Here is a 72,089-nt window from a genome sequence, read left to right as displayed (position 1 = left end):
GTGGGAAAAGATACTTGATACAATTTCAATTTTCTTAAATTTACCAAGGCTTGATTTGTGACCCAAGATATGATCTATCCTGGAGAATGTTCCATGAGCACTTGAGAAAAATGTGTATTCTGTTGTTTTTGGATGGAATGTCCTATAAATATCAATTAAGTCCATCTTGTTAAATGTATCATTTAAAGCTTGTGTTTCCTTATTTATTTTCATTTTGGATGATCTGTCCATTGGTGAAAGTGGAGTGTTAAAGTCCCCTACTATGAATGTGTTACTGTCGATTTCCCGTTATGGCTGTTAGTGTTTGCCTTATATATTGAGGTGCTCCTATGTTGGGTGCATACATATTTACAATTGTTATATCTTCTTCTTAGATCGATCCCTTGATCATCATGTAGTGTCCTTCTTTGTCTCTTGTAATAGTCTTTGTTTTAAAGTCTATTTCGTCTAATACGAGAATTGCTACTCCAGCTTTCGATTTCCATTTGCATGGAATATCTTTTTCCATCCCCTTACTTTCAGTCCGTATATATCTCTAGGTCTGAAGTGGATCTCTTGTAGACAGCATATATATGGGTCTTGTTTTTGTATCCATTCAGCCAATCTGTGTCTTTCGTTGGGAGCATTTACATTTAAGGTAATTATAGATATGTATGTTCCTATTCCCATTTTCTTAATTGTTCTGTGTTCGTTATTGTAGGTTTTTTCCTTCTGTTGTGTTTCTTGCCTAGAGAAGTTCCTTTAGCATTTGTTGTCAAGCTGGTTTGGTGGTGCTGAACTCTCTCAGCTTTTGCTTGTCTGTAAAGGTTTTAATTTCTCCATTAAATCTGAATGAGATCCTTGCTGGGTAGAGTAATCTTGGTTGCAGGTTCTTCTCCTTCATCACATTAAATATATCCTGCCCGTCCCTTCTGGCTTGTAGAGTTTCTGCTGAAAGATCAGCTGTTAACCTTATGGGGATTCCCTTGTGTGTTATTTGTTGTTTTTCCCTTTCTGCTTTTAATATGTTTTCTTTGTGTTTAATATTTCACAGTTTGATTAATATGTGTCTTGGCGTATTTCTCCTTGGATTTATTCTGTATGGGACTCTCTGTGCCTCCTGGACTTGATTAACTATTTCCTTTCCCATATTAGGGAAGTTTTCAACTATAATCTCTTCAAGAATTTTCTCAGTCCCTTTCTTTTTCTCTTCTTCTTCTGGAACCCCTATAATTCAAATGTTGGTGCGTTTAATGTTGTCCCAGAGGTCTCTGAGACTGTCCTCAGTTCTTTTCATTCTTTTTTCTTTATTCTGTTCTGCAGCAGTTATTTCCACTATTTTATCTTCCCTGTCACTTATCTGTTCTTCTGCCTCAGTTATTCTGCTATTGATCCCATCTAGAGTATTTTTAATTTCATTTATTGTGTTGCTCATCGTTGCTTGATTCATCTTTAGTTCTTCTAGGTCCTTGTTAACTTTTTCTTGCATTTTGTCTATTCTATTTCCAAGATTTTGGATCACCTTTACTATCATTATTCTGAATTCTTTTTCAGGTAGACTGCCTATTTCCTCTTCATTTGTTAGGTCTGGGGGGTTTTCATCTTGCTCCTTCACCTGCTGTGTGTTTTTCTGTCTTCTCATTTTGCTTATCTTACAGTGTTTGGGGTCTTCTTTCTCAGGCTGCAGGTTCGTAGTTCCCATTATTTTTGGTGTCTGTCCCCAGTGGCTAAGGTTGGTTCAGTGGGTTGTATACGCTTCCTGGTGGAGGAGACTGGTGCCTGTGTTCTGGTGGATGAGGCTGGATCTTGTCTTTCTGGTGGCAGGTCCACGTCTGGTGGTGTGTTTTGGGGTGTCTGTGGCCTTATTATGATTTTAGGCAGCGTCTCTGCTAATGGGTGGGGTTGTGTTCCTGTCTTGCTAGTTGTTTGGCATAGGGTGTCCAGCACTGTAGCTTGCTGGTCGTTGAGTGAAGCTCGGTGCTGGTGTTGAGATGGAGATCTCTGGGAGATTTTTGCCGTTTGATATTATGTGCAGCTGGGAGGTCTCTTGTGGACCAGTGTCCTGAAGTTGGCTCTCCCACCTCAGAGGCACAGCACTGACTCCTGGCTGCAGCACCAAGAACCTTTCATCCACACGGCTCCTCAATTTGGGATGGTTCGTTGTCTATTCAGGTATTCCACAGACGCAGGGTACATCAAGTTGATTGTGGAGCTTTAATCCGCTGCTCCTGAGGCTGCTGGGAGAGATTTCCCTTTCTCTTCTTTATTCTCATAGCTCCCGGGTCTCAGCTGTGGGTTTGGCCCCGCCTCTGCGTGTAGATCGCCGGAGGGCGTCTGTTCTTCGTTCAGACAGGACGGGGTTAAAGGAGCCACTGATTCGGGGACTCTGGCTCACTCAGGCCGGAGGGGAGGGAGGGGTACGTAGTGCGGGGCGAGCCTGCGGCGGCAGAGGCCAGCGTGACACTGCACTAGCCCGAGGCGCGCCATGCGCTCTCCTGGGGTAGCCGTCCCTGGATCCCGGGACCCCAGCAGTGGCGGGCTGCACAGCCTCCCCGGAAAGGGGGCGTGGACAGTGACCTGTGCTCGCACACAGGTCTCTTGGCGGCAGCAGCAGCAGCCCCAGCGTCCCACGCCCGTCTCTGTGGTCCGCGCTGTTAGCCGCGGCTCGCGGCCGTCTCTGTAGCTCCTTTAAGCGGCGCTCTTAATCCCCTCTCCTCGCGCACCAGGAAACAAAGAGAGAAGAAAAAGTCTCTTGCCTCTTCGGCAGCTCCAGACTTTTTCCCGGACTCCCTCCCGGCCAGCTGTGGCGCACTAACCCCTTCAGGCCGTGTTCACGCCGCCACCCCCAGTCCTCTCCCTGCTCTCCAACCGAAACCCGAAACCCGAGCCTCAGCTCCCAGCCCCAGCCGCTCCGGCGGCCGAGCAGACAAGCCTCTCGGGCTGGTGAGTGCCGGTCGGCACCGATACTCTGTGCGGGAATCTCTCCGCTTTGCCCTCCGCATCCCTGTTGCTGTGCTCTCCTCCGCTACTCCGAAGCTTTCCCCCTCTGCCACCCGCAGTCTCCGCCCGCGAAGGGCCTTCCTAGTGTGTGGAAACCTTTCCTCCTTCACGGCTCCCTCCCACTGGTGCAGGTCCCGGCCCTATTCTTTTGTCTCTGTTTATTCTTGTTTCTTTTGCCCTACCCAAGTACGTGGGGGAGTTTCTTGCCTTTTGGGAGGTCTGAGGTCTTCTGCCAGCGTTCAGTAGGTGTCCTGTAGGAGTTGTTCCACGCGTAGATGAATTTCTGGTGTATCCGGCTCTCGCTCTCGCTCTCGCTCTCGCTCTCGCTCTCGCTCTCGCTCTCGCTCTCGCTCTCGCTCTCGCTCTCGCTCTCGCTCTCGCTCTCGCTCTCGCTCTCGCTCTCGCTCTCGCTCTCGCTCTCGCTCTCGCTCTCGCTCTCGCTCTCGCTCTCGCTCTCGCTCTCGCTCTCGCTCTCGCTCTCGCTCTCGCTCTCGCACTGGTCTTTTAAGGGGGAAAAAAAAGGCCCTCTTACAGAAACTGCTAGTTCAGAAACCCTTTAATTAAGAATCTCAGTTCACATAAGCGAGGTGAATTGTCAAATAAATCAAACTGGTTTAATAATTTTGGTTTAAAAACCAGCTGCATGACTTTTCCTCGATTTTGTAAGCGTGGACTATAATACAAGGATACATTTTACTTGAAGATTTGGATTTGTTTTCTCATGAAGAGACTACTTATAATGTAAACTTCCTGAGGTTTCTTTTTTTTTTTTTTTTACTGGTTTCCTGGTCAGGTAAACTAACATTACTTCTATGTAATGTTTAAATTAAGAAAAGTATAAAATTACATGTTCAACTAATTTGAATTCTAGTTCTGACAATTTTTATATGAACTTTTACTATATTCTGTAGTGTATCAGCTTAAATATAATTCTCAAAATCCTTAGTTAACCTAAAACCTTGAATTAATATTAAATCAAGGTAATTAATGGACAGTTTTTGGATGCCTGAACAATTTTTTAAATAAGATACACTGTTGAAACACTGGTCCAACTATAATTTAGAATATACGGCCTCCTTTTAACCAGGATAAATTAGGCAAAGTAATTGTGCAACCAAGGTCATGCCTGGAATGTCACCATTAAAAATTTTTATTTTATAAGATATGTATGTATATATATCTACATAATTTCTATATAGATATATATAGAAATTTTTTTAACGAGGAGCCTGTATTTTCATTTTGGACTGAGTTCTGCAAATTATATAATCAGTTCTGTATGTATTTGTGTGCATGTGCATGTGTGTATGTGTGTACATACACATATATGTATTCATATCTTTGCTTGTTATTGTTATATATAACAATATATATAAACTGTTCCTTTGGGTTTTATTTATCAAACATGTTCATTTTCTGCCATTTTATAAAAATGTGTAAGGATGTAGGTAGCTGTAGGGGATCCTAGTACATGTGTTTGTGAGATTTGCGAATCTGCTGAAATACTTGTGTAGGACAGAGAATTTTCAATTACTTACCTCTAAGCTTTCTCTCTGGTTCAAGTTATAGTTTATATGAATATATAATCAATATAATATGTTTATCTGAGACTGTATGAGGAATAATAATGGCAAATAAACACAACTGTATGTGCAAAGTAATAAAATGTGTTTTTGCTTTTCAAGAGAGAAAGAGGCTAGCTTTGTATTAAAGTGGCAGGTGGCTCCAGAATGTGGAGGATTTTAGTAAAGGGTAGAATGCTAGTGGCTGCAGCACCTGTGGAAGGTGTGGGTGGAGGTGATTGATTTGCCTTGGATTATAATACCTGGAAATAACAAATCTAAAAAAGTGTAGGAGTGTGTCTGAATTTGCCAAACTGTACTCAGTTCTCATGGGTTTATCCATAAGGTAATTTTATTAAAAGTTCTGTGACTCCCTTCCTGCTAATAGACCCATGTAAAACTAGAATTTGGTTTCCTTGCTGTTAAAATGACTATAGGTCTTAGAATTTTTTTTTTTTTTTTTTTTTTTTTTTTTTGCAGTACCCGGGCCTCTCACTGTTGTGGCCTCTTCCGTTGTGGAGCACAGGGTCTGGACGCGCAGGCTCAGCGGCCATGGCTCACAGGCCCAGCCGCTCCACAGCATGTGGGATCTTCGCGGACCGGGGCACGAACCCGCGTCCCCTGCATCGGCAGGCGGACTCTCAACCACTGCGCCACCAGGGAAGCCCGGTCTTAGAATATTTTATCTGCTCATCATAATAAGCAGAAGCAAAAGATCTTTCTTTACCTTTATCATAATTTTCCTAGTCAAGCGAGAAGTCATATGTTAGGAATAACTTTTTGTGCTTTGTGCTGACTTTGATCTTGATTATTTTTAAAATTTCAAAGTTCCTCACATCTGAAAGAACTAAGACCCCTAACAGCTGTGTTATCTTCTCAGTGTATTTCAAAATATCATATTGTCATTTTGATTAATAAGTAGTCAAGCTAAAATCACATTTTTCCTAGGTAACTATGATCCTTTCAAAAGCCCCTCTAATAACTTTAAAACTTAAATGAAAAATTAAATTTTGCCCCCCCCACACACTATTTAATATTTTTTAATTTCAAAATAGATTTTACACCTAAACTATATATGTTATTTCCCAGAAGGTCCCTGGGCAATTACAAAGATTCATTCTTTCATATTATATACAGAGGGATGATAGAAATAATTGGGTTTGTTTGTATGTTGTCTATTTGGTAAATAGGTCAACACTATAACAAGAGCTACACAGGAAGACTGTCAAATGGAAAGAGAACTCAGGTTGCCCAAGTTAATTTTTCACAGGTAGTATGTTATTAATATAAATATATTTCCGAGATTTTACATTTGACAGGAACTCCCGCAGGTCTGCCAGTGCTCTCAGTCCTATAATACAACCCTCCCCTGAAGGTAGCCACGAACCAGAGCCTTGTGGACCAGTGAGGTTATTACACTTAGTAACTGTAATAAATTAACCGTCACTATTCAGAGTTTTTCTCAACAGGTGGTATTTGCTTTCCCCTCGTAGTTGCCGGAATTTTCTATAATATCCAGGTTAGCAATTGGATCTTTAACAAAAGATAGTCTCAAAGCATTAGTGGAAAGGCTTATAGCAGGTGCGCTCAACTATTGATTCTTGGCAAAATACACTCATGCGTACAGATTTGGGAGTTTAATTAAGGTGGGATCACTTACACAACTCTGACAGCTTGTATCAGACAAGAGTCACGTTTCTCAGCTCTCTCCAGTCCAAAAGCAAATAACTTTGCAAAAGCAGCTTGCTGACCCATGAGCCAGTGGTACAAGAATTAGTTAAGAGAACTGAATGAACAGATGAAGGAAATTTAATTGTGTGGGGTTTTTTAAGGATTATTGAAATTGTTTTTAATATTTTATCATTTGATGTCTGTATGGGGGAACTCTTCTTTTTCGTGGTAAAATATACATAACAAAATAACCATGCTAACCATTTTAAGTGTACAACTCCATGGCATCAAGTACATTCACAGTGTTGTGCAACCATCACTACCATCCATCTGCAGAGCTTTTTCATCATCCCAAACAGACGTTCTGGACCCGTTAAACTATAACTCTTACCACCCCCCATCCCAGCCACTGGCACTCACCATCCTACTTTCTGTGTTTGTGAATTTGACTACCCTAGGTGCCTCATATAAGTGGTATCATACAATATTTGGACTTTTGTGACTGGCTTATTTCACTTAGCATAATGTCCTCAAGGTTTATTCATGCCGAAGCATGTGTCAGAATTTACTTCCTCTTTAGGACTGAATAATATTCCATTGTATGGATAGGCCATGCTTTGTTTATCCATCCAACTGTCCATGGACTTTTGGGTTGCTTCCTCCTTCAGGTTCAGAAGCCGTCTCTTTCCCCATCGTTCTGACAGCTTAGGCAGGCTTGTCTTTTCCATAATCTATGAAGGTTGTAGATTTCCTTTATCTGCCAGGGCCGGCTATACTGGGGTTTACATAGCTTGCACCAATTTCCAAGCTCACTCATCCTCAACTCATAGAATGTTAGAGCAGCGGAAGGCCTGCCTTCCCTCAGTTATAAAGAGAAGCTGAAGCTGAAAGAGAAAACGTTTAGGTAGATATGATAGAAATACTGTAATTTATGTCTGGCTGTGTATTGACATACGATCTCTTCCTGTCCATGTATCTTTTTTCCATATGTTTGCATCTTAGACTGTAAGTTCCAAGGCTATAGGGACCATATGTATGATTTCTCTCCCTGCATCTTTACTGCATCCCCAGAGGTGAACGGGTGTTGTGTAAGTACTTTTCGATGGGGATGAAACAAAGGAAGAAATGTTTCTGGAAGCAGACATTCTGGAAATTTCCAGAGAACTCTGTTCAGAGGTCAGAAGGTGACTATTCCTCTGTCTGAAACTGCTTTAAAGAACCCTCCCTCCCTGGGGAGATGATTCAACTCATCCCTGCCTTTAAGCTCGGCCCAGATGCCTCCCTGAGGCTCTGCTTGGGGAAGTATTATCAGTGTCACTACCTAGGAAGATTTTTGCTTGGAGCAAAAATTTTTGTTACTTTTGGCAGATATAGTTAGAGAATGGCCCAGAAAGGATGTGACATGAAAATTCAGCAACTGAATTCTGAAAACCCCGTGGTTTCAAGGCTGTTCATTTCTTGTTAGAGCTTTGTTTTTCCTCTTTACTCTTAACAAGTGGACTTCCAGGGGAATATTTCTTCTTACAAATTAAGGAAATTTTCAGAGCCAAATTTCAGGTCTTTCCTGATCTAAAATAAAAAACAATGAAAGGATAGTGGGCTTGGCTTTGAATAGTAGCCAGGGACATTACCCAAAAAGATGACTATTATCACACTTCCTAACAAAGCAATGCTATTTTTGAAAAATAAATTCTTTTGTTATTGAGGAAAATCTAACACTGTTATGGAACCTCTACTTGGAGGTTCTCGTAAACATAATTTTAACTTTTAGAGGAGATGGGAATGGCACAGTGCAGGGAACAGATTTCTTTCTAAAGCAAATTTGGAACCAAAGCTAGAGATGCAGGTATTACGGTATTTGACCCCATCCTCCTTGAGGTCTCCTGGTGTAATGAACTTAACCCAGTTGTCCTTGACTCCTGGCTCCTTGTCACCAAGGGGAAAGTCACCGCTTGAGCCTCAGCTCCCTCTTTGGTGAGATGGGGTCATCACACCAAACTCACTGCAATGCTGGGAGGATCAATTAAATAGGAGGACAAGAATAGCTGATATTTTTTGAGAGCTTACTATGTGCCAGGCACCTATGTAAGGACTTAACACATAAATAAGTTAAGGCCTTACATATTCTATCACTGAATCCTCACGACAACCTCCGATGCAGAAACTATTTTTCTTCACCATCTTACAGACCTCTATCTGTAAGACTGAAGCACAGAGAGGGCAAGTTACTCACTCAAGGTCTCACAGCTACTAAGTGATGGAACCCATGGTCAGATCCCGGCCATCTAGCTTCAGGACTGTGTACCCAGTCACTGGGCCATGTTCCATGCCCAGACTGCACGCGTGGATGTATCTAATACAATGTCAAATATAGTGAGTATTCAAGTAATTTTAATTGGATCTGAACAATTCAAGCACAAACCTATCATTTCTATACAGCGCAGAGACCTCAGCAGCTAAATACCAGTACTATCTGTGCTATGAACATAGTCGAAGAAAAATATCTTAATAAAAATATACATTATTAACAGAATGCCATGCTGTCACACCTGGGCTAAAATAAATTCACCAAAAACCTTTAAATGATAAAACTACCTCTTGGGCATCAGGTGGTGCTTCTTTCTGTTCACTGGATCCCAACTTCTGTATCCCTTCCTCTACCACACATTCTAATGAACAGCATTTTCTCAGTAAAAAGCTGTCTTTGATTATATATGCATTTCTGAGTACCCCTTTGGCTATTTATAAATAGAGTTGCCCTTTATTTATGTTCCACTTATCTTTGTCCCCTATGTACAGCACACCATGCCAGGTCGATCTTAAAAAGATAAGGAAGATAAGGCAGGTCCAACGGGAAGCTTAAATCTTAGATTTTTTTTCACTTGCAAGAGAGCTCTGACAAGCTTCCTTTGTGCCAGTGGACAAAGTCTTTGGCCCTCCCATGTATCATTACATCATTCCTTTTTATAGCCAAGTAATATTCCCCATTTTGGTTATCTATTTATCAGTTGATAGACATTTGGGGTGTCTCCACTTTGAGGCTATTATTAAAAATGCTGCTATGAATATTTGTGCAGATGTTTTTGTGTGGACATATGTTTCAGTTCTCTTGGGTATCCGTCGGGGAGTCAAATTGCTGAGTCATGTGGTAACTCTATGCTTAAGCTTTTGAAGAACTGCCAAGCTGTTTTCCAAAGTGGCTGCACCATTTTACATCCCACCAGCAGTGTGTGAGGGTTCAAATTTCTCCACATCCTCACCAACGCTTATTATTATCTGTCTTTTTGACTTTGTCATCCTATTGGGTATGAAGTGGTATCTCACTGTGGTTTTGATTTACATTTCCATGAGGGAATATTTTCATGTGCTTATTGGCCACTTGTAAACCTTTTCTTGAAAAATGTTTAATTCTTTGCCCATTTTAAAATTGAGTTATTTGCCTTTTTATTGTTGGGTTGTAATTGTTCCTCACATATTCTGGATACAATTCTCCTATTACCTATAGGATTTGCAAATAAATAAGTTCTCCTATTCTGTAGGTTACTGTTTTACTTTCCTTATTGTGTTCTACGAAGGACAAAATTAAAAAATTTTGATGACGTCCAATTTATTTTTCTTTTGTTACTTGTGCTTATGGTGTTATATCTAAAAAAACCCATGGCCTAAACCAAGATCACAAAGAGTTACATTTATGATGCTTTCTTCTAAGAGGTTTACAGTTTTAGGTCTATGATCCATTTTGAGTCAGTTTTGTATCCTACTGCATCTTGCCTCTCTCTCTTTTTGTGCTTGTCCAATTGCACGGTGATTTCTGGTACACAAGCATCCTAAGTATATTTTTTAGAGAATGTTAAAAAAAAAATATGGATCCCCAAAAGGACTCTGAGCTTAAATAAACTTGGAAAAGTTTGCACAGTAAATTCCCCGCTTCGAGGTGCACAGTATGTACTTTCCCTTTGAAGGCTTGAAGCAGACAGCAGTAGAAGAAACAGTTGTGTTTCAGTTCATCTCATGCTTACAGATACCACAGTCTGTTGGATGCTGTGTTGTGCCCCCCAGATATCCCCTTGGAGGAGGACGCACTGCCCAGCTGCTGGCAGTGCCCCTGGGGGCACCCCTCAGCTGTTGGCCATCTTTGGTGATTGGCTCTACTGAACTGAGCTACCTTGTCCAAGGTCATGCTTCCTTCCGGGGATGGGCCACAGCCAAACAATGATTGGCCTGGGGATGTAAAGGCCTGGCTGTTTCCCCACACTCAGGAGAGCTTTGCAGGCTCATCTCATCTTCAGAATCCCTGCAGCCCCATCTGAGGCCACCCCTAAGGCTGCACTGCTGCTCGCCCTCCCCTGTCTGATCTTGCTTCCAGCCCGTCCCTTCTCTTCCCCAGGTGTCGATACTAAGAGCATGCCCTCCGAATCTTCTTCTGTGCAAGAGTGCACCTCAGCAGCTGCTTCTAGAACCCGACCTGTGACCAAAAAGAATTTCCCAAACATATTGGAATATGGAATGTTAATTTTTATGAAACACCTACCCCCTGGGGGACATTCAAGAACACAATTTTGGGAAATGTAAATCCAGCAGAGGCAAGACTGGCAACCAAAAGAACTGATGTGTATTCCGACTTGTCTGTTGACTGGCTATTTTGATCTTGATCAAGCTTCCTATTCTGCTGGAGCTTCAGTCTATCATCAATAAAATGAGCACAATAAAATCCACATTCCAGGAATGCGAACAGACCTACCAGTGCTTAGGTGATCTGTCCAAAAGGCCCCATGAAGCAGGCATTTTTGCCTGGTTTATATACTACTATGTCCCAAGTGCCTAGAACTGTGTCTGGTATGTCATAAGCATTCGATAAATATTTGAATTCATTAAGCAAATAACACACATCAAACCTTGAAAGTTTTTATCGAGGTATATTTCCAGTCCATATTGTTGAATCGGTCATTTATGAAAAGAAAAATTAAGATTATTTTCAAAAGATCTGCTTGCTGACCTTTCCCATACTGATTGGGGAGCCATAAAAATATTGGCGCCATTACTGCTGAGGTTTCGTGGGCAGCGTCCCACACACCTTTAAGTGCAGCTATCCATTTAATTTGCTGACCCTTCCTGTAATTTGTGGTGTAAGTCATATTCTCAAGCAAATAAGCTAAAGAGTCACTTGCATTGACAATTGTATTAGAGTAAAGCAAGCTTCATAAAGTCCCAGTGAAATGAATTTTGAAGGCTTATTAATTTGAATTGTAAAACATCTTGAAGCTTACTGAGAAGAATCAAAATGCCATGCCATGCTGGCCTGCTGTAGCATGAATAGGACAAAGAAATTCCAGCTTCATTTAGCACATCCCAAGGCTTATGTAGTGAGGAGTAATTTCCTACTGGCAGTGGCATCAGAGAGCAACAGTGAACAGAATTCTTCAAGGCGGCATTGTCTGAGTTGGACTTTATGCAAGATTTTGCTAAAAAACATAGTCTCTTCCCATAGGAAGACTTCAGCTAACAGCCACAGGAGTTCTAACAACCTTCTAGAACCAGGAAAAGTTTGGGGTCTTGCTCTTGACTCTCAGGCATAATTTCGTGGGAGAAAAACACACCACCACAAACTTCTAGAAGAAGAACAAATAAAAGATCCATGTGGAGAGATCCCATCAAGTAGAAAAGGGACCCAGAAGGAGGCTACTAATTGTAGCTTGAGCTTGGAAAGACATCTTGAAGAAGCTGTCACCTGGATTGTGTCTTGAAGACTAAATATAATTTCTGATGGAAGGGTCATGAGGGAGGGGCATTCCAGGAACAGTACAAAGGGTCCAATCTGGAAACCGATCGAGACAGGATACTGGCACCAAAGGCTAATATGATGGGCAATGAGAATGCACCGACGGTGCTGGGAATTAAAGACTTACGAACATTTCATTACGTGTGATTGGTCACTGAGTTAGGAATTATCTGTTCTAGTTCTCACAGTGTATCTCATGCCCCAAGTCTTCAGCCAAATTTTAGACCACCTGAGGGCAAATATAAAACCACATAGAAATAACTTATCTGAAGTTCAGGTTTCTGGCAGATTTGCATCTCCAGAATAAAACCTTGAGTGTCAAAATAACTGAAAATGAAAGAGAAGGAGAGAGAGAGGAAAGAAAAAGAGGAGGAGGAGGAGGAAGGGAGAAAAATGAGAGAGCGGAAAGGCCTCCAGGAAATCAGTAAGACCGCATCGCAAAGTGTGGGCTTTGGAGTGCAGCAATCTAGGCCGGCCTCCTGATTCTGTCACCTATTAGCTGTGGGGACTCACTAAGCCCCATCTCCTCCTCTGCAAAATGGGCATCACAGCCTCGCCAGTCCATGCGCGGCCCGGGGGGGCCAGACAGAAATGCTCTCAAAGCCCCTGGTGTGTGACCTTAGTGGGGAGCGCTCAGCCTGTGTCACCTGCTCCGAGAAGATGCCCGCTGCTCACGTTACCTCCTGGTACGGAAGCTCGTGGCTTTTCTCACAAGACGAGTTCTTCTGTTCTCACTCCGTGCACTGGCTGGACTCAAATGAGAGTTTTGCTCACCTTGCCTGCTGGGCGTTGGGTCCTCAGGCAAGGATGTCAACACAGGGAGAGACTCCAGGAACCGTACACGATTGCCAAGAGGCCGGCAGGGGAGGGCGGGGCCAGCAACGCAGACATGTGTCTACAGGGCGCACTGCGCACGCTGGGCCACATCTTAAACCATCAAGAGGACGCAGTCAATGTCCTAAGAGTGTCCCCGAGTTGATAGGAAAGCCTGAATTCCTTCATTCAGTCCAAGTACCTTCCATAACCAAAACATCGGGAATGACGGATGTGGGGATGATAGAGATGAATGTGACACTTGTTTTAAACGGAGCTGGCAACAAGTCGGGCACTCTACACTCAGCTAGGACATTTTCCATTCAAAACAGTCAAAATGAGCAAAAGTTTGAGTCATCTGAAAAGAAAGAAAAGAAACTTGCTCGCGGAGGAGGCTTATTTCCCAGCCTTGTGGAGAAGCCTTGTGGACGGCTTATTTCCCAGCAGCATTTCCCAATGAATCATCGGATCTGCTGTGCAAGGCTAGGACCAGGTGCTCAAGGGTTGATTGCCAGTTGAATGGGTTCTGCTTTGCTTTTGTTTTGCGCAATAAAACAGGTAAGCACCAATTTTTCCTCCATTGGTAACTCAACTTCGTCACAGAGAATGGGTCCTCCCTCCCCATTCCCTGTTCCAACTCCTGGCACTGCCGTCCTGAGCCTTCCAGGCTGGAAATGGGGGGCGTTTTCAAGCCTTCCCTGCCTCTCACCCCTCACCCAGATGGTCGGCCCAGTCTAAAGACCCTTTTCTGTAACATATTGTCCATTCGTCCCCTTCTCCTCATTCCTACCTAAGCAGGTAATTCTTTTCTACCCGGATGGTTGCAACAGCCTTTCAGAAGGCAGCTGTGCCCCATTATCCTTTAAATCCATTCAGTCCTCCACCCTACCAGAAGATGTTCATCTGAGAATCCGGCTGGGACCCGCCCGCACCCTGATCATCAGCACCTCTCATAAAGCACTTCCAGCCACTGCTTCTCAGCAACAGGGTCAAGGCATGCTTCTCAGAAGTATTGTTGGAAGGGGCAGTGTCACTTCTGGGCAGAACACTCAAGCACTGGGGTGAGACCCTCCGGAGCTTTTCTTTTCCTTCTCCCACAGTGACCGGTGTGCCCCAGACGGCAGCACCCCCACCGGCCTGAGTCCTGGGGTAAGGACGGTGTAAGGACAGTGGGCGGTGCAGCCTGCAGCTGAATGTAACATACATGGCAAGTCCAGCTTGCGGTCTTAAGCCATCGGGGTTTAGTGGTCGTTTATTACAGCAGCAGCACTGAGTCCATCCTGACTGACGCAACCCTCCCAAAGGCTTCAAAGGATCCCCAGTACTTTGAGACTCTCTTTGAAACCCCTTGACACAGCATTGAAGGACCCTTGATGCAGATCTGCCCTTCCAGCTTGCCCCCCCGAGATGTCCCTTTACACACTCTGTATCTCAGTTAAACTGGACCAGTTTCTGCCCCCCAAGACTCTCTCCACCTCCATCCCTCTCCTCCCAGGATACCCTCTTAATATGATTTTTCCCCATGCTTCCCATCACCAGTCAAAATCTGCCCATCCCTTAGGACCTCCCTCAAACATACTTTTTTAAATGTAGCCTTTCCTGATTTCTCCTGACGCCACCTTTGTCCCCTGCGAGTGTCTCTGTTCTCTGTTGCCCTAATCACTTTTTAAGGTCCTCGAGTGAGAAACCTGTCACCCTGGGCATTACGTTATCATTACCTAGAAGCCAAGCTCAGAAGCAACACCATTCACTACTCCTGGAGGGGATTCCTGCTGCTCTGGGCTTTACCAGTGCGACGCCCCTAGCCCATGAGGGGCAGGTTTCCATGGGAAAACCTCATTGTGGCTGATTCCTGGAGAGTAGGGGATAAGTTTTTTCTCTGAGGTTTTTGTTTTGTTTTTAACAAGGAAGCTCTGGTCACGATGAATAAGCCCTTTAGAGGACACTATTTCTTTCCTTCTCTTTCTCACGTCCCACAAAAAGAAGGGGGAAAAAAAAACCCTGCAGGGTGAATGGAAGACTTCGAAGAGATTCAATTTTTCAGAATTTTCTAAAGCAGACCACAAATCAGTCTAACTGATTCCAGTTGTGGGCTGATGTGAGTCTAGGTTCACATGTTCTCTGCCAAGCAGACTGGGTCAAGTTTTAGCCAAGTCTGCATATGATTGGTGTTCGGTACATATTTGTGATGGATTGACTGAGTTCTGTGTGCCAGATCCAGCCATTTCCAAAGTGAAAAAGAAATAACGCTGGCTCTCTCTTTTCCTGTGTGAAGGAGTACAGTGTGTACAATATTCCGTAGGTCCCTGGGACTGGCCTGAACGTCTTCCAGTGTAATCAGATCCCTGATTTGTTCACACTTGGAGGATGTGGTAGGAAAGCAGAAGATAGAACTTTTCGATTCGACTCTCAAGCGCTAATTAGTCTCCGTGAAGCCCGTGGTTTCTCCTGCTTCCTTGTTACCAGTAGGCTCTCTAGAAAGGGCGGCCCTGACCTTCACAAGTGAACACATGTCCCCTGCAAGTCAGTGCTCGTAAAAGGAACTGACTGCATAAGCAGAAATGGGACTTACTGAAAGTATACTGGGAAGCTGAAAGAACTGGAAAATCTGAGAATCAGGTTCAGAGCCGCCATTGCCACCCAGAAACATCTCATCGTGGACCAGCCCAGGTGAGACCCACCATCTCTCCTGTGGGTCTGGGGTCTCCACTTGCTCCGCCCTCCTGGCTGGAACTGTGATCACTCCTCTGCCCCTGGAATCTTGCTCAACGGCCCCCCGCTCCAGCGAGACTGGTTGCCTGGTCCAGCGTGGAGAGTGTCTGTAGGGCGAGGCCAAGGTCACAGGCCCACACTCGTAGTTGGCACTTGAGGACGCGCCGTTCTCGGGGGGTCTCACTACTCACAGTTTGGGCCGCGGAGGAAAACATAAATCTGGCATCGCCTGTCTCCCACCAAGACTCAGGGTCGGGGAACCTCGCTTCACACAGGGAGGGGCTCGGACGCAAAGTCGCCAAAAGGAGTGACAATGTCGACTCCTTACCAGATACGCAGCACTCGCTGCGATATACGTCCGTGTTCTTTGGTCTATGAAACTCCTTCGGAAGCAACTGGGAACTGGATGTGAGGGGAGAGGCTGAGGTGACTCCGAAGCACGTTTTGGCGCCCCCCATGCAGTCCCAGCAGTTAAGGTGCCCGAGTGCCCACGTTGTACCCAGCATGGCAGGAGGGGACCCTCATCCTGTGGGGTTGTTTGTACCCCTGGTTGGGAGAAACAAGTCCATCTCTCAAACCAAATGGAGAATTAGGACGGCATCGCAAATTTTGTACCAACCTCCTGGGCACATTGTGAAATGTGCAGATTTAAGGGTTGAGGCTGGGATCCTGCATTTCTGACAAGCTCCCAGGTGACGCTAGTGCTATAGTTTGTGGACGTACCTGGAACAGCTGAGCACAAGAGAACAGCATGTCACGAGTGCCACAAACTAGGAGAGCATTTGAATGGATCACAGTGCCATGGACCTTCTCAGAGGGGAGATCCCAGCCTTGACAAGCAGGCAGGAATTCATTAGGCAGCCTGGGCTGGGCCTGGATGTATGTTACACCAAGTCCTGGGTTGCCCTGGACTGTCCTGGTTTAAGTACCGAAGGCCCCGCGTCCTGCGAACAAGTGACGTGTTTCTCTGATATTTGCCCAGTAACACCAGCCAAAGTCACACAGTCACCACATGTTATTTGCTTGACAGATTGGCCAAGTTTACACTCTGGAGGCTAAAGTCACAGGGAGTCTGTTTCACTTCTGGTCTTAGTAAAGGCTCGGAACGGAAGCAATGAAGCTTTTGATATTTTTTTCCTTAATATCATTGTGATATCAATGTTCACATCACTGTTTTTCAGTAGTAGTGTTCTTGAGGCTTTCTTTTATTACCGAGAACATTTTAAATTCCTGTGCATATATTCCAACACGCGTATGAAATGTCAGCACCACCGTTGGAGGCCCCAGAAAAGGCGGTCTCAGTGCTGCCTGAACCAGGCCGCCACAGTGCAGCGAATCAGCTGGGCCGGGTCATCCAAAGCATCTGAATCAGCCACAGCCGCCGAGACCCCGCCACGTCCCCTGGGTCACAGCTCAGTGCACAGGTTCAGGAAGCTGGCTTGCTCCTTACCTGGAGAGAGGCCCGTCCCACGGCTGACGCTTGTCCTCAAGAAATGGGTTTATTTGCTATGATCAGCTTCCTCCTTACCCACAAGCATGTTTTCCATTCCTGGTGAGCCAGAAAGATGCTCATTAAACTTGACATCTATGTTCCCTGCCCCAGAAACCCAAGCAAAGTCCAAGAAGGACCAGCTGCCCCTTTTCGTGGAGCAAATCCTCCAGCCAGCTGATAAGCACACATGACCTGGGCATGGGCTGGGGGAGGCGACGGGTCACCTGCACAAGCAGCATCCAGGTGCTGGTCCTGCACACAGTCCCCTCCTGCTTCACAGCTTCAGCGGTCTCCTGCTGGTCTGGGAACGCACTCCTATTGGAACATGGAAGCCCCGGTTTCAAGAGCACAAGTCAGCCTGTCCTTCCTCTCCTGCCCCCTTCCCTTCTCTCCCCCTCCCCCTCCCCTCCTCTCTCCTCCCCCCACTTCCCACCCCTTGCCCCCCTCCCAGCCTCTCTCCTCCTCTCCCCCTCTCAACCCACACACACTTCTCCCTTTTCCCTTTCCTCCTCCAGAACCTTGAGGGTGCCAGCTCCAGGTCTTGAAACTGTCACTATCTCTTCCAAGTTTGATCCCCCCCGGAGCTGAGCGGCCTGTTCCAGTCCATGCATGGCTTGTGGTTTGAATCCCTAACTCTCCGAGCCTGTGGCTGCATCAAGTCCTGACCTGCAACCCGATCGCAGAAATCAACATGTCTCCACGGGACCTAATTGTGACACGAATCCCACGGTTCCCTGGACTCCCTCCTGGACTTAACTCCTCTCCGAGCCACTCAGGGAAGTCACCCAAATTATTTTTCACCGATTTTTACAGGATGGTAGGCAAGATTGGGGAATAAGCTGAGGGCAAAGGAAGGCTACAGATCGACCTTTGTTTGGGGGAGAGGGTGTGCTTTGGGAGCTGAATGTTAAAGAATTTGGGTGCATTTGAGACTCAGCACTTGCTACAAAGATTAATCCGTCAACTCTGATCAAAGCCCAACCTCGACCTGGATTCCTTCTCCTATTAGGCCCTGGGCTCTGACCGCTATCACAGGAGCACCGCCTTGGCTAACGAGCCCTCACTGGCCTGGGTGGCTGCTGGACTCTGCACTCAGGGACTGTGACCCTCCAGTGGCTGCAGGGACCAGGGTGTGGATGGAGGGGCTGACGAGGTCGTGACGGGTGTGTCCCAGACTCAGGCTGGCTCCAGACCGTTTCTTCCCACCTGGGAGCTGGCAGTTTCTGCTGCGGTTTTTTTTTTTTTTTTTTTTTTTTTTTTTTTTTTTATATACAGAGTTGTCTTTCTGTCTGATCTTGTTAGAAGTTGCCATCCCCTTCTCTCTGGGGCCGCTTTCACCTTTGTGACTGGGTTTGGGCCCCTGATCTTTCTGTAGGAAGGGTTACTGCTCGATTCACCAGAATCTTGCCATAGGTGGCAGTGTTGAGTGTTAACTGTCCAGGAGAGCGAGGTCCTGGGCCTGCCGTGGGTCCCCACACTCCAGGGTGTGTTGGCAGGACCTGGCTCAGAAATCCAGGAGGCAAGGGCTGGAAATCTGGCAACGCAGCCCTGCTGGGACTCACGGAGCCCCTTCAGGACACTCTGCCAGAGCCATTCCCGCTCCATCCTGGGGCCCTGGGCAGGCCTGGAGAGACTGGGGGAGCAGGCTTAGAGGAGTACAGGGCTCCAATCTTGACCTGAACACGCATGAGCTGTGCAGCCTTGGTCAAGGTAGGCACCTCTCTGGGCCCACATTTACGCCTCTGTAAACTGGAGCTCATAGTCTCTCCTTCTGGAGGGTGATTGTGGAGGTCGGACGAGAGCCTCTGCACACTTCCTAACCTAGGATCTCGTCGACGGTTGCAGTAAGTGCCCGGTAAGGGACTCTTGGCTTAGAGAGCAGAAGGGAGAAAGAGGCAGGAAGCAGTGAATGGCAGCGAGGAAACGGCAAAAATATCAGCAGAACAAATGCAGGAACTGACCCTTAACATCGAGCCTTAGGTATAGTGTCTGTTTACATGAGGGATGCAAGCAGAAACGGCTTGGTTGTGGAGCCACCGGGGGCATCAGGAAAACCGCTCCTGAGAGCAGGGGCAGCGCCGCCTGCGGCAGTTAGGAATGAGGGCGCTTGATTTGTACAAAGGTCTCAAGGCCCTCGTAGGGGAGATGCCAGCCGCTTCCTACATACCGTGTTCGTGGCTGGACTTCTTTCTTTCTCTGAGACAAATAGAAGTTTTCTCAGTTTAGAACTTGGAGCTGATGGCTGGGAATGACAGGATTCTTTAAACATTTTTCTCTCCCTCGATGGAACATCTGTCCCCATCTCAACTCACAGGCTCCCCTAGAAGCGTCCAGCCCTCTTGGAATTTCTGGTTGCAATTCCAACCATCCCAGCTGTCGCTTCCAAGCACCACTATTTTTGCTAACAAGGGTCCAAGTGCCTGGGGACTTCTTTCACGTTGAGTCCACACCCTTGAGCTGGTTACACAGTGGCGCTGAGCTGAGTCAGGCCTGCAGAGCAGTGTGTGTGTGTGTGTGTGTGTGTGTGTGTGTGTGTGTGTGTGTGTGTATGTGTGTGTGTGTTGTGGTGAGGGTGTTGACCCAGCTCCAGGCCCCAGCATCACCCTCACCCTGCTCTGTTCCCATCTAAGAAGTTAGCTTCGGGGCTTCGAGGTAGCTTGGAGGAGAGAGATTTTGCCTTGAAAAGCATTTCCTGTCCATTAGTGAAATATCTCCACTCTCTCCCTCTTTCTCCCTCAGACCCAGTGTAGCTTTTTTTCAACTGATCTCAACCAGGAAGGCTGAGTTTTAAGTCTACTCATTTATTTTCAGACAGATTCCTTTATGGATGCCTCCTAGTGGTTTAGAGAAGGCGCATTCTTGCTAAAGCACTGTCTCTGGCCAGGGTGTGGGGTATCAGTCTGAAAGGAGGTGATGGGGTAAGCGTGGGCGAGGCTGTGTGTTAATCATCTTCCTTCCTCTTTCCCTTCTGCAAGGCTCTAATTTTGTATCTCAGAACAAAGATAGAAGAGGGCGTGGCAGACACACACACACACACCCAACGTGTCTTCTCTTGAATATTTTCTAGCACAGCGCTGCTATTTTTAAAGGGCACATGGATCTCTGCGGTGGCTGAACAATTCAGGGAGCTATTTGTGCCTAGTCCCAGCTTAACACAGGCCTGCCTGGGATGCCAGCGTTTTCAACTCCAAAGGGAAAGTACATGCTCACCCACAAATGCTTGCCTGAGCCCGGGGAGAGCTCCAGCTGCAAGGGAGTCAGCTGCGCAAGCTCCGACCTGGAGGAGTCTTCTCTTGGCAAATGGGAGGCCACGGAGGGTCACTGGGCCCCGCTGCAGGCTCCTGATGACAATTAGGAAAAGGAAGCAGGATGCAACCCATAGGATGGAGGTCCTGGGGGATCCTGCCGACGCCAGTCAGCTTTTGCTCCTGTCCTATTTCCTGCTTTTCCCTCCCATCCCAGCCTCTCTGCCTCACTCTGGGTGAGAATGTCCTAGAACAGACCGTCTCTCTCGCTTCCCATTGTTTGACATCCCATCAGAAAAGCACAGGGGAATTGTGTTAGTCTGTTCAGGCTGCCGGGACAAAACACCCTGGACTGGGAGGCTTGAACCGGGGACATTTCTTTTGTCAGTTACCGCAGGCTGGAAATCCAAGGTCAAGTGTCGGCAGGTTGGTGTCTGCAGCAGGCTCCCTCCTGGGCTTGCAGATGGCTGCCTTCTTGCTGTGTCTCTCACGGCCTTTTCCCTGTGCATGTGTCCCCCCTGGCGTCCATGCCTCTTCTCATGAGAACACCAGGCCACCCTTATGACCTCATTCAACCTTCATCACTGCCTTAAAGGTCCTACGTCCACACACAGTCACACTGGAGATTAGGGCTTCAGCGTAGGAATTTGGGGGGAACACTATGCAGTCCAGGCAGGGGTGTTCCTGAGCTCACACGTGGACACAGCACAGCCCACAGATGCCCCCTGCCCGCTGCGTGATTGTGGGCACGCTCCCATGGAGGCCCTAGCACACCACGACAGAGGAACACGGGCCCAGGGACAGGGCCCTCACTTACACAGGCTGAGGTGACCAGCGGGGGGCACACGTGGTAGGACGTCCAGGGGCGCCAGCACTGGGCAGGACCCAGAAAGGGCACCTTTGCCCTTTAACTGGAACCCTGAATGGCCGGGAGGTTGGGTGTGGAGCAGAAGGGCCAGCGAGCAGATGTCCCCGGGCCGGACGGAGCGGGGACAGGAAGGGTCAGAGCCAGGCCGAGCCAACCCTGGACCTCTCCCCGGCCTCTTCCCAAGGGCTGCGTCTGTCCTGAACGGGCAGCCGAAACCCTGAGGGAGGGGACGCCTTCCGCCAGCCTCAGGTCTGGGCCCCCCGCCAAGTCAACGTGGGCAGCCCCATCCCTGAAGGCACCAGCTCTGCGGGTACCGGGGGCGCCCGGGGAAGCCTGCCTCCCGCCCTCCTCAGGCGGGAGGGGAGCCTGGAGGTCAGCCGCCCCGTCCCACCGCCGTCGGGGACCCGAGGAGAAGCCAGCGAGAGGCGCTGCCTGGAGCCTGTGGTCAAAGACAATCTCCTGGCCTCGCCCTGCAGAGCTGCTGCCCTTGCGGGGAAGGAATCAGATGGAAAGAAATAGAGTCCTGCCCCCTCCCACCCTACCGAGCGGGATACCCCTCAAGGCTGGGGGCTCAAGAGAAACGCCTGGCCTGCGTTACCGCTGACGGCCAGCAGGGGGCGGTTCCCGTTTGCCTGAGGGAGGACGGGCAGGGAAGTTTCTGGTCATCACATCCTCTCCTGCAGGGAAAACGGTAAAATATTGCAGCACATTGAAATAGCTGTCTTAGGAACAGCGTCTTAAATGCCCCCGTAAGTCTCTGAGAATCTCAGGATGCTGCAGAGGGTTACGTTCCCTAATTCTTCTTGTTTTCTCCCAGCGTCTACCTCTTGCATTTCCAAAGATGGAGTCTAACGGAGCTCCTGAGTAAACGCCAAAGTCCTCCTAAAGGCCGCAAAGCACTGTCCTGGAGCATCTCTGAGCACATCCACAAGGACCCCCGTGGCCCACCCCACTCTAGACCCTGGGTCCCTGCCATGCCCGAATGGCAGGTGTGCATCATCCCAGGGCCTGTGCGCTTGCTATGTCCTCTCCTGGGAGCCCCCAACCCCAGATGTCCACACGGCTTCCCCCTCCACTCCTTCAGGTCGTGGTCAAAGGTCCGCTTCCCAGTGGCGCCCCGGCCGCCTGTCTGAACTCTCACTCAGGCTCCCGCACCCCCAGCTCCTCTGTGGCACTTCCCGCACCTAACATCTCTGCATTTTCCTTATTTATCGTGAGCCTTTTCCCCATTAGATTCTAAGCTCCACGTCTGGTTGGTTCTTCGCAGCATCTCCAGGGCCCAGAATAGTGGCTAGCTGATGCATAGACAGTTGTTGAATAAGAATGCGTCCTTTTAAATTAAAAGCCCGTTTCTCTCTGTGATGGATGCAGAAGGCCAGAGTTGTTGGAAGGACTGCCCTGTGGACTGGGATTGTTACTGAAAGTGGGTCCAGGCACTCACTGCTCAAAAGCCAATAAAGAAGCAAGGTTGGTGAAAAGGAAGGTTTGCTTTATTTTGGAGGCCGGTAACTGGGCAGGGGAAGGGGACGGGGTGGACCCCGTCCAAAGGCCAACTCCCGTCCACACCCCCCCTGACAATCAGGGGGCAAGAGCTTTTATAGACGGAGAGAGGGGGCTCCACGCAGAAACAGCACGATCAGCTCTGACGGTCATCTTGAATTGGTCACGCGGTGGTCTGACCAGCGTCATCTTGATCGTTTAAGTACAGTTCGTCTTTAGTTCCAGGGTTGCTTTGCTCCCATTTCTTGGAGGCCAGCTCTTGGAATTGTGGCAGCTTCTGTCATGGCTACAGTCTGGTCATCATGTGGTTAACTTCTCCCACCTGGTGGGGTTTCAGTACCTACAGGACAGATCACAGGACATGGCTCAGAATATATGGTTCCTCCTTGAGAAAGAACTAAAGGTCCTTGACTCTGCTTAATGACTAAACTATTATTATTTGGTCTTAATTGAGTGCTTTCCTTTGTTTCTGCATCTTCTCCCTTCTCTGATTAAACTTATTCTTTGGCCAAAATTTGTCCACAGACAAAAGCCAGGCAGAGGACGTTGGGGAAGGACTGCAGGGTCCTGCTTTGTTTCAGGATGACCTTGGGAACTCCTTGCCTCCAGGGTGGACGGTGACTCCCCAGCGATGGAGCTTGTGCAGACCTTGCAAAAATCAAAGTATGCAGAAGTACAGTGCTTTCCATTTGTCTACATATCAACTTGGTTTCTGTTTCCGGATCACATCCTGCTGGGACGATGGAAACTCCCCCTTTCTTTTCCCTGAGGTTGTGGCTTCTATCACCCAAGTTCCAGGGGGCTGACATTCCCCCAAGGAGCCAGGTGGTGCGTAGCATCTGGCCAAACTGTCATCTGCTCACATCAGCACCCCCTAGAATGTTCAGCATCTCGTCTTCGCCTTTGCCCTTGGTCCACACAGGTAGGGCGGTGAGATCCTTTGTTCCCCTTCATGTGCCCCGGCGTCCTGGGGGCTGTGTTACTTCCACAGCACTCAAGGTCACAGAGGCAAGTTGTTCCTTCTGCTTCGTGCTAGATGAGCATGACAAAGGCCCAGGGTTGACCCACTGCACGGACCGCTGTTCTGCTCCCAAGGGCTCTGCCTGGGAAGCAGGGGGCAGGATGTCACCCAGCTTTCTGAGACCTGCCGGGGCCTGATAATCTCATAACTTGTCCTCTATAAAATCAGAGTTTCCTCTGGCTGGTGGCAGAAGGAGAAGCCACAGAGTTTCAGAACACAAAGAGGGGGCCATGTACGCTGTTGGTTTTGAAGATGAAGGAGCTGAGAGACCCCTCAGTGCCCGGCTGCAAGGACCTGGATCCAGCCAACGACCTGAAGGAACTTGGGGTGGATCCTTTCCAGAGGCCCCAAGAAGAGCCTGCCTGAACAACACCTAGATCTCAGCTTGGAGACCTTGAGCAGAGTGCCCAGGGGGACCACGGGACACTTGCCCTCTGCAGGGCTGGGAGTCTGTGAATGGCGGTTGTACGAAGCCCCTAAGCCTGTGATGACCTGTGACACAGCAACAGAAAATGAATATGGGGGCAAAAGTCACCGTGCCTGACGCTGAGAAGGCACTTAGCAAATTCCATGTGATTTCCTCTCCTTTTTGCTCCTTGATGTTTTGTAGATAGACTGTGCAGCAACAGGGCTCAGTAAAAGATTCTTCAAATGCATTTCTCAGCCTTTCTCACCACTTGGATGAGGCCGTATCATTAACCTAGGCCCATGGACCAGAAGTGGCAGTGATGGGTGCCCTTTCTGAGCTGAGGCGATTAAAATTGGGTGCTTTGTCACCTCTTTCTCCTACTTTGCTGGGGAGCACGTGCTCCAGAAGGTGCAGCTCCCAGACCCCCAGCTCCATCCACCAGACCCTGAGTGTCTGCATGGAGTCGAGGGCCTGTCCACCTGTGTCACTTGTGCTTTGCATTTGTCATGCTGGCAGCGAGTCTTGCCCTGGTTAACACACATGCGGTCGCCCTGTGAACACTGCTGTTAAAGCTTACAAAACAAAGGAGAAGGAATGCTTCATATCAGAAGTTCCTTTAAATAGCAGCCTCTCCACTGTAGTTAAGTTTTTCTTTATAGGTCACTGTGATTGATAAGGAAGAGCAGGGTGGCCAGAGGAAAGGGTTTGGAAGCATTGCCAAGAGAAAATCAAACAATGAAGAGAGAGCCATCTCTAAAATAAGTCAGTGGGAAAATATTCGTTCTCTAAAGTCTATCCACAGATGTTTTCCTAGAGCCTTGGGCTTCTTCTAAAGAGTCAAGCCCATATCTGAAAGCGTCAGCATCTCTGGCCCATCATCACTGTCTGACGGCCTGATCTCTGGCATCAGTATTGACCTCACCCTGCGAACATGTTGTTTCCACCTTCTCCCTACAGGTTTCTCTGGCTGCAGCTCCCTCTGGGCCCCTGTGAGCTCCACACAGACAGCGACCTTCTAGGAGATCAACAGGCCAATTCACTCCCTGTCTGAAAGTCTTAGGAAACAGCCAAACCCCACAGCACGTAAGAATCTGTGCTGCTCCTGCCGTGACCGCTTCCCCCTTCATCTCAGGACACAGCTCTCTCTCACTTACCATCCCTGAATCCTGCTGGTCTTTTTCCTGTTCCCCAAACAGACCTCAGGGTGTGCGTGCGGTTCCCTCTGCCTGGGGGTTGGGGCCTAATGCCTACTGCCTAAACCCTCCCTTAGGCGCTTGAAATGGTCCCACTCCTGAGAGGCCATCCTCACTGTGGTACGTCCACCGGGAGACACACTGTCTGTTTCAGCCTCTGATCTGTTTCTTTCTAGTCACTCTGACAATTCAGATTACTTTGCTTGGTTACATGTTTTGTTCTTCCTCCATCAGAATGTAAGCTCCATGGGAGGTTCAGAACCTGAAGGTCTGAGGTTTTACCCTCCTCACTAGCTAACTGGCTAGCCTGCCCCAGCTGAGTGGATGCTGGCAGAAGACACGAGACTCCTGGGTCAGAGGCAGAGATGCAGCAGCTCAGGCAGCAGCATCAGCTTCAGGCTTGTCCCTCAGCTCCCCTCGTCCGTCAGGTTCAGGTGGACGCTGCACAGGCAGGGCTGGCGTCACAGCTTAGGAACCCTGTACTTAAGGAATCCCAATCATTTACCACGGGCTGCAAGCACACCTGACCTTGGCCTTGGAGAGAGTCATCTTTATTATACGGGATAGTACAAACCGCCCTTTTCTCTCAAGGGAGGTGCTATCTCTATTTTCCGAGCTGTCTGCAACACAAACGTCCTTGAGAAGACATTGCCTCTGCTGGCAGGGGTACAGAGATGTAAGAGACCGCGGAGTGCCGTCTCCCTGCAGAGGGCAGAGCTCACGGAAACGCTGGTCGCTGCTCTGGCCCGTCAAACCAGGGGCCACTCTCAGCTGTCAGCCACAGAAGTGAAGCCACTGGGGCTGCATCAGCCCAGCGGAACTGGTGCCATTTTCAGTAACACTGAAGAGTCATACAGGCTAGCGGCAGTCCTATGAAAAAGCACCTTCTTTATTGCTTTCCAGCATCTTGGAATTCCATTCTGGAATTTGTCTTGGCTTGCTCCTGCCTGGAGAATGAGATAAAGTACTGTTTAAATCTGACATAGGCATAATGGCACAGAGTTGTCTCCGGGAGATGCTCGAGTATTCCGGTAGAAAATCATGATTTTGGGCTTCCCTGGTGGCGCAGTGGTTGAGAGTCTGCCTGCCGATGCAGGGGATACGGGTTCGTGCCCTGGTCCGGGAAGATCCCACATGCCGCGGAGTGGCTAGGCCCGTGAGCCATGGCCGCTGAGCCTGCGCATCCGGAGCCTGTGCTCCGCAATGGGAGAGGCCTCAACAGTGAGAGGCCCGCGTACCGCAAAAAAAAAAAAAAAAAAAAAAGAAAATCATGATTTTAAAGATGACTTTTGTTTAGGAAACTCCAAGATTAAGACAGACACTGTATAAGAAGGGAGGGTGAGCGTCCACAAAAGGAAATAACTGGGTGAGTGTTTGCGGCGGGAAGTGGCTACAAGTAGAAATGGTGTTTATCTCTGCTGTCTGTAAACATTCAGAACCTGGGGTATCTTCCTGGGGAGGTCATTGGGCACGAGACCAGAGGCTGACTGCGGAACTCTTCCGGACGCCACAAGTCCTACACCTAATCAATCACGAAGGCTGGTCTCATGTTCCCTCCTGTCCCATCCCCGTGGCCCCTACTCAATTCAGACCATCTCAGACCACCACTGCATCATTTCTTCAGCCTTCTGGTAGGTTTCCCTGCATCCAATCCACACCTCTGCCTTGGAGAGCTTTCTAAAATGCAATTCTGATCTTGTCATTCCCTGTCTTAAAACTTTTCAGTGATCTCCTCTTGCCGTAAGGATAAAGCGCTAACTGAGGGCTTCCCTGGTGGCGCAGTGGTTGAGAGTCCGCCTGCCGATGCAGGGGACACGGGTTCGTGCCCCGGTCCGGGAAGATCCCACATGCCGTGGAGCGGCTGGGCCCGTGAGCCATGCCGCTGAGCCTGCGCGTCCGGAGCCTGTGCTCCGCAATGGGAGAGTCCACAACAGTGAGAGGCCCGCGTACCGCAAAAAAAAAAAAAAAAAAGCTCTAACTGAAAAGGGCTCATGAGACCCTCTCCCCCCCCACACCTCGTTCGGACTGTCTCGCCCCCTCATCCTCTTTGTTTCAGCCACAGTACAAGTGTTCCCTTGGGCAAGAATGCCTTCTCTGCCATTCTTGGGAAATTTATGTTTTTCAGAATCCCAAGAAAAATCAGTGGAGGAATCAGGAAATGATCATCTTACAAGAATTAAGGCTTAACCATCAACATAGGAATGTTACCAGTTTGGAAGCATCCACTACTACCAAGTGGAAAGTGAGAGCAGGAAACGCTGGCATGTAGAATCCAGAGTCAGAGTCCCGTCGCTGGGGACCAGGACAAGAGCAAGCAGGGGAGACGTGGTGGAAATAGCTCGGTCTTGCTGGCAGCTGTGACCACATGGAAAGTGTGCTTATGGCTCTATCTCCTAACAGTTGATTAATTCTTACAAATTAAAAAAATTAATTACTTTATATATATAGTATACCTAACACGAATCTCACGAGTAGCTTTCCGAGAAATAACGAGGCAAAATAACAGATGTCCCTGACATGCCTCCCCATCCTTCGTGTCTGGTTAAGGTCTGTTCCTCCAGGAAGTCACCTTGACCTTTAAATCTGGGTTCCTTGTCCCTCCAGCGTGTTCCTTACTGCTCTCGTAGTATTTACATCAAGTGGAGGATGATTACTTGGTAGTCCCCAGAAGAACCACGCCTCCTGCTTTGCATAACCTTACGTGGCCCCTCCGACACTGACTGTGGGCGTGGTCGTGTGACTTGCTTTGGCTGTCGGGACAGGAGTCAGAGTGATACAGGCAAATAATTGAAATAATTGATAGGACCTCTATCCTGGAGCTTTGTTTCCTCGGAACACTCCTTCTTGGAAGGCAGTCACCACAGCCTCAAGTAGCCCAGGCTAGTCAACTAAATGACGCGAGACCCTGGGGGATGACGGGCCATCTTGGACCTTCCAGCCCCGCACTCCAGCCCACCCCCAGGCTCCCAGCTGAAGGCAGCTGCTCCATAATGTGCAGCAGAAGAGCTACCCATCTGAGCCCCGTCCATCCAGAGACTAGTGAGAAACAAAACGCATCTTTTTTTTTTAAAGCCTCTGAGTTTTAGGATGATATTTGACACAGCAATAGATAATCCAAACACACTGTGTTGTCATTACCTGTTACTTCTCTCTTTGCAGATAAACTATAAGTTCTAGGAGGATAAGTTCAGGCCTGCCTTGTTTTAAGTAGAGGCTCATTATATACTATTGGAAGGACTGTTCCCTAGCCTCAGGTTAGTTCAGACCCAGCAGCATTGCCAACCCAAGCTCAGCTGCATCAAACAGGGTGTGTAAGCATTTTGTTTCTACTTGCACCAAAGTCATTAAAGAGTGCAATCTATGACTTTCTGTATCTCGTGCTGAAACTAAGTTATGACATCAAGTGAAAAGCAGGATTACTTTAGGACATTGCTACTTTGTTTGCTGTTCTTTGGAAGCAAGTTTAGACTGACAACTCTTCTTAGAACCTTGCTTGGAAAACACCTCCACTTCCAAACATCCAGAAGATCTGGGGGGAGGAGAATGGAAGGTGGTGAAAGGAGAAAAAAATAGTTTGGACTGAATCCAGGCTAAAGTTTTTAATCAAGTCAGCCTCTGACTCAGCACTGGTGTGAGGCAATCACTGCTTCTTCTGAGCTCCTGGGAGGTTTTTATCTTGACCATCTGGCAATTAATCACGGCACACCCTGTGATCTCTTCCTTTGTCTTCTTTGCATTGGGTCCTGCCATTTCATTTTTCACAGGTTTGTGCCCGGCCTCTTTACTGAGTTCCCACAGAGTCCAGCACATTGTAAGCACTCAGTAAATAGGTCCCAGGGGATGGTTTTGCTCCAAGCAACCCTACCAAAAACCGGATGGGAAGGACTTTGAACAGCCCAAGGTAAGATTGCAAAGATCCACCAGGGCTGGAGTGCACCGGTGTTCAGAGGGTGGGGGGAGGGAGTGTCAGCCTGGCACTGGGAGAATTGTACCTGATTTGTATCTTGGTCTTTGGAGACATCCGACCCCAAACCCGAGGCTTTCTCAGCCTTAGGCTGAGGGATGGATGATTCATTGTCTCTCTCTGCCTCTGTGTCTCTTTCTGTCTCTTTTTCTCTTATCTGTGAATCTATGAATCATTTTCTATGCCTTCACGGAGGTTACAAAAAAATGAGGATTTCAGTCAAACAGAGTCTGTCCTGCCGGCTAGAGATACCAACCTGGGTAATAGGGTCTCAGGGCAGCAGGAGTCTCTTTCCAAGGATGTCTTCAAAGAAGAGAGAACTTCTCTGCTGGCTGGCAGGATGCCTGTCTGCATCCAGTTATTGATTCCTCACTATCTGATGATGCCACGTGTCTCAGAAACAGACCTGGACCCACATTATTCTGAGAAGCAGCAGCAAAAGCAACGTCTCTCCCCCAATACACAGTCTTTCTTTAAAAGTGACCAACACATCCATGATTCTAAGGGAAACTCAGTAAATGAACCTGGCTGGGGCTATTCTGGCTTTAACCCAAAGCCCTCTCACGCTATGGAACTTCCTAGAAGCTGGGGAGGTCTCAGAGCCTTGTGTTGACCATCAGCAGCCCCGCCCTTTCCACTCCCTGCCTGATGCTCTGAGCCCATTTCTCCCAGGCCACATTCTAAGTTCTCTAAGATGGACCACAAGACCCTGTCCCCTAGTGATCACATGCTATATAACCCCCTCCCCCAAGTACAGGATGAATAGGATGGCTGGCCTCTTCCTGGATAAAGTTACATCCTATTGGCAAAGCGATGGGATGATTTGGTCACGTTCTATATATCACATATTATGTGCCCTTCATAGCTGACTGAAGGGAGATTTGAAGGGAGAGCCATTCTGCTGTCTCTGAGCATCCCTGTTGGGGGTGGTCAGAGGCTAGGACCCAAGGTGGGCCTCTAGAAGCTGAAGGTGACCCTCAGTGACAGTCAACAAGAAAACGGGACCTCATTCCTTAAAAAACCATATGATCCAGCAATCCCACTCCTGGGCATATATCTGGAGAAAACTATTATTCAAAAAGATACATGCACCAATGTTCATATGTTCATATGCACCAATGTTCATAGCAGCACTATTTATAACAGCCAAGACATGGAAACAACCTAAATGTTCATCAACAGAGGAATGGTTAAAGAAGATGTGGTACATATATATTATACAATGGAATACTACTCAGCCATAAAAAAGAACAAAACAGTGCCATTTGCAGCAACATGAATAGACCTGGAGATGATCACACTAAGTGAGCCAGACAGAGAAAGACAAATATCATATGATATCACTTATAGGTGGAACCTAAAAAAATGATACAAATGAATTTATTTACAAAACAGAAACAGACTCAGACATAGAAAATGAACTTATGGTTACCAAGGAGGCAAACGTGTTAACATACACACACTACTATATATAAAATAGATAACCAACAAGGATCTACTGTATAGCACAGGGAACTCTGCTCAAGATCTTGTAATAACCTACAAAGGGAAAAGAATCTGAAAAGGAATATATGTGTATAATTGAATCACTTCGCTGTACATTTGAAACTAACACACATTGTAAATCAACTATACTTCAATAAAAACCAACCAACAAATAAATAAATAGAAAGAAAACGGGACCTCGTCCTACCCCTGCAAGGAACTGGATTCTGCTGACAACCAGTGACCCCGGAGGGGGCCCTGATACCTGGATGAGATCGGAGCTCCTGTGGACACCTTGATTTCAGCCTCGGGACACCGTGAGCCGAGGCCCCCGCTTTTCCGGGGCCGGACTCCTGACCCACAGACCCTGTCAGATGAAAACTATGTGTTGTTCTAACCACTGTCTGTGTGAGTTGTTACCCAGCACAGAGGATGAGTCTAACTCTCTCCCCTCACGGCAGCCCTCAGCCTGCTTGGTCACACAGCGGCCCTCGACCAGTGATGGGTAACTGAGCAGTGTTTTTGCCCCGGGATACCTGCTTTTGAACCGGAAACACCTTCAGTCTCCTCCATTTGGCACCATCACCCCTTTTGCCAGACCCCAAATGTTTGGTGGGCACCAGGCTATGCCAGGAGTTCTCACACCGCGAGGCCCCTGGAGCCTCACAGCCATCCTGCCCTTGGGGCCTGGGGGACACTGCACCCCCAGAGACAATCCCTTCCTGCACTCTTAACACCCAGACAGAAGGGAACACAGAGACTGGAGCCCAGGTTTTCCCAACTCCGAATTCCGTGCTGCTTCCGCTCTGCACACTGTGGAACTGCAGACGATTTCTGAAGGCTTGAGGAGGGATGTTGGAAAGGGGTGGTTTTCCAAAATTACAAAGTAGACCACCGTGCTAGGACCCCAGGCAGAGGGACCTTGCCGGAGGGAAGAGGCGGGGGAGGGCCGAGGGCCCGAAGCATGGTTTCTGCTTCTCCGTGGTCCTTATCTGGCCGCAGTCCTCCCCAGAACATCACACATCGTCCAGGAAATTTGCTTTCACTTCGGGAGTGGCTCTGAGGCTCCCTGAGAATCCTCTGGCCTCTGCTTCCCTTCCCGTGATGCCACCTTTAAGTGTGACGCCCGCAACCGTCCTGCCTCAGCAGGTGGCAGTGATCTCCCTGTTCCTGGAAGGCAACAAGCCCAGACAGGAGAACAGGGGGGGAGAAAGCGGGGTACTTCCTAGTAACCTCTTCCTTCACCACTGATCCCTTCAAAAAGCAAGTAAAGGAAAGAGGAGAAAAGGGAACAACATGGGTGGAGTGGGGTAGAAAAAAGGGTTTCTGCCCTAAGCGCCCATAGGGACAGGTTTTAGGCGGGTGAGAAAGGAACTTACCAGTAAGTGACAAGTTCCAAACGCCAGTCAGCATTATGTCTCCAGTATCCACCAATCACTGCCCGTGTGGGCAAACCGTGTTCTTTTTATTTATTTATTTATTTATTTTAGTGATAAGAAGAAATAACATGCAAGTGGTCATAGTTCAGAATCTGTGGATCCTTCCTGAAAAATGCCGAAAACAAGTTAATGAAGCTTTAATTCCTGGAGAGATTAGCCTCTGGTGCTGGCTCGGCCACTATCTCTCCTTAACACGGCTTGTCTCTGCTGATAACGTGGGTGAATCTCCTGTGGGGTGAGGGGTTCATTTGTGCTTTTCTCATTGCCTTTTTCTCAGGTGTTTGTTTTGTCTCCCCCAAAGCTGGAACAGGAAATTGTCTTTTGTTTCCAGCAGTCTTTCTGTCTGTCGTTGCCATAGAAATATTCCTGGATATCACAACATGGTCCACAGGACGCCCCAGTGCCAGCCCAGCGTCCTTGCTTCTTTCCGATGCCCAAAGGGTCCTGAATTATGAAGATGCCTGCTCTCTTCTGCTCTGCTCGTACATGGCTTTTCCCTCCAACATTTTAGTATGAAAATCTTCAAGCCTACAGCAATGTAGTAAGGATTTTTAACGGACACCTACCACGTAGATTCTACAGTTAACCTTTTCCTGTACTTGCTTCATGCCCTATCTGTCCAACTCCGTTATCCACCCAGCAAGCTTCCTTGTTTTAAATAAGGCAGTGCCAAGTAGATTACAGTCATCAGTACACCATCCCCTAAATATTTCAGCATGCATGTTATTAATGAGGGTTCAATGTCTGTTTGTAGTTTTGCCTTTGGATGTAAAATTTGCATGTGATGAAATGTGCACATCTTCCATGTCATTGGCTGTGTTCTGGGGATGTGCGTACACTCTTGTAACCTAAGCCCCTAGCAAGATAGAGAGCTGTACCTCCCCCGCCATGGGGACGTTGCCCTGTGCCCCTTCCCAGTCCCTACTCAGCCCCCAGAAGAGCTTCTTTTCTGATTTTACACCACAGTGTTTTCTCTTCTAGAAATCTACGTAAGTGAAACAATACGTTCACGTAAAGCTTCTCAGCACAATGACTGTAAGCTCCATCTATGTTTTTCCTTTCTTTTGATCACTGAGTTGTATTCTCTTCCATGAATATGCTTCAGCTTGTTTATCCATTCTTCTGGTGTTTCCAGGTTGGAGCTACTATTTACACGTATTGAAGGGAAGACCAAGTTGAAATCACAAAAAATTAAAACCAACAGCAATAAAAATTAAACGAAAAATACCCGACACACACATTCATGAAGTCTTATCTTTGCGCTAGAATTTCATTACTTTTTCTTACATACAGTTCCTAACAGTATATATTTGTTAACACAATTTGTACACTAGAGAGTCTATTTGGATAAACAGACTAGGATTACAGGCCATGAGCACGTTATTTAGTTACATAAAAATGGGTACAAAATGGTAGAAACCAATTTGTTTTTCCTAAGCCAGGCTGGCATTTTAAAAAATACAGCTCAGGACAAAGGGAAATGATCATCAATTTCTAATTATTGAAGTCCAAATGGACTCTAAAGGTATAGAGTACTATTCTCTAGTCTAGAAACATTATTCTAGGGTACAGTTTTATAGCTATTGGTCCTTCTATGTGTTGAACAACATTTTTCCAAGTAAGAGGTGGTGTAGTGTCTTAGAAAGAGTGTCACATGGGAGGAGTCTAGGCTGAACCCCAGCTCTGTGGTCTGGAGACACCACTTACCATCTCTGGGCCTCAGGCATCCTCTTAAAATGAAGAGATCAGAATGGATTATCTTGAGGGTTCTTTCCAGATATATATACATGCTGATTTTATCGTATTTTTAGGTGCTTTTTGTCAAGGTCTGTTGATTTTAAGGAACCAAAAACCTACAAGAAATTGTACATTGGAATATAACTCAGCCATAAAAAGGAATGAAATTGAGTTATTTGTAGTGTGGTGGATAGACCTAGAGTCTGTCATACAGAGTGAAGTAAGTCAGAAAGAGAAAAGCAAATACTGTATGCTAACACATATATATGGAATCTTAAAAAAAAAAAAAAAGGTCCTGAAGAACCTAGGGGCAGGACAGGAATAAAGACACAGATGTAGAGAATGGACCTGAGGACACAGGGAGGGGGAAGGGTAAGCTGGGACAAAGTGAGAGAGTGGCATGGACATATATACACTACCAAATGTAAAATAGATAGCTAGTGGGAAGCAGCCACATAGCACAGGGAGATCAGCTCGGTGCTTTGTGACCACCTAGAGAGGTGGGATAGGGAGGGTGGGAGGGAGACGCAAGAGGGAGGAGATATGGGGATATATGTGTACGTATAGCTGATTCACTTTGTTATACAGCAGAAACTAACACACCATTGTAAAGCAATTATACTCCAATAAATATGTTAAAAAATTATTTAAGAACAAAGAGGGGAATTACCATGACATTGTAAATCAACTATACTTTAATAAAATAAAATTTTAAAAAAAGAATAAAGGGGGGATTTATTGTAAGGCCAAAGAGACAGCCTCACAGCCCTCCAAAGGCCGGCCGTCTGGTCCCCTGGGTCTTCCCAGGATGATCTGGATCCCGGTGGGTTGGGACCCAGGACTCTGTTCCCAGGCGTTTCCCACAGCATCTGTGGTCCATGGACACAGGTCCCCTTCCTTCTGGATGCAGACCTGCCTTCTCTCCATCCTGTGCTCACACCACCTGTCACCACCACTCTCTGCTTCAAGTCCCACTGCCAAATTTTATTGTTCCACAAGTGCTTATTTGAATAAGGAAACCAAATTCATTAATTTCCCGTGTATAATTGCTGTTGCCCTTGGAAACTGTTATTCCTTTGTGGGGATGTGACTTGGACGTCCTTTCAGGAGCTAGAGTGGATTTAGAGGAGCCCCACTGGGATCTTGCCAGTTGGGACTGTTTGGAGCGCTTAATAAGAAAAGGTCAATGAAACATGTGAGGTGTGGCTTAGAGAATCAATAAAGAGTAGCTGTTCTGATGATTGCAAAAAGGATCACTGTTCACAATTCACAGTATCATCTTCAGAGCCCCTGTTTTAGAGAGGAGGGGGAGTTTTGTTAGTTGGACTGGTTTGGTTTTTGATGTTTTTGAATAGAGTAGAGAGCAAACGCAGTCAGTCTAGGCTAAATAAAGCTTAATTTAGCAAATATTTTCACAGCTTGGTGCCATGTTTATTTGGAAAGATGTGGGTTAATCCCATGAGCTTTGGCGACAAGGGTTTCCAGAGTTCAAGCTCACCTGGCTTCCACAGGGCCCTGGAGTTTGTACTTGAGTCTTTTCTAGGAGCCTAAGATGCCACCAGGTAATGGGGGAAACATCAGCTTTCTTCTCCCGGGCTGGGGAGCTGGGACAAAGAACTTGTCCTGGGGAGCTGGTGACAGACAGCCCCCCCTTGGGCTGAGGCTTCCCGGGGCCTACTCTGTTGTCCCATCAGACTTCATTTACAAAATACACATTCAAAACTAAAATTTAATAATCAAATTCATTATATAAAGGGCATTAAACCCCAAATGTCAGGCCCTTCTGAGCACAGGGCCCTGGACATCTGTACTGGTGGCTAGCCCATGAGCCAGCCCTATCACTTAGGGACACTTGACAAGAGTGGGGGGACCCCAGCACTCACCACCGCATCTGCCCCCCCCTCGGCTTGGCCCATTCCCTACCAGGCCTCTAGAAGGGTCTGGATTGCAAGCACTGGTTTCAGCCTCTACCAGGCAGGGACAGTCTCACACCTTGCACTCTTCAGAGTCTGGCCAGGCACTGGCATGTGTCTCCCAGGCTTGCGACAGTGTTTGCTGTATTTACTTGGCTCCTACACACGGGGCTCCAGCTTGTCCTGTCTCTCTGGTCCCCTGGTAGGTGGACACCTTCTCCTTCCTGGATCCGCCTACCTGGGCCACTTCTCAGGAGTTAGCATGAGAAGCCCCCAGGCAAACCGTCCTGCATGCTCAGAGCTTTAGTCAGTGTGTTTTCCTGAAAAAGGGAGATTAGGGGATATCTAGCAGTTTTAGGGGGAGCCTGGTAAAGAGGGCTTCCACTGTAGTGGCAGATCCGTAAAAGAAGTAGTGAAAAAGGAGAGTGCAGAAGGAGGGTTTCTGGTCCAGCGTGCAGGCAAACAGTCGACACACAGCTGGAGATTCCTTTCCTGCCAAGTCGCCCAAGCTGCACATCAGGCTATTATGAAACCATTTCCATGAAGCAAGTTTTCCAGTGAGACAGGGTTGTTGATGATCCCAGGAAAACCACTCTCCTTGGTGACATAGCCTTGGTGACCCCCGGCTGTGACCAGCATACTTCCGCGTGCCCCTCCCATCCCTGGACTTAGATCCCACCTCCTCACTTTGCTCTTTGGAAGGAAACCCATTGGGACGGGACAGAATTTTCTGGAGTGACGCTAGTATAGTTTTCTTATCCAGCATCTTTCCTGGTCAAAGCTGGGTGGAGAGGCAGCCCGGGATTATCTTGGTTTTGGTTTGAACCTGAGTATGTTCTTTTTTTTTTTTTTTTTTTAATAAATCTATTTATTTATTTTTGCCTGCATTGGGTCTTTGTTGCTGTGCACGGGCTTTCTCTAGTTGTGGCGAGCGGGGGCTACTCTTCATTGCGGTGCATGGGCTTCTCATTGTGGTGGCTTCTCTTGTTGCGGAGCACGGGCTCTAGGCACGCAGCTTCAGTATTTGTGGCACGTGGGCTCAGTAGTTATGGCATGTGGGCTCTAGAGCACGGGCTTCAGTAGTTGTGGCTCTTGGGCTCAGTAGTTGTGGTTCACAGGCTCTAGCGTGCAGGCTCATTAGTTGTGGTGCACAAGCTTAGTTGCTCCGCGGCCTGTGGGATCTTCCCGGACCAGGGCTCAAACCCGTGTCCCCTGCGTTGGCAGGCGGATTCTTAACCACTGCATCCCCAGGGAAACCCTGAACCTGAGTATGTCCTGAACCTCCACAGGTCCACTTCCTCATCCCACGTGCAAAGGACCCCAGCGGTATTCCAGTCTGGACACGCAAGCCCCGTGCTCCCAGCCCCACCCTCACCTACCTGTCAGCCCCTCTCCACTGCCTCAGCAGGGCCCTCCTCATCCTCCAGACACACAGCAAGAAAGTAAATCTCATTTCTTAGGAGAGGATAAATCTTCTTCCAGGAGTTACTGCCTGACAGAGTCTGACGCATGCTTCAGGATAGGCTGCCTTCTCTTAGAAGGATGTTCTCCCTGAGGCCCCTGCCTTGTTGCCTCCAGTACCCAATCCTCATGAAATCCTGTTAGCTTCACCTCCGAAGTAGTGGGGATTTGACTGCGCTCCCTCTACCCGCTCCCCATGACTCCCCCTCACTTCCAGCCCTCCTCACCGCTCCTCTGGACCATTGCCAAGGCTCTTAGCTGGGTTTTTTGCCTCTAGACTCTTCTCTCCCCACCCCTTTCTTTAAGAGACTCCAGATGCAAATTCCATCATGTTACTTTCCTGTTCGAAATCCTTTACAACAAATCGGAAAGTGCACAGGATAAAGCCTAAGTTCCTTGACCTGGCACACGGGGCCCTCTAAGATCTGGCCTTGCTTTACCTTTGCAATCTTCCGTCCTGTCATCTGAAGCACAAATCACCGGTCTCAAATGGTCCAGATAGTCAGTTTCACTCGTCCTCCGAGATGGTTTCCAGCCTGCATTTTCTGAGAAGCCTCCCTCACTGTACCCGTCTGCCCTCAGCCAGGACTGTACCCAGCTGCCCTCAGCCAGGACTGTGCTCTGCTGTGGGTCTCTCATAGCACTGAGCACAGTCACTGTGACCATCTGTCTTCTTCTAATAAATGGTGAATACCTCCTGTGTCCAGGGCACATTGTGGAAATATTCAGATTAAAGCACTTACTTATTCAGAAATATGCATGGAAATGTTGACTGGGACACCGTCAGACATTTGAAGACAACCCCAAAATATATATTTCTTAATTTGGCAAGTGGTTTATTTTGAGACAGCTATAAGTCAACATTTTTGTTTTTAAAGGCTTATATATTGTAAACTAACTATACTTCAAAAAAAAAAAAAAAAAGAGCTTGTATATAAAAAAGGCCCAAAGACTGTTTTTAAAAGAGATGCACCCCAGGGCTTCCCTGGTGGCACAGTGGTTGAGAGTCCGCCTGCCAAGGCAGGGGACGCAGGTTCGTGCCCCGGTCTGGGAAGATCCCACATGCCGCGGAGCAGCTGGGTCCATGAGCCATGGCCGCTGGGCCTGCACGTCCAGAGCCTGTGCTCCACAACGGGAGAGGCCACAACAGTGAGAGGCCCACGTACTGCAAAAAAAAAAAAAAAAAAAAAAGAGAGATGCACCCCAGTCTCCCTCACAGCCTCAGGTACGTGACCGCTGAAGCAACACAGTGTTGTGAAGTCTTTCACCTTCTCTAAGGATGCCCAGAAAATTATCTTAGATGGATAGATGCAAGAAAAAATGGACAAGTCAAAGTGGAGTATGATCTTTCAGCTTCCTTAGCAATATGGGGGAAGGAAGGCTGGGGACCCCCGCCAAGGGTCAGAAATAGAAACGTCTTTCTGTGCTAAAACCACGAAAGCTGCAGCAAACGCAGAGGCAACATTCATTTGCCTGGGAAGCCTTAGTGACTGTCAACCTTCCAAGGAGGATGACACTGTAGGAGTCAGTAGAATTACGTCATATTCCTAGAATAGGGCAGCAAAAGTCCCTCTGTTGAGCAAAAGTCACCATGCTGAGCTGAAGGAGCCTGCTGGCCCAGGACAGAATGTTCCAGCACAGGGATAGCTATGTCGGAGCACAGGTTGTGAAAGAGGAGAGTGTCTTCTATGGGGAACGGCTCACTGTTACCTACAACACTAGATAAAAGGCTACCATGAAGCCGCCTTATTGAGTCTGGGGTTCCACACCCCCAGCTGTCATGGATGCCACGAGTCTGAGGAATTTCCCTGTGAATGAACCAGGAAAGTCCAAGGCTGATGGAGACAAGGCAGGCTGCCCTGGACAGAAGCCTGGCTCCTGCCCCGCAGAGGACACACCAGCTGTTGTCACCTCACCCCCGCCTTGGAGGCATTGGCATGCTTCACTGGGCCTATTTGAGGGAGGTGACTTGAGCCCGGGTGTCACGAGGTTCTTGATGGATAGTTTGCCCTCACTGCTTCCTCGTGCAGCTTCAGCCTGAGCAGTCAGGCCACAGCCGCTGCTGAGGTTTCCCCGGAAAGCATCCTCCTTTCCCTCTGCCATCCCTTCGGGCTCCTGCCCCCTCTGGTTTTGACTGTGTTTCACGAACACGGGCCAGCAGCTTGCCAGCATGCCAAGGTCAGAGCCTGTGGGAACTGCCCTCACCTGCGGCTGTGGGTCTGAGAATAAACGTAAGGTCCAGAGGTGGTCCTGGTTAGGGTTAGGGTAAGGGTAGGATTAGGGTTAGGGCTAGGGGTAGGGTTAGGCTTAGGGTTCGGGTTAGGGTTCGGGTTAGGCAGAGTGCTTCCTGCCATGGTGGGATGGGTCTAACCCATATGAATTTTTTGCAAATTTGCCCAAAGTTCTTATCGTGGGAAGCCCCTCAGTCCTAGGCAAGTGGGGATGATGGCTCTCCCCTTCACAGCCCCCTGGGTTTCTCCAATCATTAGGCCTTTCATGCCTTTCCTGCGCTGTTGAGCTCTCCTTCGCCTTCTGGCTTCTTTAATGGAGCGGATTGTAGGCTCTGCTTTGCAGTGAGCGTGGTTAGTTGCTGCATCTCCGGAACAAACACGTGCAGGGTCATGTGATGTCTTTAGTGTGTTATCTTTCTCCTGCCAGCCTTTTTCTCTGTAGTTTCCCTTTGGCTTATTTTAATACTTATTGTACATTGTACGTCCTTTTTTGGATGGTCTATTTGAAAGACCTGCACATTGTTAGTCCCTCTCAAATCTCTCGCAGGAAATCTTTCCTAGCTGTCCAGGCCCTTCTTTTTTTTTTTTTTTTTTTTGCGGTACGCAGGCCTCTCACTGTTGTGGCCTCTCCTGTTGCGGAGCACAGGCTCCGGACGCGCAGGCTCAGCGGCCATGGCTCACCGGCCCAGCCACTCCACCTTATTGGGCATATGGAGAAGAATCACTTTTCTTTTAGTGTTTCTTGCTACATACAGAGCTATTTTCAAAAATGCCAAGCTTGGGAATTCCCTGGTGGTCCAGTGGTTAGGACTCGGCACTTTCACTGCCAAGGGCCCAGGTCCAGTCCCTGGTCGGGGAACTACGATCCCACAAGCCACGCGGCTCTGCCATCAACACCAGCAGCAACATAAAATGCCTGAGCTTAAGAAAGATCTTAAGGGTCCATCAATGAACAAATGAATGCTAGAAAATGTTGTGTATATATATATGCAATGAAATCTTATTCAGCCATGGAAAAGAGGGAAATCCTGCCATTTGCAACATGGATGGCACTTTAGGGCATTTTGCTAAGTGAAATAAGTCAGACAGAGAAAGACAAATACCATATGGTCTCACTTACATGTGGACTCTAAACTAATAATAATAATATATGATAATAATAAACAAACAACAAGCTCACAGATACAGAGAACAGATTGGTGCTTGCCAGAGACAAGGAATGTGGGGTGCTGGGAAGCAAAATGGGTGACAGGAGGTCAAAAGGTACAAGCTTCCAGTTATAAACAAGTCCTGCGGATGCAACATACGGCACGATGACTGTAGTTAATCATGCTGTCTCGTATATTTGGAAGTTGCTAAGGCAGCAGTTCTTAAAAGCTCTCATCACAAGAACAAAAAAAGATTTGTAAACTATATGTGAAGAGAGATGGTAAGTAGATTTATTGTGGTGATGATTTCACAATACATACAAATATCAAAACATTATGTGATACACCTGAAACTAATAATGTTATATGTCAATTAGACCTCAATAAAAATAAATAAAATACAATTTAAAAATGTTTTTAAAAAGTAAGGATACTTAGTCCTCCAATTGTGCTCATATTCTGAACATGCCTGGTAATTCGTTGTGTCGTAGCAGCAAGGTGAATTGAGTCCAGCTGTTACCCCGAACTATCACTAGTGTGGTTTCCGTGCACTGATTTCTCTCTAGTTGGAAGACAGTAGCTTTTCCCGCATGGGAAATTCTAAGTACAGAACTACTGTTTAGGTTTCTTGGGTTGGGCCAAAGGAAACCAGCCCAGTTAGGCTCTGGGAACACCAGGCTGTGTCTGGATGGCCGCTAGGGTTGGTCTGGCTTTGATGAGGTGTGAGGAACATAATTCCACTGGCCACAATGTGGCTTCAAGAATGGGCCTTCCAATCGCAGTGTTACAATTCTTGGCCCCTGGCTGTTCAGATTCTCAGTCTGAGAGGTACTCTTGGGCTAATGAACTCTTCCTCTGGCACTTGTAGAACGAATCCAGGCACCGTGGGGCAAAGGAATTTGGATGTTTCTTAACTGAGTAGGATTTGGACACGGGATCAGCAAATTTAGAAAAAATCACTTAGAAAATGCGTCCTAGTGCTGGAGAGGGTGTGGAGAAAAGGGAACACTCTTGCACTGCTGGTGGGAATGTGAATTGGTACAGCCACTATGGAGAACAGTAATGGAGGTTCCTTAAAAAACTACAAATAGAACCACCATATGACCCAGCAATCCCACTACTAGGCATATACCCTGAGAAAACCATAATTCAAAAAGAGACATGTACCAAAATGTTCATTGCAGCTCTATTCACAATAGCCCGGAGCTGGAAACAACCTAAGTGTCCATCATCGGACGAATGGATAAAGAAGATGTGGCACATATATACAATGGAATATTACTCAGCCATAAAAAGAAACGAAACTGAGCTATTTGTAATGAGGTGGATAGACCTAGAGTCTGTCATACAGAGTGAAGTAAGTCAGAAAGAGAAAGACAAATACCGTATGCTAACACATATATATGGAATTAAAAAAAAAAATGTCATGAAGAACCTAGGGGTAAAACGGGAATAAAGACACAGACCTACTTGAGAATGGACTTGAGGATATGGGGAGGGGGAAGGGTAAGCTGTGACAAAGCGAAAGAGAGGCATGGACATATATACACTACCAAACGTAAGGTAGATAGATAGTGGGAAGCAGCCGCAGAGCACAGGGAGATCAGCTCGGTGCTTTGTGACTGCCTGGAGGGGTGGGATGGGGAGGGTGGGAGGGAGGGAGATGCATGAGGGAAGGGATGTGGGAACAGATGTATATGTATGATTGATTCACTTTGTTATAAAGCAGAAACTAATAAAAAAAAAAAAAAAGAAAATGGTAATAGGAAAAAAAAAAAAAAAAAGAAAGAAAATGCGTCCTAGGTCTGTTAGCTGCGATCAGCCCCCTTTTCATGTACCTTCACAGAAGTTCACTCCCTGCCTCAATCGCATTCAAATAACAAGTTCATCTTTAGATCTGAAAAAATGTGGGCTGTGGTCTCTGTGCACTGTTATCTGAATTGTCCAAGTGGCCCAAGGAAAAATGGAGGCACGTTTGACTGATTTCTCTGACTTCCCAGAAGGTTTATGATTCATTGGGAAAATGTTTCCTGCGGTTTTTAGAGCATTTTCAAGCCACAGCCATAGTGAAGAGGTCTCGGACTATGAAGACCAGCTACTAAATGACACGTTATAAACCTTGTTGCTGGGCAAATTTCTTCATGAAACCTGAAACCTCAGTTAGCTCTGGGTTCAAGCCAAGCAAAGCACTTTAGCTGATTTCACCAAAATCTCCCCCAGACCTTTGACCTTTATTAGAAACCATACTATTAGGCCTATGCCCCACTCAAAAAATGTACTTTTGTTTTCTTCCCATGAGACATTGTGGTTGTATAGAAAAACTTGGCTGAGGTATCAGGTTTATGTTCAGTTTAAGATAAATGTGCCCAAGACGATACATTCAACATGATACATGGTTTCCTTTTCTTGTGAAATTTTGGTGACCAGACCTTCCCAATTAAGCAGAGCAACTGAACCAAACCAAAATCCCTTTTGGGGTTTGGTGTTCCACTCTCCCCGTGGTTGGGACCTGCCTGTAACACAATGGGACAAACTCTTATAACCCCGCCAATACCCCCTAGATGAAAACTACTCAGTCCAAATACAGTCCATGCCTTTGTCCAATGGAGGTCCATGGGGCTCTGTGACTTCATCAGGGAAAGGAGAGAGTGCCTAGGAGGCCACCTTAACCCCATGAAAGAAAGGCCAGGAAGAGAGGCATCATGTAACATGCAGAAATCCTGGCCAGTTGTGGCAGTCAGCAATGTTCTCCCCCATTTTTACAGAGACCAGGACCCTTTTAGGAAGTGTGGACAAAGAATGTCACCTGCCATTTCAGTAAAAAAAGGGTGTTCAGGCCATCAAGCCATCAGCCATGGAAGGCCCCCTGATGGTACTCCCTGAGGGGAACTCAGGATGGAGAAAAACAAGATACTGGCCCTAGATAGCTAAGATGCTTATCCAAGGAATGATTTCAATGAGCCCAGACTCTTGCATCTCCCCATACACAGAAAAGCACTAAAATCCTTAACTTAAGATGTCTACTTTTTTATGATTAGCAGTGATGTTTTGATGTTCAACTACATTTTTTCCCCCAGCAAAATCTCCTATATAACCTGATTCCTCCCTGACCTCTTTGGAGCAGTCCCTCGGAGTGATCTGAGAGGCTGCCTTCCTGGGCTATAGTTCTCAGTAAGGTCCCCAAACAAAACATAATTCTCAACTTTTAGGTCGTGCATTTTGTTTTGTTTTGTTTTTAGTTGACAGAAGAATCAAAAATTAGATTCACTGTGGTAGGAGTGAATCATACACACATACTTTCTTGGGAGGCTGAGTGGAGGGAAAGAAGGAATTTAAACACGTTTTTGGTGGATAAATTCCCAGAATTATTCTCCCAGATATGGAGCAATGATGAGGGGCATTAGAGTAGTTGGGAGTGGGAGAAGAATTTGAGAATTTGAGAGAAGCTGTTACCCACTTTTAAGGCGAAACAGAGTCATCATAGCACAAGATGTTTGAAAGCTCTGTGCCAGATTGATTTTAATGGTACCATTTCACTACATCTTAATACTCCATCTAAACTCTCTGCACCTTCCAAATTTCTGTCTAATTCATCCCCGAGCTATGAAATTGTTACAGATTTCATCCCTGAGGGGTTAGGGAGTAACTTCCCATTGTAGAGATAAGTAAACCAATTTCTGTGGATTTTGTTGGTTTGTCTTCTGGAGAAGAGACCTCTATTCTCTTAGGTTCATACACTGAAATTTTTGCCAGCATTTGTCCTGGTTGGTATATAACATGATTTCCTTTACTTTTCCTTCTTTCTCTTAGAAACGTGGGCCTGACACCATCCTTTACTGAGGACTACTAGCAGATGAATATATTGAAAGGTGATGAGGACAAAGTAACTTGACCGCCAACCACTCAGTATAGTAAAAGGATGAGCATGTAAGATTCAGAAGGCTTAGAACTGGGTGGGATTTTCTGATCCCTGAAGTTGCAGTTTGCCACGCAGGGGCAAAGACTTGCCTTCCATAGCCCTTGGTGTAAACAGGGTATTAATTGGGCTGTGACTCCGTGTGCTGGGAGTAGATCAGAGCCCAATCCAGACCGAGGCTGCATCCCCTGCCCTTGGTGCGTGTGGACAAGTCCTGGACCAGCAGCTGTGGCCGCTCTCAGGTGACAAACAGGGTGCAGCTGGAGGGGCAGCGGGCAGCCGAGGGCCTGGGCTCTGTCCCTTGGGCCTCTTTGTCTCTTTGCTTTACTGGGATCCTGGGAATGAGGTGTGGTGGCCAAGGAGAAACCAGAGCCTCCAGATTCCTTTTTTTACAAACCTTTGTCCACTTTATTTAAAACACAAGCAGGGCATGGGCAGGCCATCCAGCCCTGGTCTCACATCACATCACACACTGATATGTGTCAGCAGCCCACCAGATTCCTGAAAAACCAGGTAACTGTAGAAAATCTGTCACGATTCCTTTCAGGGTCATCAAGATTATAATAAATATTTCTAGAGGGGACAGCCAAACACTTGTCTTTAATATAATAATTAATTTAATATATTTATAAATTTATAATTGTAACAATAAATAATATGTCATAATCATAATAAAGCATAATAATAAAATATATAATTATAGACTTATAATAAATTAAATTATAGTAATAAAACATATAATAATTATATATTTATAATCATAATAAATTAGAATACAAATAATATAAATAATTTCTAAATATAAATGTAGAAATGTATATCTTAATAAATAGGCATATGTTATATTCAGTGGGGTATGGTGTGTATATGTAAATATATACATATATTTATATTCAGTTGCTGTTGAATTTATCAGCGCCCACCTCGGCCTGCACCCCAAACAGCACAAGGAGATCAGAAAGCTGGGGGCTCCCTTTCCGTCCGGCGGCGGCTGTCCAGTGAGCCGCGATGGGCACCTGCGCGTACACCCGGGAGCTGGGGCCGAAGCAGCCGTCGGACACCATGCACTTCTGCTCAGGGGGCACCGCGGGCAGCACCCCAGCTCTCGGCGCTGCGCCGCCCCAAGCCCCGCCGGCCCGACAAGGCGCAGCTGGGCTGCGAGGCCAAGCAAGGCTACGTCATGTATCGGCTCACGTGCGGCACGGTGGCCGCAAATGCCCGGTCCCTAAGTGTGCCTGCCACCTACAGCACACATGTCCACCATGGCGTCACCTACGGCACGCCTGTCCACCATGGCGTCAACCTGCTCAGGTTCGCTCGAAGCCTCCCCTCTGCCGCGGAGGAGCCAGCTGGGCGCTGCTCTGGGGCCCGGAGGGTCCTGAAGCCTTACTGGGTTGGTGAAGATTCTACATACGGATCTTTGGAGGTCGTCCTCATTGATCCATTCCATAAAGCTAAGAGAAGAAACCCTGACACCGAGTGGATCACCACACCAGTCCACAAGCACAGGGCTGGCGCCTGCAGGCAGGGAAGGCCACGGCCTCGGCGAAGGCCACAGGGTCCTCCGCACGACCGGTGGTTCTCGCCGCGCAGCCTGGAGAAGGCGCAGTACTCTCCAGCTCCACCGCTACCGCTAACACAAGTAATGCTTATAAAATTCTTACCTAACAAACAGTTTAGGACATCCGTGTCTGCTTAAAAGTGTTTTCTAATCTGCCTGTTAAAACTAGCCGTCTGCAGATTGTTTCACTGAATGCATTGTCAAGTTCTGAAAGTGCAATAATGTTTGAAGACTTTAAGTGATGGGGTATCTTGTTTCTAATAAGGGAAATGCCTTTGTTTTTGCTTTATTAGGGAGTTGATATGTCCGTGTTTAAAATGCTGTTTGGTACAATAGGTGTAAAATTCTGGAAAAGAGGAGTGCAGAAACTAGCCATGTAGATTTGTTGGTGCATGGGATGAAACCTACAGCTTTATTGGGGTGATGCAATGCTCTGCTGGTTTACTCCAAAGTGGCTGTTTTATGGAGTTTGGCAAGGACAAACTTTCACTTGGGTTTTCCTGGGAAATGTGAAGGGTGTCGTGATCCTTTATCATGATCATATGCAGAAAAATAAAGCTGACTAGGGCCCACATTTTTAGACTTAATCTGCTATTCCATATATGCAACTGCTGCCTCCAAAAGGCGAAAAGTAAAGGAATGACACCATTTTAAAAGAGAATTGAATAAACCTGTTGCAAGATGTTTCTCTTACCAACTGAAACAAATCCTGGTTAACCTAAATTAAATTGCCTTGGCCTCGATAGTACCACTGAAGTTCACATAAAAGGTGCGAGGGCTTCCCTGGTGGCGCAGTGGTTGGGAGTCCACTTGCCGATGCAGGGGACACGGGTTTGTGCCCCGGTCCGGGAAGATCCCACATGCCACGGAGCGGCTAGGCCCGTGAGCCATGACCGCTGAGCCTGCGCGTCCAGAGCCTGTGCTCCGCAACGGGAGAGGCCACAACAGTGAGAGGCCTGCGTACCGCAAAAAAAAAAAAAAAAAAAAAAGACATCTTGCTGATGCCAGTGTTCCTAACTGTCCCTTCCTGTGGTACCCAGTACGGCAGACAGACCCTAGGGTGGCCTCCACTTACCCCACTTCCTGGTGTCCACACACTGCGTAATCCCCTCCCTGAATGTGGGTGGGACCTGTGACTTGCTCCTAATCCGTGAAATATGGGAAGAGTTTTGGGGTGTCAGTTTTGTTACATAAGCTTGCAACTTCGAACTTCCCAGCAGACTCCCTCCCTCACTGGCTTTAATGAAGCCCACGTGGCAGGGAACACAGGGCAGCCTGCAGGCGACAGCCAGCCGGGCTCTGAGGCCCCCAATCCAACAACCCGCAAGGAACCGAACCTGCCAAAACCCTCAGGAGCTTGGAAGTGGATCCTTCCCCAGCTGAGCCTCCGATGAGACCCCAGCTCCAGAAGACACCTGAGTGCAGCCCTGAGCAGAGGACCTAGCTAAGCCACACGGGGACTCCTGACCCACAGACACCGTGAGATCATATACGTATGTGTTAAGCCACTAAGTCTGGGGCAATACTTTATGCAACAAGCAATGACAAATATACCCCAGACTAGCCCTGTAGTAAGAGTTGGGATGGGATAGGACGTGACCTGCGCTCATAAAGAGTGTGAAAAGGAGGTAAAAATTAGAACTGGCTTGATGTTTCCCCTAGGAGCGTGTTCTGCAAATATTTTAGAAAGGGATACATTTGGAGGCTGATGTCAGGGAGGAAGAAATGTTCCTCTACCCTTCTAGGTTCTTCCTGCTGGTCTAAGAATTAAACGGACATGTGACAGATCAACAGGAGAGAATCAAAGAAAAGTTTAATAACATGCATATATAGGAGAGACCCAGGAAAACCGAGTAACTCGTCAAATGACTGAAGCCCTCGCCTCAAATACCATCTTCACTTAAAGATGAAACAGGATGTCGGGCTACTGGTTTGGGACTTCACAGGGGAGGGGACAATTGACATGGAGACAGAAAAGCAAATGTTTGGTAAGTAAATGTTTCCTGAGCCAGCAGAGACAAGGGGGCGCAGAGAGGAATTTAACAAACAGACTTCGCTGGGTTCCTCCCCTGTCTGCACACCTGGTTTCTACTGTAGTTACCTCTGGCGAAGCTCCCTTGATGGATCAGGCCCCTTGTCTACACTCTTTAGGAGGCTAAGGGAGCGGGTGGAAGTTCTTCCTGAGTCTTTTGGGCCTCGATTGTTTTCAGCTCAGAGTAATCCATATGCCAAAGGGACATTTTGAAGTAGCAAATTTTGTTCCCCTACGTGAGAATCTGGAAACTGATTCCCTTCCATCTGGAGCCGGCACACCCCTTGGGAAGTCTCTGAATCCCGAGGTTGGTGGTTTGCCCGGCTTAAAGAAGGCTGCACCACTTGAGCCACTCTGAATTCAGCCCTGAGATTCCTCCTCCCACGTGGGAAGAAGCGGCCAGACACAATGCGGGGCGGGGTGGGGCGAGGGTTGCGCTGCGGGAGAGGGGGCGGGGCGAGGGGCGGAGCAAGGAGCAGGGCGGGGCCGGGGGCTGCGGGTACCACCGCAACCCTCCCCCCCACCCCCACCCCCACACTGCTCCCGCCCTGCCTCTGCCTGCTGGAGTCTGCCCTCCTCCTCGCCAGCTAGTCAAACTCAAATTCCGATTGGGCGGGGACCTATCCATCACCTGCCTGTACAGAATACTGACCCAGGAGTCAGAGGGGCGGGGAGTCCTCTGAGAAGACCTCTCGGTGGCGGCACCCTGTGTCCCACCCTGTGGCCCCCGGAAGCACAGGCTGTGCAGCACACCCTCAGAACTTGGTCACACGTGGGCTTGGGTGCTTCACTCTAGTTTCATAATCCAACTAAGCTCCGTTGGAGCAGGGATCATGTCTTGAACTAAAAAACAAATTAAAATAAAAAATAGTAATAAAATAATAGTTTAAGCAGCTTTTCATCATATAAGTAATTTATGTTCATTATAAAAAATTGAGAAAATGAAGATGTGCCGCTCCCCCACAAAAAAAAAAGAAAAAGAAAAAGAAGAAAGAATCATCTAAAATTTTACTCAAATATAATCGTCAGCATTTTGATGTCCCTCTGAAGAGGGCGTGAACTGTCCCATTTTGCACTTCGGGTGTACTACCAGAGTGAGATGGGCACTTTTTGGAAATCATCAGTAAGACAGCGCTCCTTTGGTTCTGGGGAAGGAAGTTTCTGATGCTCTCTGGCACTTGGAGATGCCACAGCCCAAATGTCCTGAAGTAAGGGCTCTACCTTTCTGCCCACACTGCACATGAGAGGGGTGAGGCAGGAGGGGGACACCCTTGTGACAGCCAGGAACTCCTTGATCTTGCAGGAGATAAAGACATCTGAGTGCTTTCGTTTATTTTGCTATGAATAGAGCCGATCTCCCCGACAGGGTATGGGAGGGAGGGTTCTGGAACATATTCTTGCCTCCTAGGGGTGGGAAACTCTTCCAGGATGTGTCTGGTCTGCCATATGGCAGAGAAACCGAGCCCAGTGGGGCACTGGATGACTTGGAGTGGGTGGCCATCCTGGGCAGACATCCTGGGACAGGAATTCCAAGGGGTGGATCTAATCAGATTGCTCCTTCCCTGCTCTGTACTAATTAGACAAGAAAACAAGGCACTGGTGGAAAGTTTAATTACAATACCGACCAAACAACATCAAAGATGCCACAAGGCAGTGGGCAGATCCCAGAGAGGGGGATCCCAGAGGCAGTGCGGATTGGGGACTCGAGGAGAGGGGAGGGCTGTGGTGGGGTTAGTGGTCAGTGGGGTTTCTGGGGTTCAAGGGCAGTTGATAGAGACAGGTTAGGCCCCCTGGCTAACCGCAGAGAGCCAGGTCTGTGGAAAGCCAGACTGACTTCTGAGGAAACCTTTAAAAGAAGCAGGAATCAGGAAAATGATTCCAGCCAGAACCCCTAGGATTTCAGCCCAGGATAGGAGAAGCTCTGGCTGCTGGGAAGGTGCTGACTTCCTCTCACAGGACGGGCCCGTTTCCTCTGTGGAGCGTAAGTCCCTGAAGCTTGGCTGATGGACCACACCGTGGACTCCCTCCATCACGGCTGAGAGGAGAAACCAGGCCACAGAATGTCATGCTCAGACTTGGAGTGGAAACCAGATGATGAAGCCTGTAGCCTGTGGCAGGTGTGAGGGATGCTCCCAGGTACCAGTTGCAAGGTTGGGGGTTTGTGAAATGACTCTGTGCTTCTAAGCCCCATCCAGTGGCCCCTCTTCAACCCCCTCCAACAGCCTTCTCTGCCTGGTCCCAGCTGTCAGCACACAGGCCAGTTCTAGTGCCTGACAGGTGATCTGCCAGTGAGCCTGAGCAAATGGAAGCATTAGATGTTGGTGAGACTTGCAGCAGAGTTAGCGAAGGTGGCCAAAGCAATGTGCCATGATATAGTCAGATATGCTTCCAGAGAAATTCTCTGAAAAGGCTCTTTGGAGCCTGGGTAGAGAATAGCCATTTAGAGTGGATCTAGAGAATAAAATGCTTTATTCTCTTCCTCCTTTCCAAGCGGAATCCATCCTTGTGTTTATTTATGAATCCATTATTATGTCCGTGTATGCATTTTTTTCTCAGTGTGCACCAAACTTTTTTCAGTGTGCACTGAACTTTGCTGGCCTTGTGAATATTATAGTACATTTTATTGGCATTTGTAAGCATTGCAATAAATTAGACATTTAAAAAAAATACACATCTCTGAAAATAATTACTGGAGTTTTGGCTAACGGAGAGGTATCCCCAAGAGAAGCATCAATTTCTTTTGTTGGAGAAAAGGCAAATATTTTTATGAGAACACTGCTCACTCCACGTAGCGGTAGATGTGGGAGTATACACAAGAGATGATGCAAGTTCTTTTCCCACGCAGCTGAATTGAAAAACAAGACCAATATTTGAACAGCTTATATGTCAAGGAGACATGTGCAGACTCCACTTGTTAAAATAATAATGGTATCACGGTGCACTGATGTGGCGCTTTCATCTTCAAAGCAATTTATGAGCGTTCATGAATTGACTCGGAACAAAAGATCAGAAATTGGCGGGAGGTCCTGGGTATATGATTTTGAGAAGAATGGGTGGGATAGAGATCAAAGAAACAGCCCTCCACCCCCGAGGCTTTGTAAAGTGTCCCTTGGAGCCTAAAAGGAAGCTTGTGATTCTGCCCTGGGGGGTGGTTTCTTCTGGCCGCGGAAGCTGACAGTTCAAAGGCAGGAAGAAAGGTTGTACCCGTTTTTCACCAAATCCCACTTCCCTAACCCTGTGTGGCTATGGTCCTAGAACCAGGGTGGGCCAGGAGATACATTCCCCACCAGGGTCCCAAGGACCACCTCACACCCAAAAGAGGGAAGAAATTTCAGCTCCTGATATGGCTTCTACCTCACTCCAATCTCCTTGGGCCAGGATGGGCCGTACAGCTTGAATCCGATGTCATAATAGTGATTCTGGAGGCAGGTAGGGGTGGGAAGGATACATTGAGAGTTTGGGATTGACATGTACACACGGCTATATTTAAAACACATAACCAACAAGGACCTATTGTATAGCAGAGGGAACTCTGTTCAATGTTCTGTAATAACCTAAATGGGAAAAGAATTTGAAAAAGAATAGATACAGGTATATGTAGAACTGAATCACTTGGCTGTACACCTGAAACTAACACAACATTGTTAATCAATATAAAATATTGATACTCCAATATAAAATAAAAACAAAAAAATAGTGATTCTATTTACTGAGAGCCTATAATGGGCTAGGCCCATGTCACTCTTCATTTGGATTAACCATTTAATCCACACAACTACTCTTTGAGGCAGGCACTCTGATTTTCCCCATTTTTCAGATGGAGACCGTGTGGTTAAGTAACTTTCCGAGGTCAACAGCTATAGGCCGTGGAGTTGGGGTCCATTTGCTGTCAGTCAGCCTTCAGGCCTCATACCAGCAACCCTGCACCATGATGCCTCCATATGATAGAGAAAGAAAACTCAAGTTTTTAAGCTTCAATATTCTATATACATAAGCTTGTCAGAACCTCAACCCTAGGTTTGTATTCGATTGTTAGGCTGTCCAAGGTTATTTAAGGATGTTGATGCAAAGGGCAAAAACCCCTAAGTGGCCTTTGGTACATCACATACCAGGGGTGACAGGGAGTTGAGCAGTAGACTTTTGATCTTAACTTGCTGGGTCAGGAAATGGTAAGAAGAAAGCTTTGAACTGGCCCTCGGTAAAATGTGTGCCTGCTCCCCGGTCCCGAGCAGGCTGCCTGCTCTGTTTGTCCCCAGAGCTGTCCTGCTTGTCCCTGGGCCTGGGCTTTCTATTTGTCCTCTTCCGTTCTGCACAGAGCTGTCGCCCTTTGCCCACCTCTCTCTGGGCTGAATGACTCTCAAGGTCCCAGTCACCCTCACTTCCTTCTCTTCTGTTCAGCTCACCTAACGATGGGGCCCGGGGGGCAGAGCTGATTCCATCGGGCACCCCGTGCCTGGATTTGCTTCCATGTGTCTTTAATGGAGTGTTTCCGGAGTCCCCACTCTGTGCTGGGCTCCTTGCTGGGTGCTGGGGCCATGGCGTGAATAAGCCAGTGTTGTCACGGCCTTCATGGAGCTTCTGGTCTCATGGAGCCAAGCATCCCACGCGTGAATGAGCACTAATTTATCAGGGGAAACGCGCCCTATGGATGAAGAGACTCCAGGGAGCAAGAGAGCCAATAGCAGGAGGCCCTGACCTCATCCGGGGGCCAGGAAAGGCTCTCTTGAGACGGTGTTTGAGGAGGATGCTGTGGAATCAACCGAGAGGAAAGCGGGGCGGGGTGGGGGGCATTCCGGGAAGAGGCAAGGCCTGAGGTAGGCGGGAGCCAGGGAGCCAGGGGGCCTTTACAAAGGTTAGTGTGGCTTGAAGCCAGGGAGGGAGAGGCAGTGGGAGAGCGAAGAGGGGCTGGGCCAGGCCCTGCAGTGTTCTGGGGGTCATAGGGCAGACTTGGGTTTTAAGCCTAAAAACAGCGACAAGTCATCAAAGGGTTTTAAGTAGGAGGGTGATAGCATCTGATCTACATTTTTAGACGATCACCCTGGCTTCTGTGTAGAAATCAGTTGCACAGGGCAGGGGAAAGGGATGCCTGAGCAGGACTCCACTGTAGCCGTCCAGTGAGAGAGGGTGGGCTTGATGAGGGGTGTCAAACGAGATGGAGGGGACTGGAGGGATGTTAGTTTCTACAGGCTCAAGAGAGGGTTTTTGCATATATTCTCGGTCAATAATAAATGTTTTACAAATGTCAACCATCATCATGGTTGTTATTGGTCCACGTATTTGGTTTGGAAATACATAAAGTAACATAACCTCATTAAGGGAAAGAACATTCCAGATCAAGAGTTGGCAAAACCACAGCCCATCTTGTGGGCCAAAGCTGGCCCACTGCCTGCTTTTGTAAATAAAGTTTTATTGGCACACAGCCATGCCCACTTCTTTCCCTATTGTTTATGGCTGCTTTCACCTGGCGAGTTGAGCAGTTGTAACAGAGACCACATGGCCTGCAAAGCTTAAACTACTTACAATTTTACAGAAAAGTTTGCTAGTCCCTGTTCTAGACCTTTATGCTTCCTGTTGATGAGAGCTGGATTTCTTAATACTTTCTCTCTGGCTTTGCCAGTCCTGAGAGCTATGGGCTCCTCTCTCACTTCTGCCCTTGAGGTGAAGGCAATTGCCAATCTTCCCGGGTAAAAGGAGAGCTGTAGATAAGTGCATACATGAGTTATAATTACATGTCTTCTTGTTTTACAGAATAAGTAAAAACATAGTAGGAAGGCCGTTGGCCCTGGTATTTTATTTTAGGTTGATGCTATGGGTAAACATACTTAGAATATTTTGACCAGACCCTACAAAAGTCCAAGTTGCTGGTAGGCACTTGAACAGAGGGTCTGCCTCATGGCTGCTCTCAGAAGCTCCTGGTTATCCAACAGGTGGGAAGCAGTAGCACACCTGTGTCTCACGAAGTGTTTTAACATCTTTGCCCCTAATAACAGGCAGGTTGAATAGCTCAGGTCTGAAAACATTTCTCAAAAAGAAAATGGGAGGATGGATAGCTACCAGAGAGTTTTAAATGTCCCCGTTCTATGAGGCTTAAACGAACAAAAAAATATATACAAATGCATCCAATCACAGAGGCATTTTATTTGATTTTCCAAGAAGCAATGACCATCAACACCTATGGTCAGTGGGAAACCTTGAAGGGCAGACTCCTCAGCCTTATGTGACCATGGAAGGAACTAGAGCGGTGGCCTGGGGACAGCACAGGATTGAGAGGGGACAGAGCAGGCTTCACCACTCACTGGCTGCATGAATTGGGGCCATTAGCGAATTCCTCCGAAACCTTAGTTTCCCCACTTGTAAAATGAGGCTAATAACAGCACTAACCTCATAGGGTTGTTTCAACAGATATTTATTGAATACCTACAAGGTACTAGGGACTGTCCTTGTTTTGGCGACTACAGTGTGAATAAATCAGATAATGTCCATGCTCCTGGAGCTCCCAGGGGGAGAAGAGGCATCAGCAGTGCCCAGCAGGGACAAAGCGCTGTGTAAATGAAGCTGGTACAGTCGTGAAGGATCACCCAGCCCACCACATCATTACCCGTCATCACCTGGACCTTGGTAGTAACCCAAGCTTCCAGGCTTGTTGCCATCTGAGAATCGTACACCAACTCAAAGCCGGACCAGGGTGAGGGAGAGGCAACCATCTCAGGTGCAAACTTTAAGGCGACCCCAAAAAACTCCAATTAATGAGACATCATCAAAATAAACATTAATGCAGGGGGCGGAGTCAAGATGGCATACTAGGAGGACGTGGAATTCGTGTCTTCTCACAATGAGGGCACCTACCAGGCACCGGTGGGGGACCATGGACACCTAAGGGGATGGGAAGAACCCCCAGCGACCGGGTAGGACGTAGGGTGTGGGGGGAGTGGAGGGGGAGGAGAAGTGGAGGGGGAAGGGACCGGCGCCCCTGAGGGGCGGCTGGGGGAGGGGAAGGGATCCCACGCCCGAAGGGGGAAATTGGGGAACCATCGGGAGGGCGGAGGATCAAAAGGGAGCGTGGCCAGGTTTCCCCTCCCCACTTGGGGCCCCAGGAACCTGCTGAGATCCCGGGCCTGATCCTCTGCCCACCGAGGCCCCCTCCAGCCACGCGGGTCCTGAGGGAATGGGAGGGAGGGAAGGGGGAACAAAAGTAAAGGCCGGACCTGCGGGACCAGCACCCCTGAGGGCGGCTGGGGGAGGGGAGGAGTTCCTACACCCAGCGGGACCCACCCACGGTTAGGGGTCCAGCGGGGAAGGGGGAGACCCCGGGGGAGGGGCGTGAAGGAACGGAAGGGAACAGGGCCAGCACTTTCCCTGTCCACTTAGGCACCGGGGAGCCTGTTGGGCTCCCGGGCCTAATCCTCTGCCCTCGGAGCCTCCCTCCTGCCGTGTGCAGAGCCCAAGCCCCGCCCCTACACCCCACCCAGGGCTCTACCTCTACACTCGGAGACACCCTCTGAGACCCCCTCCATCGCGCTGGCCCTGAACCCCACCCACACCCCCACACTCAGGGCCCCGCCTCCAAGCTCCGGAACTCCACCCTCCAGAGACCTTCCTTTCCATGGGCTGCTGCTCCCCGTCGGGCAGGTCCTCAGCAGAGGCCCCGCCCCACGCTCAAACGTCACCCCCCACCTGCCTAGGTCCCACCCCACCTTAAACCCCACCCCTGCCTAAGTTCCACCCTGCCTAAACTCCGCCCCCATAGCCAAGGCTTTTTTTTTTTCTTTTTTCCTCTTTTAGATTGGGATTCTGTTTTACCTTGCTGATTCATTGTTGTTAGTTCTTTTATATTTTTATTTTTCCTAATATATCTTTTTTTTTTTTTTGCGGTACGCGGGCCTCTCACTGCCGTGGCCTCCCCCGTTGCGGAGCACAGGCTCCAGACGCGCAGGCCCAGCGGCCGTGGCTCACGGGCCCAGCCGCTCCGCGGCACGTGGGATCCTCCCGGACCGGGGCACGAACCCGTGTCCCCTGCATCGGCAGGTGGACCCTCGACCACTGCGCCACCAGGGAAGCCCCCTAATATATCTGTTATTTTTCTACTTTTATTTTATCCTTCGTACTCTGATAGTGATCTCGCCTTTTGGCTTGTTGCCCCCCGACCCCCCCACCCTTTTTTTCTTTCTTTTTTCTGCTGTGGTTTCATTTTACCTTACTGCAGTTGTTTCAATTATAGTTTTATTTTTCCTAATATATTTTTTATCTTTCTAATTTTATTTTGTTTTTCATTCTTTGGTATTGTACTGCTCTGTTTCTTTCTTCCTTTTTTTTTTTTTTTTTAACCACAACATGAAGCTTGCAGGATCTTGGTTCCCAGGGCAAAGGTCAGGCCTTAGCTCCTGTGGTGGGAACTGTGAGTCCAAACCACTGGACTAACAGAGAAACTCAGACCCCAGGGAATATCATTCAGTGTAAGGCCTCCTAGAGGTCCTCATCTCAACACCAAGACCCAGCTCTATCTAACTGCCTGCAAACTTCAGTGCTGGACATCTCAGGCCAAGCAACCAGTAAGACAGGAATACATCACCACACATCAAAAAAAAAAAAAAAAGAAAGAAAGAAACCACAAAAAAATACATTACAGACAAGGAGCAAGGTAAAAACCTACAAGATCAAATAAATGAAGATGGAATAGGCAACCTACCTTCAAAAGAATTCAGAGTAATGATAGTAAAGATGATCAAAAATCTCAGAAACAGAATGGAGAAAATACAAGAAACAAGGATTTAACAAGGATCTAGAAGAAACAAAGAGCAAACAAACAGTGAAGAACAACACAATTACTGAAATTAAAAATACTCTAGAAGGAATCAACAGCAGAATAATGTAGGCAGAAGAACACATAAGTGAGGTGGAAGATAAAATGGTGGAAATAACTACCAGGGAGCAGAATAAGCAAAAAAGAATGAAGAGAATTGAGGACAGTCTCAGAGACCTCTGGGACAACATGAAATGCACCAACATTTGATTTATAGGGGTCCCAGAATAAGAAGAGAAAAAGAAAGGGACTGAGAAAATATTTGAAGAAACTAGAGTTGAAAACTTCCCTAACATGGGAAAGGAAATAGTCAAGTCCAGGAAGCACAGAGAGTACCATAAAGGATAAACCCAAAGAGAAACATGCCAAGACACATATTAATCAAACTATCAAAAATTAAATACAAAGAAAAATTATTAAAAGCAGCAAGGGAAAAGCAACAAATAACATACAAGAGAATACCCATAAAGTTAGCAGCTGATTTTTCAGCAGAAACTCTGTAAGCCAGAAGGGAGTGGCAGGACATATTTAAAGTGATGAAAGGGGAAAACCTACAACCAAGATTAATCTACCCAGCCAAAATGTCATTCAAATTCGATGGAGAAATTAAAACTTTTACAGATAAGCAAAAGTTAAGAGAATTCAGCACCACCAAACCAGCTTTACAACAAATGCTAGAAGAACTTCTCTAGGCAGGAAGCACAAGAGAAGGAAAAGACTTACAATAACAAACCCAAAACAATTAAGAAAATGTTAATAGGAACATACATATCGATAATTACCTTAAATGTAAGTGGATTAAATGCTCCAACTAAAGGACATGAGAGACAGTGGCATGGACTTATATACACTACCAAATATAAAATAGATAGCTAGTGGGAAGCAGCCGCATAGCACAGGGAGAGCAGCTTGGTGCTTTGTGACCACCTAGAGGGGTGGGATAGGGTGGGAGGGAGGGAGACGCAAGTGGGAGGGGATATGGGGATATATGTATACGTATAGCTGATTCACTTTGTTATATAGCAGAAACTAACACAACACTGTAAAGCAATTATACTCCAATAAAAATGTTAAAAAATAATTAATGCAAAAGAATCCACGAGGAACAAACCATCGAAATTTTAAATAAAGATGGAATCACCTTTGCTGAATTTTCCTTTTGCCTCAGGGTCCAAGATGGCTTGGCCGCAGCTGCACAGACTCACAGCCACAAGTCCAAGTGCATTGTTGTGCTCTTGGGTACGCACGACCCTGTCCTGGGCTGCAGGCACGTGTCCTTACTTCTTTGTGAAGCATAAGCATTAGATGGAACTCCGATGGCTGAGCGTTCCATGTTCTGAAACTCTCTTTCCCTTTCCCCTCTTTGGATGCCTCGGAAATGGAGTTTTGCTGTGTTTTGTTTTGCTTTGTCGACATTTGCCAGAACATAAACCAGAGAACTTCCAATCGTTATTGGCTTGGCCTAGGAAAGTAAAAACATATAAATAATTTAAATGGCACCCCATCAATCTAGAGACGCAGCCTCAGAGGCCTACAGGCCAGGCAGGGGGGAACGTGCAGACCTCACAGTCGGGTGGGAAAGAACCCAGCCTTGAGGCCTGAAGCAGAAGAGCCTTCTCCTCTCAGGTTCCCGGGCATCCTGTGAGTCTTCCTTGTCTGTAACACACACACACTCACACGCACACGCACACACACACACACACACACACAGACACACACATTCTCATACACACACACACTCTCACACACACACTCATACACATTCACACACAGACACAGACACACACAGATACACACACAGTCACACACTCTCACACACAGACACACTCACACAGAGACAGACACACACACACAGACACACAAACACACATACACACAAACACAGACACACACACATAAGACATTCACACACACACACACATCCATGTTGGCTATTTAATTATTTGTGTTTGCCAGAAAATTGAAACTCACCCTTTTAGGGAGTTAAAACAACAAAAGTTGAAATGATTTGTGTCACATTGAGTATATGTATTAATGCAGAAGACTGAACAAGTAAATTGTGTGTGCATGTGTGTGTGTGCATGTGTGTGTGTGTGTGTATGTGTGAGAGAGAGAGAAAATCCTCCCAAGAGCACTGAGGACCCTGATGATGTCATCCAGTGGCTATTGCGGTGCAGACGTGGGGTTCAGGGCCGAGCCCCTCGCGGCTGCCCCAATGCCAGGGGAGCAGCCCCACGTGGATGCTGACATTGGGAACAGCCTGAGCGTGGCCCGGCTTCTGAGTAACCCGGCCTGCGGACCCAGTTCACCAGAAGGTGATGGTAGGTGTCCAGCACTTTGCTATAGATTTTGTTTCCAGGCGCGAGGCCTTCTTTATTGCAGGCGGGAGAAAGTTCGATACATCACGTCCAGGAGGAGCCCCATGATGATGAAGGATGGTCCAGCAGGTGAGGGGGCGGGAGGGAAGACTCGGCTTGTCTGCCTTCCCAGCGATCGAAAAGTGCACCTTAGAAATCAGTAGACGGTTGGGGTGGGCTATTCATCTCGGAAAATTACCTGTTCATCACATGTTCATCACAGCCACTTGTGGTTTACTCTCCTGGGAGCTTTCGGTGAAAGGGATGGATGACGTGATTCTTGCCTTCCGGGGCTAATTGGATAATCGATAACTAATAGGATAATCGATTATGAAATAATGACACTGTTTGAGGAGTGGTCTGTGGAATCAGTTTTTTGAATCGGCATGACCCCTTCTACACACACTGTCATTGATTGGTAGAGACAGAACTCGGAGTGGAAGGGCACTGGGCTTGGTTCTGCCAACTCTGTGACTTCAGGCTGGTGCTTCTCAAAGTGTGGCTCCTGACAGGTGGCACCGCCAGCATCACCATCATCATGCGAGCTTGTGAGAAATGCCAGTTCTCAGGCCCCACCACTGCCCTATGGAATCAGAAGCTCCAGGAGGGGGTCCAGAAAACTGTTTTAACAAGCCTTCCAAGTGGTCCTGAAACATACTCACATGTGAGAACATGGCCTTAGGCACATCTCTTGATCCCTTTGGCCTTATTTCCCTCAGCGCCCACAGTGGGAAAGGTTGCATGTCACAGCCCACCCCTTTAAGTTATGGGGATCAAGGAAGCTAATCAAAGCACCTGATAGATACTAAGGACATCAACAAATTATCACCATAAAGAAGATGTGGTATGTCTACAATGGAATATTACTCAGCCATAAAAAAGAATGAAATAATGCCATTTGTAGAAACATGGATGGACCTAGGGATCATCATACTAAGACAAATATCATATGATATCAGTTATATGTGGAATCAAAAATTAATGAACTTATTTACAAAACAGAAACAGACTCACAGACATAGAAAACAAACTTATGGTTTCCAAAGGGGAAAAGCAGGGGGAGGGGTAAATTAGGAGCTTAGGATTAGCAGATACAATCTCCTATATATAAAATAAACAACAAGGACTTACTGTACAGCACAGGGAACTATATTCAATATCTTGTAATAACTTATAATGGAAAAGAATCTGAAAAAAATACATATATATATATATATATATAACTGAATCACCTTGCTGTATACTTGAAACTAACACAATGTTGTAAATCAACTATACTTCAATTAAAAAAATAACAGCTATCACCAATGCAAAGCATACAGCTTAAAACAGCAACTTTTGGCAATGACTAGGGCGTTCTATTTCAGGAGAGGCCCTCATCAGAGAAGATGTCCCAGAGGTGCCTCCCACACACGACCATACTTTAAACACCCACATCATGGTAAAACCCACCACACATCCTCAGCAGGGCTGGTTCAAGGGGCTCAGCAGCCCCTGAGTTGACGGGATTCCACATCTTCAGATGCGCAGGCCCAGTGGGGGTGGGTGCCGGGCCATACAGGCTGGAATATTTTTCTTCAGTTCCTGAGGAGGGAGGGTAATAAACTCAGGAGAGAAACATCCAGGAAGGCTTAGGAAAGTTACCCTATCACCTTAGAGGCAAGTTACATGTACAATAGTGAATAGAAGCGAGGAGCTTGCTTTTTATGAGACACTGGGGAGAAGATTACACAGATGGGCCACAGAAGACCACCCCACCACTAAAACCAGAGTGTTAAATCTACAGGCACAGTGGAGTATGAAGAAAGAGGAATTTTAGGATAGAAATTCTCGAACTGATCAAATAGTCTGTTTGTAATCTCAATTTCTCACATGACAGTATTTTTACTTTTTTATTGTTGCAAAATATATAGAAAATTTGCCATTTTTTTCATAAACACACTTGTCTGTGTACTTTTTTGGCTGCATTGGGTCTTCGTTGCTGCACATGGGCTTTCTCTAGTTGTGGCGAGCAGGGGCTACTATTCGTTATGGTGCGTGGGCTTCTCATTGCGGTGGCTTATCTTGTTGCGGAGCATGGGCTCTAGGCGCGCGGGCTTCAGTAGTTGTGGCACGTGGGCTCAGTAGTTGTGACTTGCGGGCTCTAGAGTGCAGGCTCAGTAGTTGTGGCGCACGGGCTTAGTTGCTCCGTGCCATGTGGGATCTTCCCGGGCCAGGGCTCGAACCCGTGTCCCCTGCATTGGCAGGCGGATTCTTAACCCCTGTGCCACCAGGGAAGTCCCTAAATGTCACCATTTTAACCATTCTAAGCGTATAGTTCTGTGGCATTAAGTACATTCACATTATTGTGCAACTATCACCACCATCCATCTTCAGAACTTTTTCATCTTCTCCAGCTGAAATCTGTACCCACTCAATACTAACTCTCCCCCAGCCCCTGGCAACCACCATTCTATTTTGTCTCTATGAATTTGACAAGAATTTGACTAGTCTAGGTACTTCATATAAGAGGAATCATACAGTATTTATCTTTTGTGACTGGCTTATTTCAGTTAGCATAATGTCTTCAAGTGCATCCAGGTTGTAGTGTGTGTCAGAATTCCTTCCTTCTTAAGGCTGGGAAATATTCTGTTGTATGTCTATACCACATTTTGTGTATGCATGCATCTACCGATGGACAGTATTTTGACTTTCAGTCTCCTACATGCTAACTATGTGGAAAGGTGGAAAATAAATGAGGCGTCTGTAACACACTTTGCATAGCTGGAAGGGAGTCATTACCCCAGGCGGTGAGTCAGCGGGCAAGCTCATCCCAGATGTCACTGCTCACGGCTGGCTTGAGATGCGATGGAAAAAATGTGACCTAAATGTCCATTCGTATAAAAACAGATATGATCAGGGTAATGTGAATGGTGATGTCAGCTTTTCTGTCAAGAAGCTCCCAGCAACAGCATTTTGAAATACCAGAAATAATGGCACCGTGGTATGCACTTATCTGGCAAAGGTTTACATGCATACACTGAGCCTGCATCCACTAATAGTGATGACGGTGATATTTAGTGTCAGTGTTGATGATTCTATTTTCAAATTAGTACTGTGTTTATTTCAGAAGAGCTACCGTCTTTCTAAGTGGTGTATAAACGCTTTTAGGATGGAAATGTTCAAAGTGCTAAATCACTGGGGAAGGAAACAGTGTACTTTTGCTTTCTCCTTCTTTCCAAAGTCTGCCTTATTAGGGTCCTAGTAAAGAGTTAAATTTCTGTTCAACTAAAAGGGAATAGCCAGGAAACAGGGGCTACCAACAGGCTGACCATCCGTGGGCAATGGCTTGAATGTGTGTGTCAATCAATAAACAAGAAGCATCACTGTCTATCGGCCTGCGATCCTGCCTCTGAAATGTCCCCACTGCCTCTTTTGATAAGAAACAGGAGACAAGGCCCTGCTGCACCCAGCCCTCGCCGCCCTTGGTCCCTCACACACCAGCTTCCCTCCCCGTTGGCCCCCGTTGCAGACTGAATAGGATGCAGGTGTCGTTATTCAGGGTCTGCTTACTCAGCAGAATGGAAGGGGAGAAGAAAAGTTCAGCTCCACATGTGCAAGGAAGCAAATGGCTCTCCAGGGGGTAGAGAAAACCCTGGCCAGCATTTGTGTAGGAAGAGCTGTGTGCTGGGGGAATATTTCATTCCTATGAGCTAGTGAGGCAGCAAAAGGGTGATTAACATATTATTCACCTCAAATCAGGAACCTAAGGGAACCAAGAGAGATGAATCCCTTTCCATCCCTCCTGGGATCCCCCAAAGAACAGGTCTTGTCTTTTTCCTTTGTGTCCCTATGTTTATTAATAAAGAACTGGACCGAGGTAGACCTCTCAGGTGTCTCACTCACCACATCTGGGCTGAGCAGGTGAAACTATTCAGGGTTATCCCCCATCTGGGACAATTTCAAGCACATAACTCATGGAAGTCTACACCCTTCACAAACTGACCCCATGCAGATCCTGATGCAATGCAGTGGGAATGGCACGCATCACCAATGTGGTGTCCTCGTCCCTAGAAGCAAGAGTTGGAAGAATTCCTTTAGAAAAGCCCATAGCTGAAGAATGCCAAATGTCCTGCTTGACTTTGGGGGACTTGAAATTCCCACCCGGCTATAAGTCAAGACATCCCACGCTCTGTGCTTTCTTGGACACTGTTCCTTCCTGTAGAAAGTTCTTTCCTCACTTCTCCCCCTAGAGATCACTTGCTCCCTGTTCAAAATGCATCCCAAACTCTCTGCTCCTCTGGGAAGTCTCCGTGGGCCTCACCAAGCATTGGATTGTGTTATCTCCCCTGATTCCAAATCCATTTATTTATAGATGCCTCTACTCTGCTGCTTAGAATCTGCTCACTGCACTGAAATTCTCTCCATCCCTCTCTCTGTCTCTCCATCTCTGTCCCTTTCTCAGAAGACATTGAGTATCTCTGGCCTGGGGACTAACTGTGTGTTTGGCAGAAGGTAGTTGTTGAATGAACGAACAGTAAATCACCATGTACATCCAGAAGGCCACGTGGAATTGCAGAGCTGGGACATAGAAAGGAACAAAGCATTAATCCACCAGCTTATCAGTTTAGCTGGCTGCCACCTGGCACAGAGCAGAGACCTGAAAAAATGGGATTTAATCAGAAGGGAGGGATTTTAGGCCTCCCAGTACCTGGGCCCTACTGCTTTCTCCACCTGCCATGCTCAGATGAGCCCGCCTGCTGTGGGGTGAGGACACGCAGTCACCAGTTTACAGGTGTTTCCAACACATGAATGTCTGCACCACATGTTTTGGGATCTCCGGGAAGCTCAGCCATCAGAGGTCACGCCACGTTCTGTTCTTGTCTCTCCCCACCGTGGAGAATCCAGCCCTCCCGCAGCCCCTCTCAATCCCTCACTGCCACCTTCCCCGCGCAAGTTCACCCCTCAGCCTGGAAGCAAGCGGTTTAGCACAGAGCAGGGAACACCTGAACTACAACAGACTCGAGCTAGAATTTCCTCCTTGAGACTTCTGGTGGCCCCGCAAAGGACCGCTATTCGGGAATAATTCTGTGCTGGGCAAACACCAGGGGGACCCCGATTTGTAAACGGGGACTCTTTCCTCAACCCCTTGAGGATGTTTGGACCCAACAACTGCTGCTCCGGGAATGGGGCGGAGAGGGTCGCTGAGGACCCCTGTCAGCTGCGGAGCGTTAAACAGTGGCACGTGTTGCGCACACACACCATCACGCCCCCACACGCACACACAGTGCGCGCACGAGGAACGCGCTCACGTCACACGGGCACACGGCGCACCGCACACACCCCAGGGCTTCCGAGACCCGGCTGGGCTCTTCCTACAACTGGCCAGCAGGGGGCAGCATTGCGAAGGCTGGAGGACCAGGACTTCGCGTCAGAGGCGACGAGCGGAGAGGGAGGATTAACTAACCGGACAGCCTGCGTCCGGTGCGTATGTGCCAGGCCCTGCGCTGGGTGCTGCGGAGCCCGCGATGAAGAAAACGGGAACCCCTCACCTTTCTGCCAAACCTCTCCAGAGTGGGCTTCATCCAGAGCCAGCATGTGACCGCCTGGCTGAGGCAGCAAGGGTAGGGGAGTTGCTGCCTTAGATGCAGACGCTAGGTTTGTGATGCTGGGCGAGCACGTCATCCCTGCCCCTTTCCTGGAACACGTCGTGGCCGACAGGGCAGCATCACCCAGTAGAACTGTAATGTGAGCCACATAGGCAAGCCTCATTGGTGACTTTCAAAAAGGAGAAGCAGGTGAAACTAATTTAGTACTGTGTTCTGTTTAACCCAATATACTAAAGTAGTATTTCCATGTGTAATATACAAATACCGAGCTATTTTGCATTTGTTTTTTGAAGCCTTCAAAGCCGGGGCGTAGTTTACGCTTTTACAGTGTACATCCCCGCGAGGACAGCACACCACAGGGGCTCCTCCGTGTGGAGCAGGCCTGGCGGCCAGCCGTGGGAACCCGCTGGGCACTCGCCCAAAGCCCCCGAGCCTGGGAGGAGGGACGAGAAGCCGCTCTGTGCCCAATCCCCACAGTAGGAATCTGGTGTCATTCAAGACTTGTCACCAAAGTACCAAATGCCAGCCAAGCCCATTTTTTCCTCTTTCCAGTGGGCTCCCTACCCTCCTCTCCACACACACACAGGTACACACACAAACAAATACACACAGACACACACACAAAATGTTTGGAACCTGCAGTCCGAGTTTCCTCAGAGGTCTCTTTTATTAAAAAATACACAACAAGGGGACGGGAGGGTGGCCACTGTGCAGAACAGGATGGAGGTTCCATTAAAAACTAAAACTAGGGCTTCCCTGGTGGCGCAGTGGTTGAGAGTCCGCCTGCCGATGCAGGGGACACAAGTTCGTGCCCCGGTCCGGGAAGATCCCACATGCCGCGGAGCGGCTGGGCCCGTGAGCCATGGCCGCTGAGCCTGTGCGTCTGGAGCCTGTGCTCCGCAAGGGGAGAGGCCACAACAGTGAGAGGCCCGCGTAACAAAAAAAACAAACAAACAAACAAAAAAAACTAAAACTAGAACTACCATGCGACCCAGCAATCCCACTCCCGGTTGTATATCCAGAAAAGATGAAAACTCTAATTTGAAAAGATACCTGCACCCGAGTGCTCATAACAGCACTATTTACAGTAGCCAAGACATGGAAGCAACCTAAATGTCCATTGAGAGAGGAATGGATAAAGAAGGTGTGGTACATATATACCACGGAATATGACTCAACCATAAAAAACGAATGAAGTAATGCCATCTGCAGCAACATGGATGGACCTAGAGGTGATCATACTAAGTGATGTAAGCCAGACAGAGAAAGACAGATATTATATGATATCACTTATACGTGGAATCTAAAAAATAGTACAAATGAACTTATTTACAAAACAGAAACAGACTCACAGACATAGAAAAGAAACTTTGGGTTACCAAAAGGGAAGGGAGGAGGGATAAATTAAGACTATGGGATTAACAGATACACACGACTATATGTAAAACAAACAAGGATGTACTGGATAGCACAGGGAACTGTATTCAATATCCTGTAATAACCTGGGAAACAAACACAGTAACTTGAAAAGATATCTGCACCCATGTTCATTGCAACATTCTTTACAATAGCCAAGATATGGAAACAACCTAAGGGCCCATAGATGGATGAATGGAGGAAGAGACTGTAATAAATAAATAAATAGATAGATACATAAATAAATAAATATTCAGACTGCTCATTCTGTAAACAACCTTGGAAAGCTGGTCGAGAGCAAAATCTAGACCAAGAGCAGTCAGCAGACGGGCAGGGGACCCACAGAGAGCTGTCCCCCGAGAAAAGCGCCATGTGAAGTGTAAGTACTGGGCGTCCATCTGGTGTTCTTGCTGCACGGATGCTGACAATTGTCCCCTGTGAGGGGCGGGGCCGAGACGACTCCACTGTGTTGCTTATGCGGATGGGGAGTTGAGGCAGGGAGAGAAGTAGTTGCCCCAGGCCACCTGGCTACTTGGTGAATCGCCTAGTCTAACCCGGAGAAATCTGGCCTCCGGGGCCCCTGGCAGGATGATCTCTGATGTCACTCGAGCCCCATTCATCCCCACGACAACCTACAAATTTTACAGCGCCGGGAGCACTCAGCAGTCACTGCCCTTAGAAACTTCGGAAGCTTCCAAGACTGAGCACCTTTGAAAACAGGTGAGAGGTGTGCTGAATAACTGGGCTGCGTCCCCGTTATCGTGCTTGCAGGGGTGGCAGAGGGCTACGAGGGCGCTCAGGACACCCAGAAGCAACCCGGACCTGGAGCCGCGCGGGCGACGGGGCTGAGCCCGGCTGCGGGACGGGGGACGGGTGGTCAGCCAGCCGCACTCACGCCTACGCGCCGGTGCCGCTCTGTCCCCCAAAGATCCGCGCCCGAGGGGCAACTGCTACGCAGTGCAGGTGGCCAGGCTCGAGAGGCCGAGTCGTCTGGCCCGAGGTCTGTCCTCGTGCTTCAACACGTGTCGGCAAGGGGCTCTTGCCCGGGAAGGGCTCTGGCTGCGCCCCTGCTGGGAGCGGGGTGCCTTCAGGAGCCCCAGTTCCTGCCCTGTCTCCTCTGGGGCTTGTGCTCGGCCTGGCCTCTTCTCCAGGCCGCAGCATGACTGCTGATGAACTTTGATTGAATAGGGCTCTGCGAAGCTCTCCGCGCGTGTTATTTTATCTGATCCTCGTGAAACCCTCTCTATGACGACGACATGCTAGAGTCACACAGTAAGTGACAAGACGCCGATTCGTCCAAGGCCCCGCTGGCTCTAAGGCCCGTATATGCTTTTAACAAAAGGTTTGTGGTTATCTGCATATTTTCACAAATCAAGTTTGGGTCCAGCAGCAGAATCCCTTAAGAGCCTTTCTTTCGTGCCGGCCCACTGCAGCAAAGTACCTCAACCCAGATCTTAGATGAGTAGGTCTGGGGGTTCTGTTTGCGGGAAAAGCTGCCAGCCCTCCCCGCAGCCCCGAGGGATCAGATGCTCTGGACCAGCTCGCTCCTCGGCATGAGCCGACGCTGCCCTCTAGTGTCTGAACACCGGTGGGACACCTCATCTAAGGATGCTCTGGACGGCGGCCCCCCTCATCCCTGGAACCACAGAACAGAGCCCACACCTCCGAGCCCTGAGCAGTGGGCCACTTCCCAGCGTCTGCCCACACAGACAGCCAGGCGCTGCCTGCAAATCCCAAGCATGCCTGGCCTGAGCGGGGCTGCCAGCACTCTCCAGCAGGCTCTGCTCTTCAGAAGGGCTTTTTTGTCTAGTGGGGATTTTGGGACACCCTTTGCCACAATCGGTCATCCCTGAAGGCGTTTATCCCAATGGCCAAGGGCCAGTGTTGATATTTGGCTGGAATGCCAACTCGGATTCCATGACCCTCAAATGTTCTGTATTTCCTAGTCTCTCCCAAGTGACCATCCCTTTAGAAACCAAGGATATTTCCAAAGACATGAATCTGAGCACTAAGAAACACAGCAGCTCCTTGGGTGAGGCTTTTGGAGAATGCACAAAAAGCAGAGGTGCCTCTAATGATTTTTAGCCTTTGAAGAAGTGTCAGAGGAAGGCTCTGAGGTCAACTTGACCCTCAGGTATAAACTGGGTGGGTGAGAGGTGAGATATCCCAAGGCAACCAGCCCAGGTCAATCTAGCACTGATGGTTGCCAGGCAGGCATAGGGTCAAAGGGCAGAGGGCCAATCTCTTGAGCACGCACCCTCTCTGGGTGATTCTTCATATCCCTGAAGGCCCTGACCTCAGGCATTTGCAAGTTATAAAAATTTGTGGATGCCTTGAGAGCACACGATTCTCCCTGTAAATGCAGCAGCATATAATGAACAATGGAATTTGCCTGTGTCCCAGTCAGCAGCTTTGTCACTGTCATGCTGTGTTAACAAGCAACCAAGAACATTTCAAGAACATACACAGCAAGCATTGGTTTCTCACTCACACTTCCGTGGGTCAGCTGAGATGACCCTATTTCAAGCTACAGGTCTTTGGATTGACTGGGGTAAGAATGCCATTCATTTTTCCAGAACGAGGGGCTTCTGGGGTGTATTTTCATGGCAATGGGAGTAATCCAAACATCACACCCTGTGGACCCCAATGTGCCTTTGAACTAATTGGTGGGTGGAACACACAGAGCTGTGTGGAGGCCCATGCTGGGCTGGCTCCCTAGTCAATGATGTACTGAGACCCACCAGCTTCAAACCGGAGGATTTATGTGCAGCCTCAGAAAAATGACCAATTGCCACTTTTCATAAATATCACTCAAGAACAGACAAAACTGTGTAAGCAAATTGGCAAAGGTTGAGGAGTGGCCCAATTTCTTAGGACTGGGAGTCTCCACCCAGGCAGGCGCTCACTGTTGTCATTGTGGGGTTGCCTGTGGAGATGGCCGCTCGGTGGAAATCCTGGTTCTGATCCCAGAGCTTACTCGAAGCAGGTGGCCCAGCGGAGATTTTTCGATAAGCCACGAGCAAGGCATATTGAAGAAACCTGCCCCAGACAACCACCTGTTATTTTCATAAGAAGATGTTTTTTCTCTATTGCATGTGATGGCAGGATCTAGGCAATGATTCTGTGACTTGAAATGTCTCTGGATAAAGAAAAAAATGAACTCCTTCACAGACACCATCCATCGGAGGTACCCAAACTTAATAAAGATGATCTATTGTAAATTAAATAAATTCTGCAAACTTTAGCTTGTTATCTTTCATAGTACAATCTCATGTATGTGGATTGTACCTGAACCAGATATGATATGGGCATGATTATAACTTCGACAGGGGACCCTCCGAGAGTAACAGACACTTATAATAAAGAGAGTCATTTAAAAATATTGGTATAACCTGTGCGGCACAATATTGGTGTGACTCAAACACAGAGTTCTGTCCAAGTTCATCCATGTAGGGCTTCCCAAAGCAAAGTAACTCTCCTGACAGCTTGTATACAAAAAAGGCTGACCCTGTGGTAAAATTACAAAACTCTCAAAATGAATCCTCCCAGGACCCATCTTACATTTCTTATTCTTTCCCCAATAGCCATCATAAGTTCCCCTTTTGCTTTCACTTGTAACAGAACTCTGATTATATTCAGATTCATAATGGTGTCCAATTCAAAGGATTACATTTCCCAGCCTCCCTTGCAGCTAGTTTGACCATGTGACTAAGTTCCAGCAAATGGAATAAAAGCAGAAGGGTGTAGGACTTCCTGGAAGTCTCTTTAAAGGAGGCTAACCTACCTGGGAGGAGAAGTCTTCCTCCTGTCAGCTACCTGGAAAGTGTCCGAGATGGCTGGCACTCTGGCAGCTGTCTTGGACCATGAGTTTACCTCGAGGATGGAAGCCACCATGTGAGGATGCTGGAACAGAAAGACGTAAGGAGCCTGGCTCCCCAGTTGCCATGGAGCTGAGACGCTAGCCCTGGACTGCCTGCCTCTGAACTCCGTGGAAGTGTGAGAGACATAAGCTTTTGTCTCATTTAAGCTACGTTGTTTCCAATTTTCTGACATAAGCAGCTGAGCCTGATTCTAACAGATGCATTTAGTATGGTAAGATGTTACCTTTGAATTTCCTGACTAACTGGAGGATCATTCTCTCATCCTCCTGGGATGAAGCAAGCTAAGATGAACAGCATGCACTTTGGGGTAAAGGAATAGGTTTAAACCCCTCCCCTGCTGCGAGCTGCATCTGTAAGCAACTATTTGTCTTTTCTGTACCTGTTTGTCTTTCGTAAAGCATTGTACATTAAATTAATGCTATAACCTACCTGGCACACAGTAGGGACCCAGTGATGTTGGTTTCCTTGTTTTCCTCCATCCCCATGTTGAGCATTTAATTTTAAATACTCAGAAGAAACTCCAGGTAAATGCACATTTGGGCTTGTTTCTACACGAGCTGACCCTGCCGCGATAGCTGTTGAATCTCCAGTGGGGTGAGGCGAGGTAAAAACAACCACAGTTAATGCAGCAGGAAGCCCAGGACAGAAGGAGGAACCACGAGAAGGAACAGCAAATAGAGCCTCTATGTGATCCGGCACAAACCTCCTCTACGTCAGAGAAGAGCTGGGCTCTCCCGCTGAATCCAGACGAAACACCTACTGGGCCTGGCAGGAATAATGCTCAGTTTTCCACGGAGCTGTTGTCCCCCAAATGCCGAGCGATGGAGTGGCCGACAGCATTTCCAGCCTGTGAAATACAAGCTGAGCATCTGGGGGGAGATTTATGCTCGGGGCAGAAGCAGAAAGGCCGACTTAGCTGGTGAGACACAACTTCTCCCAACCTGCGTGCATTGAGACCGTGAGAAAAGAAGGCTACTCAGACACTGCAGATTAATGCCTTGGACTGACTGCCAGGCTCATAAACATCCCGGTGCCCTGCTCTAACCTAAGAAAAATGTTTGGGAGAATTCAATGTTGTCAGTCTCTTGGCTGGTCCGTAACTATGGCAGCGGAGAGAGAAGCATGATAAGTTATTGGAATAGGGAAGTGGACCACCCCGGTGAAAGAATAAGTCATGGCAGGGCTCCCTACCCCAGCAATGACCCGGTCCTCTGTCATGCACAGCCATAATTTTCAAATCATTTTACTCTTGGACTGTTCTGGCAGGGCAAAAGGACCTATGGACTTCCAATTTTGCCAAAAAATAGTTATATCATCTTAGAGTTGGAAGAAACCAGCTCATTTAGTTCAATCCCTTTTCTCCACTTGTGAAGCGTTTCCAAGTGGGTAGAGGAGGTGGCCTCAGTCACAGAGGGTTTATGCAGAGCCAGGCCCAGGACGGGGCCCCTGATTCCTGGCTTGCGTGTTTCATCTCATAGCATTAACTTGGTCAAGGGACTTCTTTTTCAGTTATGTTCTAATATGTGCCTTGAATTGCCAGCTGGCTGGGAATAGCTCTTATTTTTAAACCCGCATCTTAACATGATCTGAAATTTCAGGCTACCGAGAGGGCACTGGGTCTCTTGAGCTTTGAGGCCCACACACGTGGAGCCAGCAAAGAATGAGGACAACGGTCTGAAAAGCTAATGGGAAAGAGGAAAAAAGAACCTCATTTTCTTACCACTCAGAAACAACAGCTTAGCAGTTTGCTGGGCTGCTAGAAACACACTGAGAGCCCGATGGGGTACCGAATCTGCATCTACCTCCAGACCCGCGATACTGAAAACAAGGCAGTAAATCCCTGAAGGACCAAGGCCTGGACTTGAGAACCTTCTGCCCGCTTCCCATGAGTTCCAGGTCTTCATGCATTTCCGTGC

General features: G+C 47.7%; 1 pseudogene across 1 annotated transcript; it reads left to right on the top strand.

Moving 5' to 3' along the window:
• The first annotated feature begins 23,894 nt into the window (after positions 1-23,894).
• LOC307050853 (large ribosomal subunit protein eL15-like) lies at positions 23,895-46,175 on the top strand (annotated as a pseudogene). Its single transcript has 2 exons — positions 23,895-23,969; positions 45,617-46,175. The product of its transcript is annotated as a large ribosomal subunit protein eL15-like (transcript).
• Positions 46,176-72,089: the final 25,914 nt, after the last annotated feature.

Source organism: Hyperoodon ampullatus, assembly GCF_949752795.1.
Source record: "Hyperoodon ampullatus genome assembly, chromosome: 3".
NCBI classification, from domain to species: domain Eukaryota; kingdom Metazoa; phylum Chordata; class Mammalia; order Artiodactyla; family Ziphiidae; genus Hyperoodon; species Hyperoodon ampullatus.
Note: the sequence above shows the minus strand (reverse complement) of the source record. Positions and strands in the feature narration are given on the sequence as shown.